The sequence below is a fragment of the Dermacentor albipictus genome, chromosome 8, assembly GCF_038994185.2.
Source record: "Dermacentor albipictus isolate Rhodes 1998 colony chromosome 8, USDA_Dalb.pri_finalv2, whole genome shotgun sequence".
Classification (NCBI taxonomy): Eukaryota; Metazoa; Arthropoda; class Arachnida; order Ixodida; family Ixodidae; genus Dermacentor; species Dermacentor albipictus.
The window spans coordinates 121,806,332-121,866,688 of record NC_091828.1 but is presented as its reverse complement, the minus strand read 5'-3'; the positions used below and the strand labels follow the sequence as shown (position 1 = coordinate 121,866,688).

General features: G+C 47.8%; 1 protein-coding gene and 1 pseudogene across 1 annotated transcript; one reads left to right on the top strand and one right to left on the bottom strand.

The window, feature by feature from the left end:
* Positions 1–17,040: 17,040 nt before the first annotated feature.
* On the bottom strand, positions 17,041–53,931 carry LOC139049135 (gamma-aminobutyric acid receptor subunit rho-1-like). Its single transcript, XM_070524365.1, has 9 exons — positions 53,600–53,931; positions 52,841–52,917; positions 49,092–49,159; positions 46,487–46,773; positions 44,947–45,029; positions 37,657–37,818; positions 22,710–23,035; positions 19,448–19,743; positions 17,041–17,372 (listed from the first exon to the last, which is right to left on the bottom strand). The coding sequence occupies exons 3-9, from the start codon at positions 49,122–49,124 to the stop codon at positions 17,216–17,218; spliced, it is 1,344 nt and encodes a 447-aa protein (XP_070380466.1). The 5' UTR covers positions 49,125–49,159; positions 52,841–52,917; positions 53,600–53,931; the 3' UTR covers positions 17,041–17,215.
* LOC139049359 (U2 spliceosomal RNA) lies at positions 52,557–52,736 on the top strand (annotated as a pseudogene).
* Positions 53,932–60,357: the final 6,426 nt, after the last annotated feature.

Below are 60,357 nucleotides of genomic sequence, written 5' to 3'. Positions count from 1 at the left end.
CCACCACTGCCCGGGCCCGCTGGATAGCCCATAATTGGTCGTGTAGTTCTGAGCTAGTCAGAGCGCTTAGCCATCGCTCCTCGAGAAGGTCCGGTTCTATCTTGTCCTCTACGTATACTGAACCGATCTGTGTGCACTTCCACAAGATGTGTGCCATGTCTGCGTGTTCGTGTTTGCAGAGCTTGCAGCTTGCGTCTGGATATTGTGTTGAATTTATTCTGTTTAAGTGTACTGGGTTTCGGAACGTTCTGGTTTGCAATCTTCTCCAATCTGTTTCTTGAGACCTGTCGAGTTGTTTGTGGGGTTGTGGGTATGCTTCTCTTTGTTTCGTGTAGTGTGTCAGTATGTCGTGGTACGTGACCAGTCTGTCCCTGTCGTCTTTTATCGCTTCTTCGTCGTCCTCGCCTCCTCCGTCTTCTCCATCGCCTCCGCCGCAGTCCTTTCCTCTTCCCCAAGGGTTGCGGGGTGTTGGGCCGTCACTGTCCGTGCCGCGGTGGGTTAGTGTTCGCGCGACTCGGTGGGCCTTCTCGTTGAGGTTGGGAGGGGCATTCATGGTAACTTCTCCCATATGTGCCGGGATCCATTTGAGGTATTTGGGTGTAATTGTGCCGTTCTTAAAGTCTTCTGCTCTGTGGTTCAGGATTTTGGCCGCCTCGGTGGAGACCCAGCCCTTTGTGAAATTCCTAATAGCCGTCTTCGAGTCGCTGATTATTGTTCTGTATTGTTGCCGACCGCTGATTATAGCCAATGCGATTGCCGTTTCTTCCGCTGCCTCCGACGATCTAGTCCTTACGGAGCCCGCAGTCACGGTCTTTCCTTTCGTGCATACGACCGCCATTGCGAAGAGGGAGTTACCTTTGTCAGCGCCGACACCACCATTGTCGTCCCTGTTTCGGGGGTACCGCGCGGCGTCTACGAAGAGCACCCCCTCCCGCGCGCCGTGATTTTTGAGAATCGTTTTCGTGCGGCATTTTCTTCTCTCGACATTGTGCACGGGGTGCATGTTCTTCGGGATATTTTCCGTGTTAATTGCGGCTCGGACGTCTGGGTGAATCTGCATCTTGGGGCCGTTCATTCCGTGGTAGTTTATGCCGATCTTTTCCATGATTTCTCTGCCCGCCTTGGTTCCGGAGAGTCTTTCAAGTTGCGCTATTCTCTGTGCTTCTGCGATCTCCTCCAGCGTGTTATGCACCCCGAGTTGTAGTAACCTTTCGTTTCTTGTGTATTGGGGGAGACCCAGTGCTGTTCTGTACGCTTTTCTAATGAGCGCGTCGATCCTGTCTTTCTCGGCCTTGTTCCAGTGGACGAATGCCGCCACGTACGCGACGTGGCTGATCGCGAAGGCCTGAACGAGCCGTACGACGTTTCTTTCCTTAATGCCCCTCCTGTTGTTGGAGACTCTCTGTATTAGCCGAATGGCCGCCATGACTTTCTTTTCCAGGCGTGTTATAGTTTCCGTGTTTGTTCCCCTGGCTTCGATCCAGAGACCCAGGACTCTAATCTTTTGGACCATGGGTATCTCCGTGCCTTTCCTCGTGGTTAATCTGATTCCCCTTTTGTGTAGTTCCGCTACGTCTCTGGACGGTTTGCCGGACCTCCTGGGGCGGTAGAGCAGCAGTTCCGATTTTTCCGGTGAGCATTCAAGTCCGGTGCCCTCTAGATGATTTTCGATTGCCTCCACCGCCCCTTGAAGTCTGTTCTCCATATCACCCTCGCTTGCGTCTTTCGTGGTCCAAATCGTAATGTCGTCTGCATAAACGGTGTGATTAATGCCTTCTATTTGGTCCAGTTTTTCCGATAGTTCGATCATGACGAGGTTGAAGAGCATCGGTGACACGACGGACCCTTGCGGCGTGCCAGCGCTGCCCATGTCCACCTGGATACTCTCCTCCTCGTCCAGTCTGATTCTGGCTGTTCTTCCCGTAAGGAAATCTCGGATAAAATTATACGTTCGTTCGCCCAGGCCGAGTTGCACGATTCTGTCGAGTATGGCCGTGTGCTTGACCCTGTCGAAGGCCTTCTTTAGATCAAGCCCAAGTATTGCTCTCAAGCCCCGCCCCGTGGTATCTATGACTTGCTCCTTTAGTTGTATCATTGCGTCTTGTGTAGAGAGCCCTCTTCTGAAGCCAATCGTGTTGCTGTGGTACAGGTCGTTTGACTCCAGGTAGCCGTTAACTCTACTCAGGCAAGCATGCTCCATCACTTTACCAACGCAGGAAGTGAGAGAGATCGGCCGCATGTTCTGTATTTCTAAGGGTTTACCCGGCTTCGGGATGAGGATCACGTCGGACCTCTTCCATTCGTCGGGTATCCCGCCGTTCCGCCAGCACTCGTTGATGTAGTCTGTCAAGCGGCTCGTTGCCTGGTCGTCCAGGTTCCGGAGCATCTTGTTGGTCACTTTGTCGGGGCCCGGAGCCGACTTGGTCTTGATGGTCTGCAGGACCGCCTTGATTTCTTGCTGGGAGAAATCTCTGTCGAGGTCTTCGTTGGGAGAGCCCGAGTAGTTCCGGTGTTCAACGGCTGGAGGTCTCTCAAGGTAGAGCTTGACGATTTCATCACCCATTTCACGGATGTTTCCTTTGTACTTGTGTCTGAGCTTGGTCATTTCCGCTTTCGCCGCTGTCTTCGTTCCCGACGGGTCGAGCAGGTGCTTGAGGATCTTCCACGTCTTGCCCGTATTGATGTTGCCGTCCATGGCGTCGCATACCTCGTCCCAATCCTGATTGCATAACTGGGCGCAGTGTGTTTCGATGGTCTTATTTAGTTCCGCGATTTTGCGCCTTAGATTTCTATTGTGTTTTTGCCCTTGCAGCCGTTTCTGGATGGATTTTTTGGCTTGTACGAGGTGCGCGAGCCTGCTGTCCATCCGCGGAGAGTGACCACCACCGTTGTCGTCGTCTTCATGTTCGCGTTGAGCCTCCCAGTCGCCCCACTCCATCTCGGTCGTGGCCTTTTCTACGTCTCGTAGCAGCTCTCCGTTCCATTCCTCTATGTTTCTTATGGGTCCCTGTTCTTTTTCGTCTCTGATTTTGCGGAATTTGTCCCAGTCTACTAGCCGGAACTTATGTTTTATTACCTGCGTGACGCGGGGCTCTCCTAGGGCAATGCTGAGTATCCTGTGATCGCTCCCCAGGTCCTCGAAGGTGTTCTCCTAGGTGATTCTCCCGGCTCTCCTGCATAGCGTTAGGTCTGGTGTGGTGTCCCTATGTGGGCCCGCACCCACTCTGGTGTGTGAGGCCGGCTCGTTGAGAAGGGTTAGGCCGGCCTTTTCTATGAGGTCGGCCAGATTTTTTCCCTTCTTGGACGAGTGTCCATAGCCCCACTGCGTGCGTGGAGCGTTGAAGTCCCCTCCGATGATGAGCCTGTTGTCGCCGGCGATGGTCAACGTTTCGTTTATTAAATCTTCGAAATTGTGTGTTAGGCCCTTTTTGGATGGGCTGCTGTAGACGCAAAAACGTTTTTCTGAGATAACCCCCGGACTGATTTTAATGAAATTTGTCGCATTTGAGAGAGAAAGATAAGTTATAGCGACTGTTGGAAGCGGAATCTTGATTTAGGGGCTGAATTTTGTTAGAAAATTTTCGAAAATTCGAAAGTTCGAAAAAAATGGAAGCACGATGTTTACAAATTATTAGCTCTGCACGAAGAACAGATATCGCGGTTCTGTAAACGGCACCCATCAAATCGTTCAAAGCGGACAAATTCGATATGTCAATTTACATATTATGTGAATTTGTTACGTTGTTACAAAGGTGCTGCAAAAGTTGTATTGCTATACTACCAAATTTTTTGAGATTCATGTGTAACATATTAATTTTGTCCACATTAGAGGTACCATTAGGTGCAATTAACATAATTGTGATATCATTCTTTATTGCAGAGTTACATAGTTGTAAACCTAATAGTTTCGTTTTTCGAAAATGTGTGATCTTTGCCAAATTTTAGTAAAAATTGACCACCTAAATCGAAAATTCGCAACAAACAGACACTGGATTCTGACTTTTCCTTTTAAATTCAACAAACCTCGTCAGATTTAGTGCAGTGGTTGCCGAGAAAGAACGACTTCTACTTTTACGTGTATTTAGACAGGAGTACCGGAGCTAAAGCTTCCGCTTAAGTGATGAGCCAACTAACTCAGAAACAAGTTTTGTTAAATCACGGCGGGCAGTTGGTCAGTCGGTCGTCCGGTCGTCCGGTCGGTCAACATTGCGCGCGTCCGCCCTACCTTCTTCCTCCGGGTTACGCTTCTGCTCGTCGATTCTCCATGTCCACTTCGCTCAACGTTACCTACACATTCCTCGAGGTGGCGGTACTTTGCCGCGCGTTGACCGCGCTCCTGAGACATCTCTGGCGCACGATTTTCTTGACTTGCAGGCGCCTCTCTCGTCCGTTTGCTTGCTGCTGTCATCACACACACGCTCGCGTCAGATACCTAGCTGCTCGTCTATACACAAGCACGTTGGTCCACCTGGTTACGCTTTGCGTGATCCCAAACGATGCTGGGTAGCCAGCTATTAGCGAAATACCTATTATTATTATTATTATTTGTTTTGCACACATATAAACATATACACAGGTAACAGGAAAGGGAAAGCGAGGAGCAGGCTGGCAACTGCCACCGGAAGGGGCACAACGCCTGCCTACTCTTCTGAAGGGAGGCGACAGCAACACAGAAATGGAAGATAGGAAGGAGGGGACGAAAAAAGAAAAAGGAAAGGAGAGCAACAGGACAAATCTAAAGACTAAAGTAGAACTCTGCAGCCGGAATTAAAGTGACGCCGAGTCGAACAGCCTCCACAATTATCAACCACGTCCATGGCTAGTTCGCTATGCGGCTGATTGTGTTCGCCACGATGAGACGCCAAGGAAAGCTGCACGTAATCACCGTTTCACGTAATCACCTGCACGTAATCACCGGTTCACAATACACACTACAAGGTGTTTGAACCCGCCACCTCCCATTTTCGAAGGAAGAAGCGTTAGGATACAGTACTGATCAGACACAGTAGGGCCGGTCACTAAATGCCAAATACTTCACGCAATGCCGATTCATACAGTGCGGGCGATCTGCTTCAGTTTAGCTAGCGCGAAATCATTAAGGGTTCCGTGTCACAGGAAATCCGGTGTCGGCGTCCGGCACCGGCGTCCCCGTGAGCAAAAATTGTATATTTAGGTATATACGCATATGCCACGCCTTGCTAAATGACATAAGGTATATGTTGATTACAATAACTTCCACATCATTCTATCACGAAAGTTGCTCATACCTTGTCTTACATTCTTTACAAAGTTATTCCTCGGAATTTTGAGAATAACAGCCCACAAACAAATGTCATGAAACAAAACACCGACAGCGCATGTCTTTTATGTTAAATATTTTTAGACAGAAATATTAAATGTGCGAAACAATAACAGAAACCTGAAAGTGATGTAATTACAGCGAAGCTCTTTACGCCTACGATTCCGTGTTGCAGGAAATTCGGCGTTGGCATCCCGCGTCCAGCATCGGCCGTCGTTTCGGCAAACACCATTCCGAACCACGCCTGCCCAACCACGCTGGCCCTCCATGTCGCGGAAGGAAGTTACTGAACTAATTGAATTTCTCAAAGTAAAATACGTGAGAAAAATTGTAATGTGTGACTTATACACAACCTACAGACATGATAGTGTCGGATTGTAAGTTGAATATACGAGAAAACATAATTCTGTTATGGCCTACGAGATTTGCGCGCGCCAGCGTGCATATCTCATGGGCCATCAAGAGGCGCGCCCGGTTCCTTGCAATACCAAGAGATGGCGCTCTCCTCCGCCGCATAGCGGCCCACACAAGAGGCCGCGTTTCTACGAGAAAGCTCGCCTTCGTGCATAGCGTTCGCTGCCAGCGTTTCTCGGTAAACATTACGGTTAGATAAGCTGCAGTTGCCGGGAAGCGTGAGAAGGCGTCAGGGATAATTGAATGCTGTCCCGTTCCCCTCGTAAAGGCGTAGCTTAAGAACCCTCAAAGTTTATTATTTTCACAAGTAAGAATCCGCATTTCGTACGTGCTATGTCGCTGACAGTTTGTGCGCAATAACCTGCACAACGTATTCGTGAAGCTGGCTTCTCCTTCTGAAGACGCCTGACAAGGAGAAGTATGATTTACAGTGACAGCTAGCGTACGTTACCGCATATCAAAATATGTTATATAAGCGCTCTCCGAGAATATGAAGTCTTGCGAGACAACATGCATTGCTTGCACCGCGTATTTAAGGCTAAATATAGGCCGTTATAGAGCAGCTCAGACGCACTGCTGCATTTGCATACTCGAATACCGGAAGGCCTAGATACGAGAAGGAGCGCTGGTTGAGGTAATAACGGCGCTTTGTTGAGCAAGAACAGTAGGAACTCTAATTTCCCTTTCCAACTTTATCTCACGTACTGTCGTATATGTTAGCAGCCTCATGATAACCCGTAGGAACTGTGCAATTCGAGCGCTGGTCACGGAGGCCTTCGATACGTAAATCTGTCGACAGCTCGAGCTCTGCGTGATGCAGAGAAATATGATAAACAGCAGCCAATTGAACCAAACGGAATGCCCGCCACAGTATCAATAGTCAAATGTGTATCTGATATGTCGAAACAGGGGCAGTCCTGAGAATTCGTTCCAAGTGCATACGCCCTGCGAACTCACCGCTATAATTCGTGGATTGAAAGAGTAGCCATAATGTTAACAATTAAAAAGTTAATCAACGTAATTATGCTAATTATTTATTTAATCATTTTGATTTCTCGTAGAAGTAATGGCCACCTGATCGAGTAATTTAGATCAATGAATCAAATTATGCTACGTAGCCCGATCTCGTGTGAAAGCCCCCTCCTCTCTTTCCCATCAACAAAAAAATCAACAAAAAAGAAGAAGAAGAAGAAGAAGAAGAAGCACGCCGAAGCGCGTTAATGCAAACACTCGTGCCATTTACCACGTTAATACTTACCTGGTTTCTCGACGGTGGTGCGGTACCGAAAACGTGCGTAGCGAAAGACTGCAACTTTTTATTAAAACAGAAAGTGGCCCAGGCTTCTTCCAGACCCCTTACTTCACTGTGAGCCACGTAGTTGCGGCCTTTCATTGATGACTAGCATATTTACCGAAAAACCCGTGCGTTATACTTGGGCGACACTTACGCAACTCACGTTGCTGACGCGGTCTCCTTGCAGCATCGGTCTCGTCTTACAGCGTGTGCCTGACTCCACGTGGTCGTTTAAGGCGCGGTAACACTGAGTCGGTACGAGACCGACAAGGCGCTCACGCTAACGAATGGCCGACTATTCGGCGCAGTGTTTCGCTGAGACCATTTTATCATACCAGGTCGACAACGACGCGACCGACGAGCGCCAGTTGTCGTACTGCGATGGCTTTCTTGTCGCCGGCACTGACGAAATCAGCGCGCCGACCCTCGTTGGACCGATCACCGCGCGATCGACCGTCGAACCGACGACGCGATAGCCGCAGCGTTTTCGCTTTTATGCGTAATTATTCGCGCTAAGGGTGAATCAAAACATGCATGCAAAGGTGATGATGATGAAGACGACCTCAAGATTTTGGCACATACCCACTCGCGGGGATTGGCCAAGAGTAGGGCAGATTATGCATATGTGTTAAGCGAATGAACTTAGAAATTCACAATTTTCACAAATAACCAAAACTAGTAAAATCCAAGGCGATCCAGTGACTCTCAATGTAATAGAACGCAGAGAAAAAAAGAAAGAATATATATATATATATATATATATATATATATATATATATATATATATATATATATATATATATATATATATATATATATATATATATATATATATATATATATGAGACAATAAGGGAACGAGGAAATCAATATTACGATTCATACGGACAAGCTTCACCCTCTCAAGGCGCACATGAAGTTTGAGAGCCAATGTTGATCGTGTTGACCGAAGGATAGGCCTGGGTACCGTCGAGTTCGTGCACCCGCAACTGGCAGACCTGAACTGAAAAGTAAACAGTTAGGACGAAGGAAACTGCCTTTATAGTTGAGTTCTGGCCTTAGCGATTTGAAATCAACTACACTTCACTTCGCACGGCACGTACACAATAAGCGGGAAGCGGCGACACAGCACTGTGCCAACATCTGTACGTCACCGCTCTTGTGGTCTGTCGATCGCATTCGCTACGTAGACGGGTGGGTCTGTGCATATTGTCATACTGACGCATTTCTTAATTCCAGAGATACGCTGTTTACCTCTGCGTGAAAAGCGAAGCAAGAGATGTTGCATTCGGCACAGCAGCACAAGCAACCGCCTCGCTCAGTTTTATACCAACGACGTCAGCAATGGGATCCGCGTTTCTGCTGGAAAACAACACGGCCCATGAATGAGCACTTATGCGAGCACAGTTTTCTCTAATAATGCTTTATGGCACGCACAAACTGCAAGCTTGATGAAGTTAAAGAAAAGTGAGAATCAGAAATAAACAAACAACCCGTAATATATGTATCTGAATCACAGTTGCCATTGTTTAAGTGGCTGAGCCACTCATATTGACTCATCTCAGGGTGTAACAACGTGGCACACATGCGCAGATATGTGTGTTTTGCAACGTTTTGACATTATTTTATATCAGCGATGCATGTTTTCCACAATATTTCGTGCGAACAACAATCAGTGGATGTAGTAGTCGATGAAAACAAGTGCACCGCTTTACTAAATCCGACGTGAAAGGCTGCGCATGAAGACTTCTCGAATATGCGAAATGTGTAAAGAATACGTGTGAAAAGAATACAGAAAAAAAAACCAAGGCGCAAGTGCAGAAATCAGCGACAACAAGCTCCAAGGCAGTCGCCACAACCCCTTGCAACCGCAGCTGTACGAGGAGAAACGCTGCACCATACTGCGCTGTTGCCGTGCAACAATTAACGATGAAGCCACACTGGAAACGCCACTCTTCCATGCGATTCCCACAAGAATTCTGCGAGAAACGTGCGAAATCCCTGGGACGCATATCGAACCAGTTCTTTAAGGCATGTGTCACCTTACGGAATCGCGCATGAAAGCACATATTACAGGACATGCGAGTTACGGGACACGCGTCCGTGTTGCTTCGTTTGGCTTCGAGCAACAGTGTGTATAGTATGCGACTTGGCCTTCTTGAGCGAAAGCGCCCGCTGACGCAAAGAACCTGTTGCCGCGGCCGCACCCATCGCCTCTCGACGACGCCTCGCTCCGGCGCTCATTAAAGCGGTAGCAACAGTGGTCGTTCCCGGGGCTTCACTTATGTATGCCCAGGCGGCGTTACGAAGAGCCCAGCCAGCAGCAGCTCGATTCTGTACGAGACCCATTGTGTCCCTGGCCCTCGTGTTTTAGCAATAACGCGCGCATTAGCGACGAGAGATCAAAGCTATTCTTCTCATCCCATTGTCGGGGACACGTGTCAACATTTAGCGCACCTATTAGCGCATCTATACGTACCTGCGTACCAGTCTTCAATGTTTAACAAGTTTTACCGGCCATTTCGGTAATAGTATTTTTGTTTTGTCGTGTGCGTCTGCAGGAGAGTTCTCACTTGTGCCACCGCAGTTTCCGTATGAGCATTTGCTCATATAAAGGGCCATGCAGTGTGGATCGAACTTATCCCCAGAGAGAGAGAGAGAGAGAGAGAGAGAGATACGACGTATGAAAAAACAAGGAGGTTAACCAGAGGTATTTCTGGTTGGGTACCGTGCACGGTGGGTGGGAGGGGTACAGCTGTAAGAAAAGAAAGAGAGTGTAAGGTGACAGAAGAGAAAAGACAACTGCAAAATAATGTAAGCAGCATATGCTATACAGCAGTAGTAGATGGCGTTCTAAGTTATATCATGTAGGCTGATGAAAGTCAAGAACTTTAGCGGCACAAAAAGAAAGAAAGAAAGAAAGAAAGAAAGAAAGAAAGAAAGAAAGAAAGAAAGAAAGAAAGAAAGAAAGAAAGGAAATGAAAGAAAATTATGCACATCCCAGCGCACATGTTGAAATCTATGGGAAGCGAAGCATTCACGAAGCGCACACAAGAGGATGCAGTGCACGCCATTGGCAACTACAGAATGTAGATGCCAACGAAGCAGGAACCAACCTCCGAAAAGTAATAGGCTCGAATCGTCATGTGAACATAACTTGCGAAACAGTGTCAGTCACTAGAAGAGTAACATTGCTCAACGCCAGGCACTGTAAAATGAATTTTAAAAAATGAGCAGGTGGCACACAATAGTAGCCCACGTCACTGCCTCAGTGACCGTACTCAACATTTTTTTACGTCTTGAATACTGCTTCCTGGCGGACGCGGCTTCTTCACGCAACAGACTGGAATATTTAAAATACTTTGCCTTCTATCGTTCCAAAATACGCCGATTCCCATAGCGTGGCTTCCTGAATTACGTGCTGACGAGGCTGCGGCACGTAAGGTTGCACGTGACAAGAATATGCTTTGTAGGCGGCGCTGGGCGTTGCAGAGCCGTAGCGCCCCCATACCAGCTCACAAGGCCCATAATAAATCTATGTAAATAAATATGAAATTATGGGGTTTAACGTGCCAAAACCACTTTCTGATTATGAGGCACGCCGCAGTGGAGGACTCCGGAAATTTCGACCACCTGGGGTTCTTTACGTGCACCTACATCTAAGTGCACGGGTGTGTTCGCATTTCGCCCCCATCGAAATGCGGCCGCCGTGGCCGGGATTCGATCCCGCGACCTCGTGCTCAGCAGCCCAACACCATAGCCACTGAGCAACCAAGGCGAGTATCCCTGTAATGAGCAGTACTCTGGTATTACACAATGCCCTTTCACAATCTGGTCATACTCTGTTACCGCGTCACTCATTCCATTGTTGCGGTGCTTTCGACAAGGGTGGTGTCGGCAACAGCGATACCGGCACTATGATGATGGTGGCCCGATGGAACGACGGCACCAGGAACGTAAAGACAACCGTGGTAAAGACAACAGTGGGGACAGCGCTACGACAGTGGCGACATGATGACAATGGCAAAGAATTACGACACCGATGTTGACATAAACGACAAGGCGGCGTCTACCCGGTGACTTCTGCCCAATAAATTACGGAGTTAATGCACATTGGGATGATACCAGTGACAGATGCTTGAAATTGCCTAATGTGCGTTAGCCAACTTCCTGGCCTGGTACGGCGTGGTACGGTATTGTATGGTATGGTATGGTATGGTATGGTATGGTATGGTATGGAATGGTATGGTATGGTATGGTGTGGTATGGTATGTTAGGCTTTTGTATGAAGAACTTTATTTGGGTTCTGAGGAATCAATTTGGGATTTTCGGAAACAAGGGCCCCCTGGACAGCCCCGAGTTGGTCCACCAGCACTTCACTGGGCAGCATCCGCTGCCACCACTGTTCACCTCGAGAACCATCACCGGCCAGCACCAAGCAGCTCCAAAGCATGTGTTCTAAATCGCGCAAATCCCCCACACTTACCACAATAGACTGAAACCCCGCAGTCCAGATTAATTTTATTCGTGACGACCGGGCTAGGGTACGTGGTGTAGAACGGCAATTTTTCCCCGAATGATACATACGCATCGCCATATCATTCCTGATAGAGTGAAGTCGGATAAACGCAGACAAACCAACAACAACTGTTCTGTTTCTACATGAATAGAGATGTCCCGTCTATATCATATTTCTTTCTCGCGCGAAGTACTCGTTTCCTTCGAGATATTTATTGTGACTGGTACGATTCTTTCTATTGAACGTGCAGCTGAGCGATCATGCGCAGGCTGTTGTTAATGTTACTTTTTTTTTCTTGTTATAGCTTGCTGCACCTGACTGCGCTGTTAAACAGATGGAGCTATAAGACAGAGCACCGTCACGTACTCGTACAACTGATGCAAATCATCCGGGACGTTTGGATATTTCCCCTACGATCAGGGACGCTGTCCCGGCCAAACAAGGGTTATCGTAACTGTGGTGCACGCAGCGATTTCGAAACGCTTCTAACCATTGCCATGTCCGACAACCAGAACGCTTCGCTTTGAATGTCGGACGTGATCTGTATCTCCGCGCATTCGGGCGGGACGTCGGAATGATCTGAATTTTATAACAACGCTGTGATGAACTGTGATGAACCGTCCAGCGGTCCGGCGTCTTAACATAAAAAAGAAATAGTAAAAACCAAAATAAAATGAAAGAAAAAAAGAACAATAAAAAGAATGAGAACAACATTACGGCTGCCTCCGTCGGCACTAATCTTGGCGTACGACAATGGCAAGATCGACGTGGAACAAAGGAAAGTGCGAAAGAAATGCGGAAAGAAAGAAAGAAAGAAAGAAAGAAAGAAAGAACGAAAGAAAGAAAGAAAGAAAGAAAGAAAGAAAGAAAGAAAGAAAGAAAGAAAGAAAGAAAGAAAGAAAGAAAGAAAGAAAGAAAGAAAGAAAGAAAGAAAGAAAGGATAAGCGTTGGGTAGAAGCCGGACTGACCAGCCGACTTCGTGGCATCATCAATTGGCAATCGATCGGCCTCTACATATATACCGCGCACAAACAGACGCTACCTTGAATCCGCTTCCGCCGGGGTCGATTCGCCCTGGTCGATGTCGGTACACGGCCAGCTCGGCCTCCCAAATGTCAGCGTCGATGACGGGCAATTCCGCCGCGTTAGGCCGCGAGAGGTCGCCTGCAGCGTTTCCTCTTTGTGCCGCCGCTACCCTCATTACAGAATGACTGCCGCGCTCGTAAAAGTTGTCGTCCTCGCGCAGCAAAAGCGAGTTTATTGTTTCCATTTTTTTGTTCTTTTATTCCTTGTCTCAATTCAAGGCGTCGACGAATTGTGCCAAGGCCCCTCGACATGCTTGTTTGCGAAGGAGTCGTACAAAAACGGAAACACTATCGACGGAAACAGGCCGGGCTTCTCAACGGGCAAAACAACGAAAGGGACAAAAGGGAACGAAACGAAACAAATTCAAAGGCCGCCTGACACGTGCTTGGCGTCTAATGGATTTTCAAGAGCCTCTGAGAGGGCTCCATTGACACGAGAGCCACTGCAAATTGCCACGTTCCTGTCGTAGTCCCAGAAAGCGCTTTCTTCTATAGGTGTGACAACGCCCACGGTCACGCTTAGACACCAATAGCGAAGTGTAATTTGAAGCGCTCTATTTTATCAAGTCCAAAAAAGTGACATACCACTGTACCAACAAATTTTGCATGATAAGAGATTTTACGATCTTTGTTTGACGCTATTGATTCTTGTTCGCTCTTTAACATTGCCACTTCAAATTGCCACGTTCCTCTCGTAGTCCCAGAAAGCGCTTTCTTCTATAGGCGTGACAACGCCCACGGTCACGCTTAGACAGCAATAGCAAGGTGTAACTTGAAGCGCTCTATTTTATCAAGTCCGAAAAAGTGACATACCACTGTACCAACAAATTTTGCATGATAAGAGATTTTACGATCTCTGTGTTTGACGCTATTGATTCTTGCTCACTCTTTAACATTGCGCAGATTTTTTTTCCAGTTTTATGTTAGAAAGAGTGGAATAGGAGTAGCGGATTATTTTTTCTTGCTATAGAGTGCTGCTCACGTTTTCGAAGACAAGAAAGAATGCGGCAGGGTAGGTTTATCGTCGCATATGTAATGGCGTCGCTAACGATGACGCGGTAAAGCCTTCATAAATAGTTTAAGGGCAATGGTTATAATGTGCCCAAAGCGAAACTTTCGATGAAAAATAAAGTCTTTTGTAAGCGAAATAAAGGTGTGAATGTTGCCCGTTCACAAAATGAAAGGTTTCATACATTAATACCTAACAACGCAACGAAAACAGATTCTGCAAACAGCATTTGACGGAGTGTTTAGGAGAGATAAGTGGGGGAGGGGGTGGTCATTCATAAAAAAGCCCAGTTCACTGAAGGTAATGTTCTCGGTAATGTAAATTCTTCAGTAATCTTCTCGGTAGTGTAATTGTACACCGCAGTTGATCATTCTCAAGTTATGCACAGGTTACCACTGACATGCATGCTTCACGCGATAATATATATTTCTCCTAAGGCGTTCCAATGTTGAGATATTCGTTAAAATATTCCTAGTTCTTAAAACTAAGTAGCAACTTCGAGAACACAGATCTGCAGCACTCTATAGTGTTATTACAACTGCGATGTTTCTTTCAAATTCAGAAATTTAATTCTGTTTTGATCACGGATTGCGTCGCTAGAAAACTTCGGCGCATTTCCTGCACATTATGTGTAGCTAGAGCTCCGAATTGAAAGACACGAAAAGTGAATACTATGTTAAGCTGCACTGTTAAATTTACCGAATCCCAAAACGGCTAGTGTCATTTTTAGCAGAGCCTTTGATAGGTCACCAAAGGCACAAGCACAAATAAAAAAAATGATGGTGACACACCTAGAATTATCCCTCTAGCGCAATGTGACGTTGCAAAATTTGACATTGCCTTCTCAAGGATAGTTAACAATTTATTGATAAACAAGTATTAATTTGCTTTATAAAAGAAACAAAGGCAGAGCAACTTGAGGCATGGTGTTTTTTTCTGCATCCAGGATACGCCCTTAAGCAAGCGAAGCTGCATTCAAAACTGTGACGTCACACTGAACTGGTGGCACTGTGATTTCGGCCCGAAATTCAAGACATTGCTCTCGATTTTCCAGTTTAACTAACCTCTCTTCGAGAAATCTATTAAAACAGGGTGTTGAGTGAATACTTCGCCGCGCGACACATTTAAGTACAAAGCCGATTGCTCTGTCATTTTGTGAATTAATTTCTCCTCTTTCTGTAAATTTAGGAGGAACAAAACCGTTTTATTAGCAAGCATTGTGGTTTCCTCTCCCTTCCGTCCTTGTTTGCTGGCGCTAAATATGCTTTCAGATTACCAACACGCCCAACAAATGACAAAGCGTTTTATTAGATACGTGCCATAAGTTGTCCCCAAAGTTGGAATTGCACGATTTCAATTATTCTCTTCTGAATTAATTTCGCAACCATGATTTTTGTGCAAAAGTGTAATAAGTCTCGTTTATAACAACTTTCCAAATGGCTGCTACACAAGACTTAACTGTTGGGGTAAATGCTCTTGCATTACTGATGAGGGAATTTATCGTGAACGTGCTCATATTTCTTATTGCGTGAATTTTTCTCACCTACACAAGAGTTGTCATGGCAACGAATGGCCTGAGATGCCGCTTCTGCATTTACCATCGAAACACCAAAACCAACGTCCACAGACCTAATTTGCGAGCGATCACTTATGTGGAAGCTTTCTTCTTTCTTTTCTGGGTTTTTAAGCATCCGCCTCTGTACTTTGTTCTTTACTACGTCAGCATTTAAGTGCTCGTAACCGGGTTTTCCTTGTCCGTCCGTGCGTTGTGTTACGCTGACGACAATCAACAATTTTTTGTGTGTGGTCAGGTCCCCTCATTATCCCCAGCTTCACCATCGCCCAAATGTGAATAAAAAAGAAAAGTCCTCCGCAACCACCTCCACTGGGATTTGAACGCGTGCTGTGAAGAAACGTTCATTTGCAAGTCGAGTACGCTGACCACTCATATATATTTGTACATTGTATTTGTTAGAATAACTGAATTTATGCATGTACAGGAACTATACTATTTACGATATTATGAGCCCCTGGTGCCAATAGCCAATGATAACAGCGATGCTGCATCCTTAGTGGGAAGTTATGCACTCCACGCAGACTCCGAGAGCAGAGGCATCTGTGCGCGTATTTCGGAGGATAGAACAAGCAATACTGTAGTGGAATAGGATAGCATTATGTGCGACATAGAAATCTTTCTCGACAAGATGGCGAAGTGCTTGCGCGCAATTCTTCGTCGCCGTGCCCGTGAAAACATCGTCGGCGACACAAAGGATGCGCACACGACAATGACGACGATAAGCCTCGAACGTGGCACATGCCCGCAATATAGAGGATGCGCCGAGAATAACGTATGGGGGCTTCCCTGACAGGCTTTCCTCTGCGGCTTCGTGTTAGAATTCAGGTGGATCACATCTGTTCCCTTTCAAGCATTTGCTCAGCCTTCCCTAGAACTGACTTAACAGGATAAGGTAGTCGGTGGAGAGCAACTACTCGGCAATGAAAACAAAGAAACGTGACTGTTTTATACAAACAGAAATGAAATAAATATGCTGCATCACCATCAATTGAATAGAATATATTCAGGTAGCCAAATGTTCAACCGCCGTGAGCAAGAAACAAAAGGAAGGATTAGCATAAGACTTTCACCAGACAACTGCGAGTAAAAGCTTTTTTAAAGCTACGCATTTTAACTAAATAAATGTAACATACATAGAAAGGGAACCCTGAGAGTTCTAAATCGGTTCATGTACGTAGGCAGCATTTCTCAACATGCATTAATATGTCATAGAGAAAGAAAGTTGCGGCATCGCAAAACACAAATGATCTGAATTATTTAATCCGGATCATATCTTTCTGCACTATCAAGCAATTATATTTACCTTCGAATTATTATCTGAAATAATATTTCTTCATTCTTACGTCGAAATGCAAGTTTCTATACGGCCACATGCCCTTCCCACACTGAAAAACTGTCCCATAAACGCTGGGTTCTTGCGCAGTTGCCGCCCGTAGGAGGGAGCGTTAATAATTGAGGAAGATTACCAAAACGGATCCGACAAAAGCGAGTTCATGCAGAAAAGGTCACTTCGAGCTCCCTCAGACCGGTTTCTGGCGTTATGTGCCATAAACGAGGAACGTCATCAGAAAAGATGCTGGTCATCACTGGGGGATAATACCGCTTTTGCATGAAATTAGTCCATAGCCGAAGAAATCGCTGAGGCCTGCTGTCCTCTTCAAATTATGCTTTTATATCTTCCAATTTAAGAAAAGTAAAACGAACCCAAATAACGCAGATTCCCTTGCAAGCACGAGGTATCGGACAACCTTTTGTGCATAGCAACAATCAACGCGACACAAAACTCTGATAGAACTCTGACGATTCGATTTTGTCTTTTTCGAGAGCATCGCACACTGCCCATATGAACAACAACCAGCAGCGTTTATTCACACACAAGTTCACAACTTCTTTGCTTGCTTCAAAAGACACCAGCAGCGAGTACAACGAAGGCGTCATCAACGACACACCGCAGAGACCAGCGCTTACAAACTCAGTTCACCCAGAACACATACGGCACGCACTTGTGGTCGACGAGATTCACCAGAGGTAGTAGGACCAGTAGATCAGCATGAACAAGAAGAATACGGCGGGAAAGGCGATGCGGGACACCTTGTCCAGCAGGTTGGTCTTCTGCCACAGTTGGCTGAGTGTGAAGCTGCGCTGGAAGATGCGTCGCCGACCGGTCTTGATGGGCCTGAGAAGCGAACACACGTGGGCGAAAGGGAGTCAGTCGCGTTTACGCGAAAGCGCGAGCAGCGTGTCGGATATTGTCGTGCATCACAGTAATCACAGTACAGGAGAAACATTGATTCACAGTGGAGGAAGAGAACTAGGAAGCTAACCAGCAAGTATGCGGCCTGTAGGGTGGGCAACACAGCAACAAAGACGGTCAAGCGGAAAGTCAGAGAGGCTGAAATAATCTCATGGATCGCGGCAATGAAAAAGAAACGGGCCATGAGTAACTACTTAAGAGGAAAAAACGAAATCAGGAAAGAAACAATTTATGATAACTCAAAGGGAAGCTCATTACTTTTCGAAGCGAGATTGGCGTGCCTTAGAACACGCACCTATAAAGCGAGATATAAAAAAGGAAGAAGAAGCATGTGCTTGCTGTGGTAAAGCTAGCGAAACGATGGAGCATGTTTTATTAGAATGTGAAGACGTCTACCCAGCGGTCGATTTAGGGCACCACTGGCCTCCTTGAAGTCCTTGGGTTCAGCGAGAGCAGTGGAAAAGTAAACATGTCCGCAATAGGCATTAGTAAGAGGCGATTGGAAGATAGGCGGAAGAAAAGTAGGGAAACGCAAAAAGCGGAGACGTACAAAAGCACAGTTTGCAATAGGGGATCCGAAAATTTGGTTGTGGGAGTTCATAGCGTTTTTTTTTTTATTGTTTAACCTGGGTGGGACATTAGGCAGTATAATAGCAAGAGCTCGGTGGCGCAACCCACCGCCCCGTTCCAAAGGGGAAGCTCATAACATCCATCCATACAAGCGCGATCACGGAGCCCGGATGCAGTACAAGCTTTATACTCGACACGTTTAGGAGATGACGATGCGGTGTGTCGCTAAATTTCTCCGATGCTAACTGTATTAGGGAGTTTTAGTGTTGGGGACGCAAGCGGCTTGCGTACGCAAGAACTAGGGGCGACGTTACTGCGCATGCGCAGACTGCTACGTCTACTTGCGTCCTTGGATTGTTGGAGCGGCCGAAAACATCGCTACCCCTAAGAGGTCATGTTACCCACGTGATTCTTGCGGTGTAGGAGAACTTACGAGTAGCTAGCGGGTAGATAATCTAATAAATCTTTCGCCAAGTGTCGACAGACGTCGTTTTTATGTGTATTAGAGAGGTTTAGCGTGTCTGGTATTCGGATAAACGCAGTTGGGGTGTTGGGGCGGAGCCATAAACGGGAGCGTCCTGCTTGGTGCATCCACCTGGCGGCGCAAATCTCAAATCGACAAAAGCAGCTGATATTGCTATAACCAAGTCTATTCTACTTCGCTGCTGGTGTAAATTATCGGCACTGGCTTAATTTTGTTGCTGCCAAAAATTTATACCCGCAGCAAAGTAAGATACACTTGATTACTGCAATATTAGCTGTTTTTGTCTGTTTGAGCTTTGCGCCACCAGGTGGCAGCACCATGCAGGCCGCTCTAGTTCATGGCTCCGCCCCAACGCCCAAGCCTGCGTATGCCCGATTACCGGACGCTGTAAACCTCTCTATTAAGTGCTTCTAATAAAAAGAGTTTAATGTACTTTACTTCATATGCTTCATTTCATATTTTATAACATGATAACGCAGCAACGATCAGACGTTGGTGGTGCTGCGAGCGCATGCGACCTCATTGCGGTTTGCGTTTGGGGCCTCTAACCTATAACACATTTCTGCTTGCGTACGCAAACGCAAACGCACCCAAGCGCTTGGGGCCCCAACGCCTTGCGTCCCCAATACTAAAACTCTCTATTAACATCAACAGTCATCCTGAGGTGGCTTCTGCTGGAATTGCTTGCTATGTCTCTAGCCACATGGGAACTATGATTTAATGAAAGAAAAGCAGGCTATATTCTATATGTCAGCGAGCGTTAAAGAACGCTGGGTGATCAACATTACTCCGGGGTCCGCCATTGCGGCGTGCCTCATAATGAGATCGTGGTTTCGACACACGACACCCCAGAATTAATGAAATTTCGATCACAAGGGGGTAAAAAAGCGTATCATTTAGGAGAAACGGCTCTGTGGATACGCCGTTCCTGTTGCGTAGGTACCTTGGTGGGGCCACGTTGTTGGTCTCGGGCCTGTGCACCGAGTTGGGCACGCTGAGTGTCACCACGGACGGCGTGACCAGGGCGTGGTTGTGGTTGTTGGCCACTGCTCCATCGGGTGGAGCACCACTTCCAGACGCCGTTGCGCAGTCGGCGTGCGTGCTGGAGGACGGAGGCCGCGAGGGGGGAGGCGGGGCCGCCGAAGCCACGCCCCCGCTTTGCCACGCCTGCGGCGTGATGCGTGCAGAGGGCGCCACTCGGATGGCGGCCGGAAGTGACTCCGTCTTCCGTTTCCGCTCCTGCAGTCGGCTTGGCTTTAAAACAGGGCCAGAGCCGCGAGTCTATGTGATCATTGACTCTTATACTATAGGCTACAAGACGCCGATCCGGAACTTCGACCGTTCAGCCACTCTGGCAGCCAGCCATGCGTAGATGGCGCCACTCGGGTCAGAAATTGATCTACAGATGCATCGATTATCAAATACTTTTACACGCATTCATACGGAAAGAACATTTCAGGTTCTTTTAGTCTTCGTTATTTGGTTGCGTTGTATTCCAATCACGTATTCTATCCTCCAAGCAGTGTTTTAAGAGAATAATTTACTTGGTCGCATAAATTCCACCTAATAAAAATATTACGGTAATGGTCAATGTATACGTCATTATTGCTATCCGCGAAGGTCGTGTGAATATATCCTTCACGCATGTTCCGATGAGTTCCCAGAATTATACAGTGACACAATTTTGATTTATTTCGCAGTCCGTCATGTCACGCTTTCTTTTCTGAAAGCAGGATTGGATCATGGGCTGGAAGCATGCCCACAATTTAATTATGGGCTACAGGCTTTGTGACGAAGGTAAAAGCGCTTCCTTCGTGATTTCCTGACAGAAAGCAGTACGCGGAACATCCTGTCAAACATGGTAGCACGTCCCTTGGTATTACGTCCCCTAGCAATGCTGAACACGCTGAAATCAAAGGACATCACATTGAGCAAGCAGAGTAGGGATACAAAACTATCACCTAAAAGGACCATCGAATTGTGCCAATAGCTTTCCGAAACTATTCGATGGTGTAAAAAAGTCTGTCAATATGAGTATCGAGAGTGACATCGATAGTATTGCAATATTTTGCTATAAAACAATTGTTAGTGTTACAAAAGTTAGCGATAGTGGTACTATCGATAGTATAGCGATAGTCCGGAATTTACAGCGCTATCGACAGCTTTGCGTTTTTCGGCTATATATATAATGCAACAAATTCTGCTTTGACTGACCATTAGCAACACTCGGTTCACGCAATTAGGAACAGGGCAACGTCGCCAAGTTTATGCTGCAGTGCTCGCGTGTTTTGCATCGCGCGATTTAACATTCTCAATAGTGAGCTATCAATGGTACTACCTATAGTGCACTCGAAAGTCCTATCGATTTTGAAAGTCCTATTTTTTGAGAGCACTAGCGAGAGTACTGTTGATAGTGTTTGTACTATCGATAGTTATTGTACTATCAATTGTTCAATAATGACTCACCAATCGACAGTATCAACGATAGTTCTTATACTATTGATTGTTCGATAATGACTCAGCTATCAATAGTTTCGGTAGTACTATAGATAGTTGCGGACGACTAAAGCAGAATGTTCAATTCCTCCGCTGCGCTATGTATGCTTTGTTGTGACAGCATTTATAGGGACACTTAAGGCGAACTGGCATCGTCGTCGTCGTCGTCGCCGCCGTGATGTTCTGTACACAGTCCACGCGCGATAAGATCCTTCCACGCCCCGCGGTGCCGTATGTTTTAAGAGCGAGGGAAAGCGTGAGAAGGGTGAGCCTAGACGGATGCTGGGTTGATGCGCAGCGTCTTTTCGCTCGCCCATTGTTGTGAGCGAAAGGCAATGGGGGGGGGGGGGGGGGGAGGGTTGTGTACAGGTGAGTGGGCGTCTCCAATTTTAGCGCGGCTGTTTCCGCACGTGGCGCGGCTTAGCGCGGCCACGCCCCTTATCTTGGAAGTAATCTTCAGTGGGTGCAAAGGCGTACAAGAAGCGTACGATCGCCGCAGCTGCCGCTGTTCCTAACGTTAGCGTTCAGTTGGTTTTTCCTCGCCGCCACTGGACAAAAGTGAGGGAGACAAGTCGCGTTGACAAATGCGTGCGCCGTGACTGAATTGGCTATGTATATTAGCAAAGACCGCGCGTGCTTTACTTACTTGCTGGCACATAAGACGCTTACAGATTCTCTTTGGAGGCCCTTCTAAGCTTCTTTATACGCTAGAACCTCGTTATAATGAACTCGTCGGGACCGGGAAAATATTCACTATATCAGTACCTTCATTATAGCCATGTTTCACCATTTTGACTTTCTGTCAAAATGCAACAACTAGGCGCAATTGTTGCATATATAATCAAAATAGCGTAAACTTGTTCGTTATTAAAATGCAGATTCGCAGGCTGCTATCATTACAAGTATTGATGATGCCACTGTTTCTGTGATAGGTAAGCATGGCGACCACCCTGATAGGAATTCGGGGTGGCCAACTCAAGCACCAATAGGCGTAGTTGCTAAAACAGTGCGCTGAAACAATGATGAGTGCGGCAATTGTTTAATCCGTTGTCGTGAAGAGGTCATGGGATTTGACTATATACGGTTTCTTTGATGGAACAGACTATCCACGTCGTTTCTCATATAATAACGAAATGTATTTTCCTTCGGTGTGTCCACATTCTCTATATCAGAGGAAAAAGTGCAAAGACCGGCGCTTCTCTTCACTATAGCCGTAAGTTCACTATATGCGGCTACACTGTAGCAACATTCTGCGGCACATTATCTACTGATTTTGTTAAAGCCTGCGTACGGCTACAGAACTCTCAGTTCTTTTTTGTTTTTTAGGAAGTCCGTTGTCGTGAGGAGGTCATTGGATTTGACTATATACGGTTTCTTTGATGGAACAGACTATCCACGTCGTTTCTCTTATAACAACGAAATGTATTTTTCTTCGGTGTATCCACATTCTCCATGTCAGAGGAAAAAGTGCAAAAGACCGGCGCTTCTCTTCGCTATAGCCGGAAGTTCACTATATGCGGTTACACTGCAGCGACATTCTGCGGCAGACGGCCTATTGATTTTGTTAAACCCTGCGTACGGCTATAGAACTCGCTTTATATTTCTCTATATCTCTCTATATCTCTCTTATAACTCTCTTTATAACTCTCTCTTATCTCTCTATAACTCTCTCTATATAACTCTCTTTGTTTAGGAAGCCGGTCCGTTACCAGTGCCAGGATCTTCTCCAAGTTGTAGGCGACGGCGTACTCGAGCAGCGAGGCGAACACCATGACGAGGCACACGAAGAGCCACACGTCGACGGCCTTCAGGTAGTCGACGGGCGGCAGCGAGCTGCGCGACTGCACCACCTGCGTGGCCAGCGTCAGGATGGAGGTGACGCCCAGCGTGATCCTGGCCGGCACGGCCGACACGTCCAGCCAGAAGGTCAGCCACGACAGGCTCACCACGAGCCCGCTCGGGATGTACGTGTTCACGATGGACGCCGTCAGGCGGCGCACGAAGGTGAAGTTGGCGTACAGGTACGTGTAGTTCTCTGCGAGCATTGGGGGGACAGTGAAAGTGTCACGTGGCGAGCATGAAACAGCTCTAAAAAAAGTGGTGTAATCGGACGAAAGCGAAGCGCTGAACGAAGTGAAAGTCGTATGAACGTAATGGTTGCTTGTTGGTCGAGTTGGTACGCGGTACTTCCTGGGGGTATGCCGCCAGCAAACGGAGAGATAACTAGAAGAAATCGTGAAGCAAGACACAGAGAGACCAGCACCCTCCCTGTTCCTTTTTCTATGTCTTGCCTCACAATTTTTGTTCTATAGTATTGCTCTCCATTTGCTGACATACCCTTAGGAAGTCGTATGAACGAATAGTGCGCTGGAAATCGGAAGGGGTCAGAAAGAAAGAATGATGGTGATGAAATGTGACCGCCTTACGAGGGAGGGAGTTAACTTGATGCGCTCTTAAATATTATGAAGATTTAGTTGCCTGAGCCATTGACAGGTGTTCACATATCTTCGTGAGGCTACTTCCAGCCTTGCATGTTTCGCGAGAAGTAGATTTTCAATTATGGAATACTAACCCTGTGGTGCCGTCTATTTCCATTCGTCTTAAAGCGATACTTTTCTCCGGTATTCTTCTCCGCACGTTGCGGTTTGGATGTTTCAATTCGTTTATGGTAGCCTCGGGGCACTATAGATGTCGCTAGTTGCCGCTAGGCATTTAGTACCTAAATAAAAATGTCCGATGTCCGGTTTTGAACCTTGGCCCACAAGCACAGAAGTTCGATGCTCTAAACATCAGACCACGAACGCCTTTTCCCTTTATACTGCACGGGAAAAAGACTGCAGCCGCCTGCAAGCTACAAGGTTTAGTTACGCATGCACATTTAATACTCAGGCAGGCAAACACATGCATTGAACCGAAACATTCTTTCTCACTGCGGCTCGTGAGCCGCGTACGTACTACATACATACGCCACAGTCTCGCGAGAAAAAAAAACGGTCTCGTTCTGTATTAGATCGAAATACCGATCATTAACTAGATTGTTATTCGGCTACGGACGCGATCCTCAAAATACGGAATAAACTCGTGCAAGTCATCATTTGAGACGCTAGGCGCGTTGCATTGCAACAACGTGCTTACAGAAAGTGAACGCGCGCAGATTCTCGCTGCCGACAAAAAAAAAAGAAGTCTTAAGTTGTATATTTATATGTAGAAGTTAACGCGACGGCCTAGCGACATTGGAATCTCCAGCGAAAAAAATGTCGGTGCTGGAACGACGACGACCGAATGACGACCACGACTTGCAGCGACAGTGACGTGACACGGTGGAATCACCGCGAAGAATGACGACCACAGAACGATGAGGATGGCACGAAGACGACGCAAGGATGACAATGACATGACCATGGAGTTTCTCACTATAACACCTAGAGGGTAATCTGGCGCCACCGCCTATGGGAGTTTCTTAGGGGGGCACCGTGCCACCATGGGAATGACGGTATGTGTGTCTGCGAGGCTCGTGTTGGCTGATGTTGTAAGAGGCTTCGTCTAAAACGTGGATTTGGCTACACAAATAACGCGTTCTCAAAGTAAAATCTTCATAAAATGTTTCCATTTACGCATATTACATCTTTACTCACCTACAATGCACGACCAAGTGAAGAAAAGCAATAACAGACGACAAACTGTTTCAAAGCGAGCGCGAACCTTGTCGTCTGTCCTCCAACTTTAGCGGCTCGCTGATACTTTTTACGTAACATGTAGCTGTACACACAATAACAAGTTCTCATAGTTAAACAAAACATGTTTTCGCGTAATAATAAAGCCAAAACAGCTTTTCGCGTGCTGTTCTAGTAGAAAATGAATCATTGTGACAGACGGAACGGTACTTGCCAGGCGCGTCTTCAAGGTGTCCTGTCTCTACGAGAACGATGCCAATCCGAATCCACAATATACCGGCATTCCCATGCATACCACAGCGCAGCAGCGCCAGATTTCCCTCTAGGTAATGTAGTGAGAAACTCTATGGACATGACTACCGTGGTATAACGACGCATGGAGTGACGACGATACTGCGACTACCGCGTGACATCATTACGTCGATGCTGAAGTGCCGGCGATGGTGTGACCACGACGGTGCGACTAAGGGAATGACGGAGCCGGAACGAAGACGATGGCACAACTGGATGGCGATGCTAAAACGATTGCAGAGCGGCAGCCACCCGCGGTTTATCGCCCGCAGAGATGAAGCCCCAGCGTTTGCTCATACTTCAATAAAAGTGCATGCCAGTGCAGTGTGCGCGTAGCTGAACTTTTTTTGCTCTCATAAGGTAGAGACTGGGCTAATCGGAAGATAAAAGATCGCAGCTTCTGGCGAAAGTGGTATTTGCGCTGAGTACCCGTTTTGTGATCTCCGTGAAGTTTGCTAAGAAGTCCAAGATTCCTACTCTCTAACCTGCTAGACTAAGATGGATGTCGAGCAAGATGCCCATGGTAAATATCGCCAATTTCCGTTCGCAGGTGCCATCGGTGACGGCAAGCGTGTCTTCACTGGCACCTGCGAACGCCAGTCTGCACTCGCGTGTGAGGAAAACCGCATAACGCCAAAGAAGGAAGCAGAATACTTGTGTTTGCTGCGACAGAATAGATTGTCGCACGTTAGAGACCACCATGTTATGGCTATTCGTGGCAGCTATTTGTGGCTGCTTGGTTCTTTGTGGGGAAGGGGTTCAGTCATTAATAGTACATTAGTTTTATGTGAGAATGTGAAAAAAAGATATCTCTCATTAACTTCCCTGCGTTTCTATGCATCCTTTTCTCTCTCTCTTAAAAACATTGAAATAATAGTAATCTAAATGATTTTGCAACGAGTGAGATGACGCTCTGATGCATACAAGGCTTGAGCGAACGTTGTTTTTCGAAAACGAAGCTTTCCTTAACCTTTACATAGACTTTCCCGCTGATGCTGTTGCTGTACTGCCGAAAAGCTGTTTCGACAAATGCGTGGGTCATACTGAAAGTTATGTTGCCATCGCACGTCGTCATCGTGTCATTTTCACCTTTGCTGGCTCGTGGTTGCAGTTTTATACATTTGATCGATTCCGAAACAAGTGCGAAAGAAAAAAAGAGGAAGAAGCGCCGGATATATTGCGAATAGAGGCCTGTAAGTGCAGATTTGAGTCCCAACAACAACACGCCGTTGTTTCAGTTTGTCGGGTCAATTAACCGCCTTCTTGCCGTTGTCATCATTCCGTCGTTGTCATGTCATCCTCATTATTCCGTCGCCATCCTTGAGCTGTCATCGTCACGTGGTCATCGGCGTTACTTCGTCGTCAGCAAGTGCTCGTCTTTCCGTCGTCGTCGCGCCATTGTCCTCATTGCGTCGACGTCAGAGTCGCCGTTGTGGCTGTTACATCATCGTCACTTTTCAGTAGCGATTCCACCGTCGTCATCCGATGGTCGTCACGGTTTTAACGCGACAGCGTTAAGGAGCTCGTGTCGCAGAAACGCCGGTGTCGTCGGCGTCGGTGTCGGCGGCGTTGGCCGTGAGCGATAAATCCCAGCAGGCACTTCATGAATAAAAAACAACTTGCAAGATGGGCTGGGTGGGAATCGAACCAGGGTCTCCGGAGTGTGAGACGGAGATGCTATCACTCAGCCACGAGTTCGATGCTTCAAAGCGGTACAAAAACGCCTCTAGTTAATGCGGTGTTGCCTTAGAAACTAGCTGTTTCTAAGGCTCAGGCGTGCGTCGCTTGCTCAGGCGCACATTTCGTTGCCGCGCCGAACGCTGCGTTGCTCGACGCTCACCGCGTCCGATGCGGGGCGCGCAGTTGCTGCGCCGTAGCCCATTGTCTTACACCCCTTGGCGGGTCAACGGGAACGCTGTCGCGTTCCACTCTTGAAGGCGAAGCTTAAGCATCCTCCAATTTTTTATCGTCACGCTGTCGCCGCCATATCGTAGTCGTCACTACAAATTCGCGATCACGTTGTCGTCATTCCATCGTCATCGTTCCAGCTGCGTCATTCCCTCTGTCATACCGTCGTTGTCAAGCCGTGACGGTGATGCCGTCGTCGACGCACCATCAACATACATTCCTGTATCTGCACACATATATAGTCGTGGCTGAGGAAATCACGCTGGCCCCGGTAGTAAAATGAAGAAAAAGAGTACGACGGTACGTTGAATAAGCAAAGCATATTTGACTGACGTTTCGGCTGGTGGACCAGACTTTAACAAAGGCTGGTCCACCAGCCGAAACGTCAGTTAGATATACTGTGCTTATTTAACGTACGTCGTACTCATTTCCTTCATTATATATAAATATATATATATATATATATATATATATATATATATATATATATATATATATATATATATATATATATATATATATATATCGTGCGTCCCAGCCAACTTTCGCCAAGCGCTTCCTGCTGTTCTTCCGCTCGAAACATTCTCTCTCCCCTCCCTAAAGAAAATGTAAAGAAAGAAGTAAGGCATAGAAGGCTTACACGAAAAGCGGCAAAGGGAGCGGTAAATTGCTTTAAAAATACAGAAACGTTCACTTTCAGAATAGTTACGTATGCTTATATGTAGCCTTCCCCTCTGATTCTTTTTCAACTACTTGAAAGGCACTACTTAAGATATATCAGACTTCGTGTTACGTCGTGATATCACTGCGATTGCGTTCATTGAGGTTAAGAGAAAACGCTCATACAAAACGATGATTCATGTACAATAGGCATAAAAAGTGAGAGAGATCACAGTCTATTGTAGTAAGTGTGGGGGTTTGCTCGATTTAGAACACATGCTGTGGCGCTTCTTGGCGTTGACCGGTGATGGTTCTCGAGGTGAACAGTGGTGGCAGCGGATGCTGCACAGTGAAGTGCTGGCGGACCAACTCAGGGCTGTCCAGAGGGCCCGTGTGGCGGCAGAGGGGCTCGGCCTCTCTGTACCGACGTGGGAGCGGCCCGCATCAGTCCCAGACTGATCCCTCAGAACATAAAGTTCTTCATACCATACGGGATTTAAAGTAAACGAGAATGGCGACGTGGCCCACGTTCTTTGTAGCGCCAACATGGCGGCGCTACGTGTGCGTGTATTCTTTTGTGCCTTCTCAAGTCCTTGTTCCCGGTGCGCACTACGATTCGCTCGTTTCTAAAGTAAAGACGAATACTGTTTACGCAACCTGAGTACGAAGTTTCCTATTTGCATACCCAACATATATGCGAACAACGTACGAGTGTAATGCTGCCGCAGATTAGTGACAACAGCCACTACATACCTGCACGGGAATTCGACCTTTCGGCAGCCGGAGCTCGTGGTACGTAAACATTTCACGCCTACTGTAGGTAAGGGCTTTTGATTTCTGAATTGAGGATTGTTTTTCTCATCACCTAATGTACGCATATAGAATTGTCAATTTCGACACCACCGATACTCTGCTATCTCTGGCATAGTATTCAGTTATTCGATAAAATGAAACAGCAATATAGATTTTTTTAAAAATAATGAAAGGCTCGATGGACGAATGTCAGAGTGCTCGACAAAAGCCACGGTTTCCCAGCATATTTTTAGCAGAAAGAGTTTCTCGGGGATTTCAGCTAGCACCTATTTTATACTTCAAAATTATTATTAGTGTTTTCGCATTCTTTCCTTATTTTTTTTTAATTCCTGGAAAGCGAGTGTGCATGCAGGGGAAGATAGGGCAGTAACGAACGAACCGACAGAAGGACAATACCCGTCACGCGCCCAGGAAGTCATCAGGAAAGGCCAAATCGTAGCCGAACGGGCGCTCGTGCGTAATTAGGCTTATCAGGCCACCTTACTCCTTGTATAGCGAGTGAACCAATCATTGTCGTCACTGCCATGGAAAACAGCCTTTGAGGCGTCGATTTGCGCGAGGCATTCAGGGAACGACATATTGATCGTCGTTGTAGAACTCGTTCTCCCGTACTACGTCAACCGGAGCGGCATACCGAGAAACAATTGGTCGCTATTTGCCGCCGTGTATCGGTCAGGCCCCCGAGTCATTTGCGTGTTCTTGGGAGCGTGCTCCTACACGTTCAGCTGCGCCGCAGTGTTTTGTAAGCATCGACCAGTAGTCGGAAGGCCGGTTGCGCGACGAACTTAGAAAATAGGCTTGCGACGACAATAGCATCTGCGTTCATCAATATTTCCGCCGCTTTGCCTCACGCTACCTCGTGGGCATGAGCGCCCGCTAGAGAACGCCTAATTTCCTGTCTACTAATGCCATTCTGTGCCTAAAATTGGATATATTGACGAGGTTGGAAGTTAACGAACGATCGGTGGACTGTTTGGCTTCGGCAGCCCATGGGAAAACCGCAAATGATTCAGTGCAAGAGGACGTGGGTTGGGCCTTGTCTGAAGTCAGAGAAGTGCAGAGTAAAACTAGTTTTGAAGAATGACTCGGCAACATTGATCAAAATAAATCGGCGGCTAAAGTTCGGAAGTAGCTATAACTAAGGAGCATGGATACGCAATGGATGGAGAGCTCGAGGATGTTGGCGACTTAGTACAGCGTAATTAAAGTGTGTAGCCACGGCAACAGAACCGGCAATACGCAGCAGCGAGCTCGAGGGCAGGAGATCGACAATAATCTCGGACTCGCGGGAAGCCTGCCGTCTCTGAGCGCGCGGCATCCTGTGACGTGCAGAAATTTGTCAACACACACACACACCCGCACGCAACCACAGACTGGTTTGGAGCCCGGGACACGCGGGTCTGGAGGAGAGCGAACGGGCGAACGCACTAGCTAGAGGTTACGACCCACCCAGCGGTTGCCGAAAACCCGAACTCGGTACCACCCTTTCAGCAGACAGACGCAGAGACTAATTCGGCAGAAACCCTCAAACGCGTTAGGGAAATTCTAGCTCACCACCGTCTCGACAGTCGAAAATACGCCCCTCCCCACAGAGGGCTAAGCGGGCGGGACGCGATAGGTCTTAAAAAAGTTACGCAGAAGCTACTCTGGGAGTTGTCTAATGTTGAATTCCATTGGCGGAGTCGGAGCAAGTTTTTCTGCTCGTTTCGGAGCAAGTTTGTTCCAATGACAGAGTGAGGGTGGGAGTAAGGTGTTCCAATGAGAGAGTCGGAGGGGATTCAGAGCGGGACTCACTCCGTGGAGCAGAAAAAGATGCTCCGCCAAAATCGGCGGAGTGGACCGGAACTCTGCGTGACGTATTTCGTTCACCACGTTTGTCTGCTGGGAGGCGCCACCGGTCACGACTCGCGAGGAAGCAAAAGCTGCTGCACGCTTGACGAGATATCCATTTGGCACTTAAGAAAAAACAAAAAACAAAACAGGTGAATGGCGCTGAAGAGACAAGTGACCGGTGCGGCGGTGCTGGGAGCAAACAGCGGAAGGAAATAACAACACGCAAGGCATCCTGGGTAACTCGGCGATAGAAGCCCCGCTTCCGCCTTGCTCCGGCGGCGCAGGTTGTGTTCCACTCGCGAATTTGGAGGCGTTGCTCCACGCCAGAGTCGAGTGCTCGCTCGCGGAGTCCGTCGGCTGCTCCGACTCCGCCATTGGAATTCAACATAAGTATGCGTAAGCATTGCGCCGCTTGCTCATCTGCACGCAGCCCAGCGTCATTATCATTGTTATGAAACTTGCTCCGACCAGTGTAAGTGACAGAGCTGCGGTGACACGAACTGTTGCAGACAGAGGCGCAAGGTGAATCTACGACGCAAGAAAACTACTGCGTGTGGCGGTGCCAGGTGGGCTAGTTGACGTTCCGATCATAATAAGCCGTTACCGCTCTTTAGCGCATCATCCATCCGCGTCGAACCATTATGAAGCGTGATCAACAGTACTCCGGCGGCGGCTGCGTATGGAGCGGCCGCGCAGGCTCCATCTTGAAACTGATCTGCGATGGAGAGAGAGAGCACCGAGTGCTGATAGCTTCGTGCCCATTGCGTTTTCGCCGCTTAGTTCGCGTTGAAGCGAGCGGCAGCACGAAGGTCAATTCGTTCGCTGCTGTGGACCCCATCTTGAAAGTGATCGTCTTGCGTGACGGACGGACGGACGGATGGAGGGGCGGAAGGACGGTTTTCCTCATTGCGCAAGCATAGAAATGCTTACGCATTTAAAAATAGAGACGGGTGTTTTTCCGCACCTGAAAAGATTAAACGCACTGTTTCCTGACCGGTGCCCTAAGGTTAGATGACCGTGGTGCGAGGGTAGCCCGCTTTACATCATGTATCTTGGGGTCGCATACAAAAACCACGGCCACTTGACACACAATTAAGCGTGCAGAAAATTCCAGACACGGATGGCACAACTGTCCAGTTCGAACCTGGAGGAGCAGCTGGTTTTCCTGGATCAGGTCCAGCGCCGCGGCTATAGCGAGCGGGTGCCTGGACTGGAGGACTCCGCCCATCTATTCCCTAAACCCTCCTTCCTTTTTCCCCAATAAACTTTCGTTCAATCGGGCATCCGTGCGAACGGCTATACCGTTCAGCTCCAAGTGGCCCCTGATGCTTATCTGCCTCGAATGCGAACAGAGGTTCGCACACGGGCTTCCTAGACACGTGATGTTCCCAATAAGTGGTTCCGAAGGATAGATGGGCTATAGCGGGTTCATTGGAACAGCCTACGGATGCTACCTCCATGCCTTTCCTCTCTTTGATATCTCTCTCTCTCTCCTGCGGATGCTCATACACTAGGACGCTCTGCCGCGAATGTCCCTATAACCTCGCTGTTTTCACAGGTGTGCTCAATGACACGGCGCTTATGGACTTGCTTGTGGACGCTCTCGCGGGGTTATTAAAATAGTGGAGAGCGAGCTCTTCCTTCGGTGGAACTCCTTACTGCTACAATACTGTACTGGGCGTTTCACGGAACGCATCGAAATTCATCGCTAAATATATGGAATACGAAATAAATCGTTTCCTCTAGATCGCTTTCACCACAGAGTCCTACAATTGAAAAAATGACTCTATGTAGTAGTTAGTCGAGTGATTAGGCAAGTTAGCCTATAATGAACTTTTGAACAAAAATAGGTGCGCGATTGATCCCTGCAGAAGACTTGAAGCACGGCATCCGAGTAGTTCGTAACCGCTACCAACCTAAAAATAAATTTACGCTGCTAATTGTTACTACGTAATGAATTTAGGTGAATTTCACGCAGAAAGTCAAGCTAAACAACCCCAGAGTGCTAATGCCCCGCCCTTAATACACGCATATGATTGTTACGCTGTAACAAATAGGAATCTCAGCTTGTTCCTACATTGAGAAACATTTATGAGCTTCTAGAATCCCGCGCTTCTAGTCTGCGTTTGGATCAATCGCCTCGTATAGCTTTTTATAAGTTAATTGGTCTAATTGATATAATTACTTCCCTAATTACTGCATTGAGTCATATTCAAACGTATGACTACGTGGTTAAAAGCAATCTAGAGGAAATAATTTATTTTTCGCATCCTCCCTATATTTAAAGGAACTTGTAACGCATTTCGTGAAATACCCCCCCCTAATATTGTTCCACATAATTTCCAATAAGTAGGCAAAACAATTAAATCTCGTTTCGTGTAGGCCTCGCAAAGTAGAAACATACAGAAAATTTATCACTTCAGCGGAGCTCACGTGAAGCGACATCGTGAACGTGTACGTTCGGGTCCTACAAGAGTCCATTTTGCTAACATGCAAGTCTGCACCGTCAACAGCTGACATTCGCCAGCCACTGACCACCCGTTATCCAAGTGTCCATGCCGCCCTACTATTTGTATGCATGCCGAGATCAGAATTAACGCACGGAGGAACATCCTTTCGGTGGACGTGAACAACAAGACAATTCTGGATACGCTAAAGGCTGCCACACTACTAGGAAACATCCCAGTGCGCTCCTTCTTTGCGTATGGAAAAGGAACCTCGACTGGCGTTATTTCTGACGTGGACAAAGAAATCGCAGACACTGACCTCCAGCGGCTTCTGAATTCCACCGCACCAATAGTGCAGATTCACCGCTTCGGTCAATCCCGGTGTATTAAAATAGTTTTTGACTCTGAAGCATTACCTGACTACGTAAAAGTAGGATACGTAAGACACCGTGTGCGCCCTTACGTGCCAAAACTGGTGCAGTGTCGGAAGTGTTTCAAAATAGGACACGTAAGCGCAGCTTGCAAGGGCGGAGTAACATGCCAACGGTGTGGAGGGGCCCATCAAAATGATAGCTGCGATGCTACTGCCCTAAAATGTCCTAACTGCGCCGGTCCACATGAAGCGACATCGAAGGACTGCCAGAAAATCAAGGACGAAATGTCAGTGCTTCGAAAGATGGTGCGGGACAACTCCACTCACAGACAGGCTGCTACATCGATACGCCGCCGCAGACGTCGATCGCGACACAGACGACAGCAAGACAAGAGTACTTCTCATACCGATGGACCATCGACCGCATGGCAAACTCCTCGCCTGCCAAGTTTGCTTCTGCGATCAAGATGCGGGCCCGACGTGCCTTCTTCGGCAGCAGCACGTGGAACACATGCGCTGCATAAAACGACGCTTCCGCCGACCGACTCTGACATTGACTGGCCGTCGCTCCCACCCAAACAAATAGGCTTAAATGCGCCGGGTGATGTGTCTGCAAGGGTGGTTGAGAACGATAAGTCGGAAAATGAAAATGTACAAAGTGTGCTGAAACAGCTGATAACTACGATGCGTTCACTTCTCTGCGGACTTCAGACGCCGGTTGCTAAGACCGCGCTACATGTTCTAGATGCTTTGGAACCGCTCCTTGCGGCTCTACAATAAGGCATCATGGCGCTCTCTTTTGAAAACCAATTACGAAGATCTGCAATAATGCAGTGGAATGCCAGAGGCCTACGAGGCCGCCTCGCAGACTTTCGGCAGTGGATGTTCAAATACCAGTTTCCCGTGGCTGTAATATGTGAACCAAACATGACATCTTTACTACGCGTATCTGGATATGTGCCTCTGTGGTCAAGAAATGATCACAATTTAAGCAAAGTGCTCACTTTTGTCCGTCGGAATTTAACGTGCCTTCGTAAAGACATTCCTGCACACGCTTCCAACGAGTACGTTTGCATAACGCTGAAGTACAAGCGGCGCACACTCTCAGTAATTGGCGGGTATATACCCCCAAGATCGAGCATAGACTGTTCATATTTGCTGTCCATACTGAAAGCTTGTCCGGGTCCGCACATAGTCATCGGTGACTTCAATGCCCACCATCCCATGTGGGGCTCTGCTTCGACGAACGCCCGCGGTAGAGACTTGGCTGACTTCATGCTTAGTCAAGGCTTGATGGTGATCAATGATGGCTCGCCAACATACCTTCGAGGCTCTTACTACAGCAGTTGTCTTGACATTGCGTTCGTTTCAAAAAGCCTGCTGTCTGCTACACGATGGTGTACTGATCTCGACACCCATGGAAGTGACCATCTACCAACATATGTTCAGTTGAAATGGTTACATCCCCCAGCTCCGCACACTGTGCGTTCTATCGATTGGCCGGCGTTTCGAGAATCTGTGACCACCGCATGTCAAGCCATCCAAGCACCATCCAATATTGAAGATGTCATCGCGGCAACTTTACGTGACACAACAAAACACCTCAGTGCACCTTCACCTAGATCATCTATTGATGACCAGTACGAGCGACTTCGCGCGATACGGCGTCGAGCAGAACGAAAATACAGAAGGACCAAATCACCATTAGACGTCACTGCATCACGCCGGGCTCAGCGTCATGTCCTGCGCCACCTTGACAAGCTTGACAAACAACGCTGGAGATCATTCTGTGGCTCTCTGGATCCGAGAAAACCTCTATCTAGAATTTGGCAAATTGTACGAAGCCTTCGCTCGCCTCCACAACAGCTTCACCCGTTCAGTGCTGTGGCCATACGGCAAGGCCGGCGTGAGGTTGAGGTCGCCGATGACTTTTGCAAATTACTCGTGAGCTCCTCGGACGATATACCAACCCATTCACGACTGACTTTCCCGTCATCTAGTGATCACCGTCTGGACGCGCCTTTTACCATGCACGAGCTCGACGCTGCAATATCTTCTTCCCGCCGATCAACTTGTCCAGGACCAGACGGAATTACATACTCCGCGATTTGTCATCTTGGAGTAGAAGCTCGAGAAATTCTCCTGGCGCTCTACAACTCTACGTGGGACACAGCAACTGTGCCTAATCACTGGAAGTGCAGTCGTCTTGTGGCTTTGCTAAAACCTGGGAAATGCCCGCAGGATCTCTCACATTATCGACCAATAGCCTTGGCAAGCTGTGTCGGTAAAGTGATGGAGTGAATGGTACTGAGCAGACTGGAATGGCTACTCGAGAAAAGTGGTGGACTTCCTGATTTCATCAATGGATTCAGAAGAGGCCGATCATCCATTGACGGTGTGATCGACTTAGTATCTTCTGTTCAACAGGAAAAGAGACGCCGTCGTCTGATATGCGCAATATTTCTGGACATCAAAAGTGCCTACGACAACGTCTTCCACCATTCGATTCTTCAGGCGCTTGAGGATATAGGTGTTGGTGGCCGGATGTGTGCGTGGCTGCAGAGTTACCTCAGTGGCCGCACCATTTTCATGTCCACTTCGGATGGCGAGACCGATAGACATGAAGTTCGCAGGGGTGTTCCGCAGGGTGGTGTCCTTAGCCCAGTATTGTTCAATATGATACTGGTGGGCCTTGCAGACGAGCTACCTGAAACAGCGCGTATCAGTACGTACGCGGATGATATCTGTATTTGGTCATCTGGGGTCACACGTCCGCAAGTGCGTGCAAGGCTTCAACGTGCGGTTACCATAACGGCGAAGTACTTGCGCCGTAGAGGCCTGCAACTCTCAGCTACTAAGTGTGCAGTCATGGCATTTACGCGCAAATCGATGTCAAATTATCCAATCGTTGTCGACGGAACGGCGCTCCCTTTAGTCACCCACCACAGATTTCTTGGCGTGATAATAGACCGCAATCTTTCTTGGACCAAACATGTTACTGCGCTTAGGGCTAAACTGTCCAACTTCATACACGTTCTTCGTGTAATATCAGGACTGAGATGGGGGCCATCTGAGCGAAGTTTGCTCCAAGTGTACCAGGCACTTTTTGTGGGCTACATACGCTACAGCATGCCTGTGTTATCTAACATGGGGTCATCTTGTATACGCACGCTGGAGAGCCTTCAGGCTCAAGCACTACGGATATGTCTTGGCTTGCCACGCTGCACGTCAACTAAGGGCACAATAGCGGAAGCACGGGCTTGTCCTATCGAGATATACAGGTCTTGTGCACCCGTGCGAACCTATCTTCGCCTGCTAACCAGACACTCACGCCATCCACTGTCAACGCTTCCAAGCATCAACCTTGACTGTGCTTTTTCTAAAGCTATTGCATGTCACGCAAGCATTGTGCCTGCAAGATTCCAGGTAACCGACATCCCCGCGACACCTCCATGGACATTGCCAAGACCACTAGTGAGGCTTCAGATACCCGGAATTAGGAAGAAATCTCACGTTTCCTCCATTGGCTTGAAGCAGCTCACCCTGTACCATATATTTACTTTATATAGTGGGACTGTAGAAGTATATACCGATGGTTCGGTCACGCCATCTGCCACAACGGCCGCATTTGTCATCCCACAATTTGGAATTACTCAACGATTTCGATTAGACCACAAATCGACATCTACGGCAGCGGAACTTGCGGGAATACGGGAGGCTGTCCGTTTTATGAGAACGCAGACACCCCATAAATGGACAATATTGTGCGATGCCAAATCAGCGCTACAGGCGCTAAAATACTTTTTAAACAAAGGACCATACTATCTGCTCGTGCTGGAAATCGTCGAACTTTATCACAGTGCCGAGTTAAGTGGCCACGTGATCACCTTTCAATGGGTGCCTAGCCATTGTGGTGTTTTTGGTAATGAACTCGCTGACAGTGAGGCAAGATCGGCCTCCCCTTCATGTGATGAAGTACGGATTGCCTACTCGCGACCTGACACCAACTCCATGATCAAGGCACTCATGCAGGACCTTACAAAGGCTTACAGAGCCCACTCTGATAACATTCACAGACGTTTACGTATGATTGACCCAGACGGTAAATTCTGTTTGCCCCCGAAGCTTACACGGAGCAAAACATCATTGCTACACAGGATTCGGCTCGGCGTTGCTTTCACCCGTCGCTACTCACACCTCATCGGCCAATCGAACAGCCCTGATTGTGTACACTGCCAGATGCCCGAAACACTGCAACACATACTGTGCGACTGCCCAGCATATATGCTGGAGCGAAGGACGTTAGAGAGTTTCCTAGCCAGCGTTGGCAGACAACTACTGTCGGAGGAAGCTATTCTCGGTCCATGGCCTGACACTGCAATTTCAATGCGTGCCACAAAAGCATTGTTGAAGTTCCTGCAGGACACCAAGCTCGACGAGCGGCTCTAGCGAGGCAACTGTCTCATGTACATAAGCACTCACCACTTCTCTTATCATCATCATCCATCCCAATACTTTCACTCCCCTTCCCTCTTCCCCAGTACAGAGTAGCAGACTAGAGCGCACTGGCTCAGGTCGACCTCTCTGTCTTTCCTATCAATAAATTCTATTCATTCATTCATTATATCTATCTGCATGTGTAAACATGCCAACTTGCCGAACATCCACGCTTCAGTGGCCGTGTGCGCCACGGGAACCTTGAGGTCGAACTGCAGAGGCTTAATGTCCTCCAGGAGGCGGATGGCAGCCGAGAAGTTGCGTTGCGGACTGCCCAGATCATCCATCCAGTGCAGGGTCGCCGTGTCTTCTGGCGTGGACACTGAGAGATGAAGAAAAAAGGAAAAAAAAGGTACTAGTGAAGAAAAAATTCGAGCTGGAACCGTTGATGATGATCGTCAAGTTAAGCGAATAGCCGCGCACTTCGAGAAAACTACTTCTCATTATTGAAGGAATGGAGCGTTTGACGACGTATGTTTGTCGGAGCGAGGATATTTAGGTAGTGTTTTGTTGTTTCGTTGCGTTATTTCGTAAAGAACAGAGAGCCCTTAACAAGCACAACTGTCGCTGTATAACTTAGATTGCCTGTAAGGACGTCTTAAAAACATGTATTTGGATACAACATTTGGCCATAGGCAAAGCAATGAACTGGCGCACACGCACCCTATGCGCATGCGCAAGGTCCAAGCACCACTAACCAGGAAAGCTGGCGAAAGAACCAAAGACAGCTGTTCGCTTAAAAAAAGGGGGAGAGGGGGGGACAGCCATTTGCCTTTCGCACAGTCAAAACAGGAAAAGAAATCTGCACTCACTTAAGTATCCTCGAAAGCATCATGAATTGTCTAATAATACCTTACGTACGTAATACGTGACGTCATACATTGCCACGTTTCCTTCACAACGCTACCTTAATCCAGTTTAATCCATGTTAATTCACGTTAATCCACTTTAATTCGCCTTAATCCACCTTGCTGTAGTTTGTACCAACCTTACTCATCCTTGATCCAGCTCAACCATAAAAGACGCTGATGATTCTTGGTTGCAGTGGTTGCAGGCAATGCCAGCGTTTTTGCCTCGTGGGAAGTATATAATGCTTTCGCGTTAACAAAGGGCCGACGTTATTCCGATGTGAGGCCACGTTGTTCCTGCGTCGGACAACACTCACCGTACGTAGGGCGTAAGATTTCTCCACTGCGAGTGTTACTTTAAAAAGGTGTGCTGGTGGCGCTTACGCTCTCTCCCTCCGCATTCCCAGAAGGGCGTTTCCTTCCAAAATGGCACTGGCGCGATGACCATTCGCCAGAGCAGCTCTGCAACCACATACTTCTCAGAGAAAAAGGAACTGGCATTCTACTGAGTTTTCATAACTTGCTAAAATCGGTTATCATTACTACGGCTGAAGCGAAAAAATAATTCGCGCGTTGCCTATGATGACAATGTATGTGTGCGACTCAATGAACCGACCAATAAAATTATTGTACTTATATTTATTTACTTGTTTGCTTCCGGTCTCAAGGTACTTGTAGGTCACTGTTGTGGCCGTGATGTAGAACTGTGCTTGTTATGCACTGGTAAAGGTTAACTGTGGTGTCCTGCGTGCAAAGTGCGAGGAGATACAGCCCACCTAACCTGCGCTTGCACGCTGTATGCACTACAAAGAACCGCCTCAATGTCCGCACTCAGCATTCACCAAGTGTCATCCTTTGAACCAAGACACTTCCTTGGCGCACGGACAAGCACTGCCTCTGCATGTCGTCCAACGAAAGCACTTGTTGTGATTACTTAGAGACACTGGCCTCAATGAGACACTTTAGTCGAGTGTCAAGGGCTGTGTGTTTGTTGTGTATTTTGTGTATCCTTGTTGTGAACTGTGAGCGTCATTTCATTTTTCTTGTCCCATCCATCTGGACTAGCATTCTAGGCATACCGCCAGGCAAACCTCTCCAGTATCCACTAAATTTCCCTCTCTCTCTCCCTGTTAAGTATTATTTTACTAGACCGAATCTCTGTATCTACGGCAGATAAATTTTACCATCACCGTCATGCTTTGTCCTTCACCTAGCTGTTTGGTTGCTCACCTAATTAATTCAGTGTTGCGGCAGGTCACTAGGAAGGTGACATTGGCTGCACTGTTTTTCTGTGCGCGCGACCCCTCCATAATATGAAAAACCCCCAAGGGCCATAAAAACCATTAAAAAATCAACAATTAAAGCTGCTCAGTGGGTGATGTGGGACGGAGTAGTGGAAGGCGGCCGATCAATTTTCGAACACCCGGATCATTTAGGTACAGTCGCGGACAGAATGAAATAGACCACGGGATCTCCGAAAACGTTAAATTCCCGAGCAGCCTGTAGCATTAACCAGTAAAACTGCCCACGACAGCGTTGTTAGCATATTCTAGTCGAGGTCCAAAATGCAAATACCAGATTGCGTTGTGAGGTTGCGGAGATATTCAGCTGTTTCTTAGATTTCGTGGTCCATAATATTCTGTCCGCGACTGTACATGAGCGTTTTCACCTTACGCCTTCATTGGGACGGTAACGCCACGGCTCGGAGTCCAACCCGTGTCCTTTTGCTCTCCAGCGCAATGCCACTGTCGCTGAGTCACTGCAGTTACGTGTTGACTGCGGTGCACAAGGCGTCCCGCGACCACAAGGAGAGCACAGCAAGTGACTGCTCAAGAAAAAAATAAGGATATATTGACTCGTCATATTTCCTCGATAGAACAATCTCGTGCGCAGTTGTACAAGCCAAGTACCGTAAAGAAGACAACGACATGAGGCGACCACGCACGGAACCCGATAAAATCGTGCGAGCAGCTGTAATGGAACTATTCTCGCGAAAGTTTTCTTAATGGAAAATGATTTCGCGATAAGGAAGTCACAAGGCGCCTCGAGGAACTCTGACTCATATACAACACCATGAAACAGGATATGATAATTTTTGTACCCTTAATAATTGTTTGGGATCGTTGAAATTCAGCACTTCCTATCGCAGGAGAGCACCACCGACGTTTTTCCTGCGGCACATAAGGCGACAAGAAAAGTTCTAGCCACGACTAGGGCCACAGCTGTGTCCTGCTGGCCAGGAATAACGGGGCCACGACTTGGCACGTTGAACGTCTTAATGCTTGACTCTATGGTATGGCTGGACTCTAAGGTGTTAGTAGATTCCTATACTGATGGACAGCGGATAAGTTAAAGCAACACCGAACAACCGTAAGGAAGTCTCGCCTGTCCAATGTGTCATCGCGCATAACTTTTCGACACAGAGCACTTACTCTAGTAATGCATTGGAACGGAAGACGTACGAAGACGTCTAGTGGGGTGACGAGGACTTCACAGCTGCGTTCCTATAGGCACTCATGCATACCTATAGCGCCGACGCAGTTGTGATACTCAGCACCCGACTGTGTACGTGTGTACTAAACTTTACTGGGAACCAACCGTAAACAGAGAAACACTGGACAGGGTACCAGTGGTCACGTGTCTGGACGAGTTTTGGCAGGAAAGGAAATTTTAAAAATGCGTCAGCATCAGCAGCACAGTAATGACAGCATTAGTGCTAGTACTAGCACCAGCAGCATAAGTAGTAGTAGTAGTAATAGTAGTAGTAGTAGCCGTCGTCCCTTGTGTCGAGAGTGGCACAAAAAGCCAAGAAGCCCGGCTCTGGCGTAGGCTTTTTCTTTGTCCTTCTGGAATACCTCTACTATTTCGCGTGTCATATTGTGCTTAGTTCGCGTGTCGCCTCCCTTTAAAGCCCTGAGGAGTCTGCGTGGTGGCTCGCTGAGCACGTTGTCGCATGTGAATGCGATGACGTGTGTGAAAAAAAAAGTAATATCACGACACTGACGGTGCGGCACAGTTCCAAGCAGATGGAACACGATCACGTCCATTTTTATATGCCGGATCGCTACAATGCTTGCGACACTGGCTTGTTCGCTTCGTGCTTCAGACTTTGCCCATTGACCAAGCCGGTCTGTCAGTTATATTTGGCGCGTGTCTGAGCGTGAGATCGGTCATGCTACTATGCACCGCTCTAGGAGCTCTTTGGCACGGGGCGGGCTTCAGTTTTATATGTGTTGCGTCCCTGATTCTTTCGCAGGTAGCTGTGGCGAGCAATAACCATAAATCTGTATCGCGCGCATTAGTAGCGTGGCCCTCGGGGTTAGCGGACTGTACTGACTTCGGGAATGACGCAGCAAAGTCTGCCGTGCGTCGGGCAATCTTCGCACTCGTGTATATGTAGCACCATTATGACCGCTGACTTTTGCGAGCATGATTTCCTTCGGATACTGAAGCAGTGAACTGCTCAAGGCGCGTCCGTCTAATGGGGGTCCGAACATTAGTGCTACCTTCCCGGAGCGATTCTGTGGGGCCGGGGGGGAAGGGAGCAATCCGCTACTACTCAGTGAAAGGTACACCGTAGACGCGTGAACACCTGCAATCTTGTAATAGAAACGCAGCTCCGCACGGTGCGACGCCCTGCGCAAACACCTCTCCGTGGGCCTCCATTACAGTTCGGTAGCACGAAGAGTAGTAAAAAAAATAAGAAAGAGGAATATAGTGAAAGAAGTCTATCTGTATGTAAAGGCGCTCAGGGCAAATGCACGTGTTGCAAATAGTGCTGGGCCAAACACATGTCGCGGGTCTGGCCATGGGCACTCACCACGCGCGTACAGTTACATTATTCCCGCTGGACCCCACAAGTCGTCTATAGAGACTGATTGCTTGATGACCAGTGCGCACGACCTGTCTACGCAACTATCATTCTTCTGTTTCTTTCTTCTTGCTTTTCATTATGCACCAGCACATCATCATTCATTTTCCCGTATCCTTCCCTCTCAAGTATTCGTCCCTGCTTCCATTTGTGTCTTTCTCGGAACCAATCGCGCAAAGGACACCCGCAGCACTGTGGAATCGAGGTTGAGGTGGTGGGGGGGAGGGAGCCGGGACACGTTAATCGACCGACGTACCACACTTTGTCTATTTCCGGTGAGCAGTATAGGAGCAGCAGCAGGAGGGGCTGTGGTGGCATTGTAGGTCGATTGATAGATTTTTAATGCTCGTACGGCAGCTCGCGCTGCGCGTGATGTGCTATATAGATGGTCATCTACGGCTGTGTTGCCCCAGCGAACGAGCGGCTGTTCATTGACGCGTGTCCAGGTGCGTCCACTGGACGTGGGCAGTTCAGCACGCCTCCCGCGAGAGGAGTCTACCGTATGTAATTGTATGTAGTTCGATATAAACATTTTTTTTTATCGTAACAGGCAGTTAGCCATACCTGGCATTTGTTAGAAAAGCTACTTGCGTATAAAGCTGAGCAAACTGCAGAAATAAAGTGATCGTGGCCATAATGCCGTTACGAATATTTCTTTTTTTTTTAATACGCAAAATGACAACCTTTCCTAGAAAGGCTGAAGTTTTACAATAATTTTCTTGTTTCTTTTACTTTTATGGCTATTTAGGGATCTCGAATATCAAAGGCGTCTGTTCAAAAGCCATCATCATTTTTTCATGGCAGAGCACCTCAAGAGAGGACACCTTTAACAAATCGTGGATCCGGCGAAAGTTGGCCCGACATGGGAAAACAATGGTCCCGCAATGGACAAAAGTGGCTCGACATAATATTTACATTACAAGAAAATTAGATGCTCAAATAACTAGACTAGTATGCGAGCGAGCAGTCAGGCTAACTGGAGGGAAAATGTTGAGAGGTTATAATCAAGGGGCGAATAAATACAATGTTAATAAAGAATTTCGACAAACCAATTTCAGCGAAATGAATGCTGATCTGATATAGGTAGAATAAAGCAACAATAATTAACAGGGTAATCGTTATGCTACAGTTTAAAAGTCAAACGTTGGGCAACAAGTGTCTCTGTGGCTATAGCCTAGTGTCGAGGCCCCAAATATTAACATTAGCGGTTTACTTAACACTAACCCGATTTCGCAGAGTGGAGCTTGGAGTAATGTCTTGCTCCGGTTTGAATATCGTCGGCATCATAAGAAGTAGTGGTCCATTGATTCAATTTCCTTACATCGTGGCGCAGAAGGGATATCGTCTGACCAGATCTATGCAGATAAAAATTCAGTTGCGGGATGCGACAACGTAACCTGGCCTATGTAACTTCCAATTACTAATAGGGAATTGCCGGTTTCCACCGTCGTTGTCACGGTCGCCATGCCATCATCGTCGTCGTTACAATCGCAGCACTATCATCGTCACTGTGATGTTGCCATGGAAACGAGCGCCGTCGTCGGGGTGTCTTCGCTATTGTTGCCATCGTGCCACGCGGTCGCAACGTACCCGCCGTATTTAGAGTATCACCTGAGCGTTGGATCGAAATGGCCCTGTGCAAGTTCTCACCCCCTTTTTCGATGCCCACTTGGATTCGAGGGTGGCCTGTACTCGAGAAAATACGGCAGCACGTGCGATCGCCGGTGAAAACAAGAGGCGGAGTCGCCGTGATATCGATACGTGACGTATTGACGTCCTTGTGGCGGCAGGTGTTGGACCAAGTGTGAGAGAAGGGCGTTGCAGGTGGAGGAGAGGAGGAATGGGAGTGGGGGATGGGGGAGGGCGGAATAGGTGCAACAGTGGAACAGTGGCTCTCCAACGCTTTTGCGTGGGCAGACGGGGCGGATTGCTAAGCTCACTGGCGTGAGCTTAGCATCAACACAACAGCACAACAGCTCGTGGGGTGCAGTGACACGCTTGTCTTCCGCTAGACTGCGCAGGTTATCGAGGCGAAAGGACTTGGTCGTCTAGTTATCACCATCATCACGATCGGTCATAGTTCAAGATTATTTTTCTGTAAACTCAAAATTCATTTTTAATGACGGATTCCCACACGTCAAGGATGAGGGTACCGCTCCTACTGAAAAATATTATGACACGCTTACGAAGAAGATGTTGTCAGAAGGAGATGTTAACGTTTTACTGTTCATACCTCCAGCCAGGCACTCTTTCTAATGCATTTTACATCTTGCCCGAAAAAAATAGTGCAATTGATGCTAGTTGCCTGAGTATGCACATTAAATGATAAGATGGACTGCTAGATTCAGCAAAATGGTCGTATTTCAATGGTTATGCGAACGTCTCGCTTGAGCTAACAGCTTACACAGGTACTGCTCTCCTATAGTTACTTCTATGATGTCATTACCGAAACATATCACATCTCCTAATCTACCCATTTAAGAGTGGTAAGAGCAACAACAAAAATGTACCGAAGTGCCGTACAATAAAGTCTGCTCTTCTGGGCGCATATTAAAAATTGATATTTTGCTTCACTGCTTGGGAGAAAGAATGTTACGGTTTCCAACAACAAAAAAAAACTGCATTCTGCGCATTTTTTTTTTCGTTTGCATTTATTTTATTATTTGAGGTCATTATTCCCACATCAATGTAAGCCGCGCGGATACGATCAACAATACAATGCCACACTTACTGAGTCCGACTTTGAGGAAGCAGTTCTGCGTGTCCATTGGGTACTTTTGAAGTTCCATCAAGCAATCCACTTGAAAGAGGTACCTAGATAAATAAATTAAAATAATGAGGGAAACGTGCGTACAATTATTCTGCAGGAGATAATCACATGCCGGAAGGACATAGAGCAACATTTAGAAGGAGGTAAAATACGCTGTTCTTTACATCTTTCCATTCAACGTCCCGCTGCCTTGATTCGAGCTTCCACGCGGCTTTTTTAAAGTTAACTCGTACAAACTCGCCCAGCTTACGGTAATCCCCAGCGTCGCAACATTACGTGCCAACAGACTAGACTTACTGGAGGAGCACAAAAAACCTGCCATTTAAACGATCATCATGCAAGAGACCTGTGCCGGTAGCCTTCTAACGTATGCGCTCTCGCTCTCTTCCCTTTTAGTACTAACAGATCTGAACACAATTACCCTAGCGAACCATTACGGACGAGTAAATCTAAATACTTTATCCGGACCCGTCCCCCGCCCTTAAGTTGAAAATGTCAATGCTACTTTTGTGTTTGTGGAAGATTGCTAGACAACCCCTGCAGAAACTCGGAGATGATGTAAGCGGCGCGAGCTGGAACTCGTTTTGGCGGGAACCGCTCTTTGGAAGGTCTCCTCGGCAATGCAGCCGTGCAAGGCGCGTAGCGGCGTGACACGACAGGCAATCCTTCTGCCGGAGGAGAAGATCTTTAAAAAAAAATAATTCTGGGGTTTTGCGTTCCAATGATGCAATTTGATTACGAGGCACGCCGTAATGGGAGATTCCGAATCAATTTGGACCACCTGGGTTTATGTAACGCGCACCTATATCCAAGTACAGCAGCGTTTTTGACATTACGCCCCCCCCCCCTCCTGGCGCCTCGTGGAAATGCGGCCGGCGCTGTCGGAATCGCACCCGCGACATCGAGCTCAACAGAGCAGCGCGATAGCTAGAAAGATACCACGGTGGATCAGGATATACATAACGAAAGAGCATTACTTTCGTGGCCGCTGTGCTAAAAGGAAACTCGGCCTCAGCTGTTTTGTTGGACTTGCAAGTGTAAAGTCGACACTAACCGCTTTCAAAGGCGTGCATATGTGTCGCGGGACGGGGTGGGGATGGATACTTTGCCCCCCTTTTTTGACAGTCGGGGGGGGGGGGGGGTTGCAAGTGCCCCCCTTGTCACGCCATCGAATACGCCTTTGGGGCGCGTCCAGGCTAACTAGGAGGCGCGCGCCGTTTTATCCCTCATACTACGTCAGCGGGGCTCAACCGGTAGACGGCGCCACCACACGTCCTCGCGCCCAGTAAGGTAACTGTGGCTTCAGCCATCGTCCTAAGAGATGTGTAGCACGATTTGTTGACGTTATCGGGACTCAGAAAGAGCGAAGGAAGAAATGGAAGGAACAGGAAGAAAGAAAAAAGATTGGGAGGGGGAGGGGGGTTCTTTTTTTACTTTTTCATGCGACAATAGGGCCTTACGGCACACCGATAGAAGAAGCTTCAAATTTCAAGCCACTTGCCTGGAGGACCGGTACAGGTGCCCCGTGTCCAGAACCTTGACGAACGTGTTGGGCACCGAGTGTTCGAACAGGTAACCGTTCTTGGAGTTGACGAATATGAGGTCGGGCTTCCACAGGGCGGCGCGCACTTCGTCGGGAAGCACTCGGGACGCGTGCCTCTTTGGAATGTCGGTGCTGTTCGGGGAGGAGGCGCCCCCTGCCGACGACGCGATGTCGTCCAGGAAGCGGCTCAGGTTCAGTCTGTCGTCGCGCCAAAGGTCGACCACGAACATATGTATACGGAACGCCTGCGCCAGAGACACCCAGTCGTACGTCGAAAGTTTAACTAAACAAAGATGACATTACGTGCTGTCCTGATTTTGTGTGTGTTTCGTGCAGCCTAGCCTCAAGATACTTAGAGTGCGCATGCGTCTGAACTTAATTTCGATTTTCAACCTGGCGCTTCAATGTGACACTACGTCATCCACTGTTTATTTAATTTTCATTATTTTCTGCGTCCATGAACATTTTCTCTTTCGAGTAATGCTCATCTCTCCTAAAAAATTAAGCCATATACAGGTTGTCCCACGTAATTTGAGCCAAACCTTAAATATATGCAAATGCCACGTAGCTGGACAGAAGCAAGGTAATGTTGTTTGCCGTCGCTTCGAGATGCATGATTTATTTCATTCATTCTAATTAGATAATTATTCTTAATTACTTAATCAACTTCTAAATATTATAATTAGATATGAAGTTTCAATGAGAAAATTGTAGAGCGACATGAAAAACTCCCGATACAGCTTTCTGTTTCTCGATACGTGCTACATAAGAGTGTTTTTGCCCGCAAATACGCGCAAAATCGCCTCGCGGCTGGCCGCTCGAGACACTTTGCGTGTGTTTGTGAGCTTCTTTGTCTCTAGGCTGCATTTCGATGGGGGCGAAGTACATACACGCCTGTCTCCCGCGCATTGAGGACACGCTAAAGATCCCCTGGTAGTGAAAGTTCCCCCTCGTAATAAAATCGTGGTTTTAGCACGTAAAACCCCAGAATTCAATTCGAAGGCGTCGTACATGAGCATCCCACACATGGCGCGCAAGAAGAGAACGAAGATGAAGCCACCGACCTCCTCGGCTCGGCCTTGCCTGTCCGCCTTTCGCCCTGGCACCCGCAACAGATCCCTTGACCTTTGCGCCGGGCCACGCACGCGCTCAGCCGCGCATGTTCGATCACGTGACCTCCGAAATTGGGTGCGCGGGAAGACGGCCCGCATCAAGTCACCGCCCTTCTCGGCTCTCCCTCGGGTGCCACTCTTGCACCTACCACCTACCTACCTGCACCTGCCTTGCACCTACCACGATCACGTGACCACCAACGCACAGTGCGCAGGTCGCGCATGCGCCTGACGCTCGGTACGACACGGCGACGGCGATGTTGCGGCTAGGCCGGATAACCGTTATTGCAAATAAGCTGCAAGTCATGTGGAAGAGTTGCGTGGCAGGGGAGTGTTTTCATCTGTCTGTGCACAGGCGCCTGTCCCGTCTCGCTTGCTGTGTGTTGTGTTTTTTCGGCGCTATAACCCTCTTCTGGAAACATGCACCAACTAGCCCCCCAACAAGTATTACTCACCCGCAAAAGTTTGAGGGACGCGGAATTTGCGAAAGAGCCAAATTTTCGCGAAGCCTGTGAACGTAGGCTCTAATTAAAAGCGTCGATCCGTAGCAGTTCTTGCGAACTACACTGCGATCCATTAAATTAGAAGTGCTACGCCCTGACAGAGCAGAAATCCGCATTTGTCGTGAAACCCGTGTCCCGTAACCTTTTGCGGGTGACTGTGCATACGCATATCCCTTCATGGAATGGCGGACTAATGGAGATTGCACAGCGGTAACGATGGCGGAGGCGACGTTTCGTGACCCGCTGTCCAACCACAACGTGTTAGCAGTGTCTTCGCATTACGTTGGTCTTCTCGTCAAAGTAGAGTGACGAAAAATATTAATTCCATGGCACCGATTGCGTCACTGCCTAAGTTTTACACCGCCAGCTAGGTGAGTATGGTTGGCCACTGCAAACGCGAGTTTATTGCCTGTCCATAAACTTAATACTCTGTGCAGAATGCGGGGTTACCAGATGCGTGGACGGCAACAGCAACGCTGGTAGTGCCATCTCGTAACACTTCATCCAAATACCACGCCTTTGAAATGTTTTTGTTAGAGTTACTGTATACGCTACCTTTGGTAGCAATACAGTAACTCTCGTTTTTGAGTAACATGAGCGTTCTTGTTGAAGAGAAATTACGAATGGACTTCTCGTTGAAAATTTTTTGTCGCTACCGGCAGTTTACACCAGCAGTTGAGTAGAATATTATAACTGCAATAATAGCTATGTGTACTCTCTGGTTAAACTCTGCACGACAAGAAGGTGCCACCAACGCGGCTGCACAGATACTAATCCAAATAATTGGATGATAATAGTAATCATCATCAGCATCACTGTCATCATTTCGCGTATACACCTCCTCGGTATTCCGTGAAGGCTAATACGTTATGCGGAGAAGTTGAACCTCTCTGATCGCTGCTACATTATTATGCGACAAAGTACGAACGCGGATTATCGCGTACTTACCATGTTCTCTTCGCTGATATCGTCGATATCCATGACCTGGAAGGACACATAAATTTGTACTGGACCGCCTGCGAGAGGAAGGAAGGAGACCACAAGACCTCGTTATCGGTTTTGGTTGTACAATCGGGTACTTACAATTTTTTTTCACTGACGAGATAATAAATTCACGAAGTCATGATGGCAATCGGCTAAAAGAATATGTCAGTTATATCTCACTGCGGTCAGTTGATTCATTTCACTAAGGTGTTCGCGACGTGCAGTAAATATTATCTCGCACAATTCACTGCAGGCCTTGTTCATTTCTTGCCGATTTCTTTCCTATAGTATGTTTGGCAACTTTGGTTAGTAATATAGAATCACAGAACAATAAAAAAGCAAAGAAAAACACAGGTCATTAAATTTTCGTATATGTTGTGAGAAATAATACGATATGTTGTGGTAACGAGAGGACAAGAAACCAATTCGGTTTCCGCTCAGGGTTTCTTGCGGCGCTCTTAACGATAGAAAGACGTGGCCCTTCACACGCAATTGGCCTGCTGTAATCACATGCCAAAACAAGCAAAGCACAAGAGAAAAAAAAACTACAGGTGGTGTTGTGCTGGAAAGCACAAAGGCGTTGCAGGCGTCGTTCTGCTTCGAAACACGGTTGCTAGGCGGATGCCTATAACGACCGGGTGGTGTGGGTGGCCGTCTATGGGAGCGAACTTCACAGGCTGTCGCTCAGGGAATGCGTTTGCGAAATGCGAATTGCGGCGTGGGCACTCCATTAGGGTTGTAAGACGGCTCTCTTTCTTCTGCACTACTCACTTTCTTGCTTTCTAGTTTCCCCCATGGGTGGCACTTGAGGGAGTGCCATATTTGGCAGCGCTATTTGCGCTTTCCAATAAAAACCCAAGTGAAGTCCCCCCGCTCTTCTGGAACATAAACTTCGTTCAAAAGTGTTGTTTGCTCACCAATGAATTGCGTCATCGATCGGTTAAAAAGCGAAGCGCTGTAAGCAAGCACCAGGGACATGGCGCAATTTCTGGTCCTTGTGATGCCAAGTTCAGCTATATTCGCCTTTGTAGATGTAGTGTATTCCGATTCGCTTCAGATGGTTCAAACAAAATACCATCAGGAGAAAAGAACCATTCAATAAAATCTGAAGGGGTTTGCTTGGTGGCTGTTTTAATCAGCCCCTCAGCATCGGCTGCTTAAATTGCCTAAACATGCCATCTGTCTCGGCAGGGTATTCCGCATCCGTCGTTATTCAATAATTGCGAACTAGCCCATGCGAGCCTCCTTTCATAAGCTAAAAGGTCCTGATCGCACTAATTAAGTAGTGCCCGCGACACTGATAGTGCGAGAACTTGTTATTGTGATACTAATTATATGGCCACTCCAGGCGCACTTATGCGTCGCTGTCGCCGCGATGTCTCGTATTTAGTCCAAGGGCGCGAAAATTGTCACCACGCGCCGCGTGCAGTATGTGCGAGTAGAAGCACACGAGGGTGAACCGGCGATCGCGGCTCAATCTAGCGTACACAAGCGAGGGAAGCGGGGAGGAAGCGCACCGTCTGCCGTCGCGCGCAACGATGACGTAGCACGAAGGTCAAGTCAGTTCGCTCACTGCTGCTGCCGCACTTCCTCACTCCAGCGCTTTGACAGCGAGTTCCCGTGGTCATCGAGTGAGACGGCTTCATGTTTGCTTGTGCGCGTGTGACACCGTGCTAGTTAATTTAGTTAGTATATCTATGTTTACAAGTTTATACGGCCGATAAATTTACTATCCTTACTTTGTATAGCTAGCTGCCCGATAATTTGCTATCGCGATGCTAGCCCTTCGACGAGAAACTGCGACTTTATTTTTTGTATGCAGCACGAAATGCGGCCGTTTACTCCGGGTTCACTAACCACCCTAAGACAAGTCCCCTTTTCGTATGCTGGTGGCGTAGCGATCAACTGCCTGCTACTTGACTGCGTTGCGAAGTACCGTAGAACATAGAATGTGTGTTATTTCTGCACGTATAGCTTACATAGGGTCCTTTAATGTAGATCTGTAGGCACACGGTGTTCCCTACTTATATTGTTGTAGCCCATTTCGCCAAGCTAAATTTACGGTCATAAACACGATGCTTTCACTGCTGTTGTGATAATAACGCAATTTAACAGACTCTGAGAGCATGTCAGGTGCCCCATTGGTGCACTTCACCGTCCCTACTTTCGCAGGTATGCGCATATGTATGTCCAAATACGCACAATGCATTCGTGCGTGCAAGTACATTTGTATCTATACATTCTTGTTCTGACAAAATAAGTACTACAACTAGTAGTAGTAATACTATACCCTGTGCAGCCCCAAGCCAAGGGGATAAACCCGCAGGTTATATCTATGAGTACGGGAACGTATCCATAGACATAGTGGGCGCTAAATTTCTATTGCAATGCGTAGGCATTGTTTAGAAAGTACTAAGCAAAATCTGTCCGCCACACGAAAAGTGTAAGGCCTTGTATCTGCAAAGAAATGCGTAATTTTCAAAGTTAAGACACGTAATCGTTATAATAGTGTAAATTTAGATTATTGATATTGATGAAACGATAAGGAACAACTGAAAAAAAAAATGAAATTGATTAGAGAAGAAACCGTTCTCGTCAGGGTGCCTTGAAAGCTAGCTTTTTAGCAGTACGGGTGTCTCTGCACAGAAGCCTGCTTTAAAGTTGCTGAGCATAAAAGAAGGAATAACTGATCGGTACATGTGATAATAGTGTAATAATAATAATAATAATAATAATAATAATAATAATAATAATAGTTGATGGTGGCATTAAAAACCTAGTGATGTCGCCATCACCACGTCAAGGTCTTAACAAAAAATGAAAAATAGGAAATAATAAAATTGGTAGAACAGCTATGTTGAAACCTCTTGTGACGGCGTTCCGGCTTAGTTGATACGATCGCTTTCAGGAGACCATGCAGCTTCTTTGCAGCTCATCTCCACACAGTTCAGTACTCGTATTTCAGTCTTTAGCGCCGGAAAAGTGATGGGTAGACATGCATAAGCTAAGTAGTAAAAGCAAGTAAGCAAAAGCGAAATAACATCCGAGTCAAAGAATGCTTACGCACTAGTAGACAATTCTCAGAATTTCTGTAGCGTTCGTTTTTCCAGACCTGCACCTTCAAAGAGCGAGGCTATAATAAATTTTAAAATATCATGAGCCATTCCACTCTGTGAAGGCGGATGACCAGCGCAGCTGCTTATCACAGGACACAGAGGTGACAGAATTTGTAACAAAGGTACGTACTCATTTACCGCAACATATATATATATTCGCGTGGACGAAGGGACCACCGCCCCGAGGAGCCGGAGCAAGCTAGACACGCGTTACGTTTCGACGGTACCTCCACCACGGGAGAGAGGAAGGAAAGGAAAAGAGATACACGAGCACTTGGAACGGCGACAAAGAGAGGGCGGTGCTAACGCAGACATGGCCGACGCAGGTTAAAGTGTCGTATTTGTATTTATTAGCTTAATATCCGACACGCGCTCTATTTGGACCCAAGATATGAAACTTATTTTTGCAAATTGGCGGTGTGCTTGAAGCCTGTTTCAAATCCGCCGCGGGTCGGCCCGGTATTTCACCGTCTCCGTGATCAGCCCGTAGCTTTTGCACACGCAGGACGAAATTGCACGGAACTCTAGCCATAAACAGCTTCGCTGTAAACCGACAGTAGTGCACGCTTGAAGGAACATATTAGAGACAGGAGGTACCTGTTGCGGATGTAGGTGCCTCGGAACCATGGTAGTTGGGTGGCACTACTTCGTCCAGGATGGGATTCGATCGGCACCTGGTGAAGAACAACGCAGCCAATAAGAACCTATAAAATATAGGCGGCACCGGGTACTGATCCTTACTAGAGGACACACTAACCCGCCAAGGATGACATGCCCACCTTTGAAAAAAAAAAAGAAGGCCCCATCGGAACTATGGCCAGCCTCGTTGAGCTGTGCTTCACGTGGTTGGTGACATTACATGGAGCGCCCTCTATCTATCACCTTGTGCGGCTGGGACTCTGACAGGTAGTGTAAGTCCCCATAGGGACGTTTAGGGGACGTGCACGTTAAGGACTTAACTTGGTTTATCACTTTAATCATAGCACGCTTTATCTATCACCTTGTGCGTCTGGGACTCTCACAGGTAATGAAGTACCCCATAGGGACGTTCAGGGGACGTACACGCTAAGGACTTGGTTTATCATTTTACTCAGAGCACTTTTTATCTATCACCTTGTGCGTCTGGGACTCTGACAGGTAATAAAGGTGCCCATAGAGACGTTTAGGGAACGTGCACGATAAGGACTTCACTTGGTTTATCATTTTACTCAGAGCACGCTTTGTCAATCACCTCGTGCATCGATCGACAGAATATGTACAACCGAAAGGGACGCGTAGCCTCTCTTGCCCCATAGGAACGTCCCATACAAGGCGTCCGATACAGTGCGTTGAGGTCGCGGACCAAGAAGGACTCACGGAGCCTCGCTAACAGCCACGCAGACGTTGTCGTAGGCCGCCGCCGCGGGGAGTGCGCACGCCAGCAGCGACAGCCTCAGCAGCCACGAGGCGACGAGGTACGACAGGCGGCAGCAGCAGCGGGTCGGGGAGGAAGCGGCGGACAAGATGGCGCCGGGCGTCCGGACGTCTCCGGTGTTGGTGCGTTCGGGGCGTGGCCGCCTCGGGCGGCTATGGGGCGTCACCAGACGCGCCAGGGCGGTACGCGCGACGGCAGCGCGCGCCGCAACCTCATGGCGGCCGCCTGCTCGAGCACGCCGCCACACGTCGTTGTCGTAGCAGTCGCCGCCAGACACGGGCCACGCCGCGTCAACGTTTCATCCGCCCCTGTCGTTCGGGGACCGCGCCCCACTGGGCGGTTGACGTGGCTGCTGAAACCAGTGCTGGTCGGCCCGCTGCCGAATTTATCTGCAAAGAAGCCACTTCGTTCGTTGCGGTGACAGAAATGCAGAAAGCAAACAGTTTCCCTAAAAGTACTACGCGCGAAACAGGTTATTGGCAGTCGGATTGGTATCCACTTTTAATTAGAGGTTCAGCTCCTGGTTCTGTTTTATTTTTAATTTTTAATGTCATGAATAGTGATTGCTTTGTATGAGATTAGTTTTCTATGAATGGGGGGAAGCCTGCTCGTTTACCCGCGATTGTGTAGCACCGTCTCGCGGTCGTACTATTGGATACACTTTCTGTACACGCACAATTTTTACTCATTGTAGAAAGTAGCATAAAAGAAAAGAGGGCGGAAGAAGTGGCTAAGAGGTAGAACCTCTGCCACATTGTGGGGCTGAACTTCGAATCCACGGGTGCACTGCAAATATGTTTCTGCCTTTTTTTATCTTGTTTTGATTTGTGTATAACGACTTCCCAAAGCACATTGCGATTCCTGCGGCAGATTGTGGCGTACGCGATGTGCTCCTTGCCGGAAACTTGTAATTCTGATGCCGCGTACAATTCTCTGCAACTCCCTAACTGGCATCTTGGCAGTAACAACAAAAATGAAAAGCTAGATAATTACGTTTGATTAACTGGGTGGGTGGCACTGACTAAAGGGTATTGGAGGTTTCTCAAATGCACTTGATGGTATTCGCACAGAATATCAGTCTTTCTTTAAACGTCCGTACGTTATAGCCTGGCACACTCTGTACATAAAAAACACATTGTAACAACGCGTCGCATTCAGCAGTTGCTGCGATTATGCACAACTCTCTCGCTTAGACGCTGGTGTTCGTAAATTATTCCACGATAGACAAAGAGCCATCGGTACACAAATCGTTCGCCAACGATCGCTCCTCAATCACAGAACAAACCGCGTAGCTTCAGTAATCTTGAGGGAACCAGCGTTTTGAACATTACGTGGCTGAGGGCCTGCCGTTCAGTAGGGTCAGTCGATCCTTCAATGTGCTTCAACAAACAAGGCCAGCGTCTATATGCCTCAGTCACGCATACGTCACCGTCGTCTGTCAACACTTTTTCTGTTATTCTTTGCTTATCAGGTCGCGATCATCGAATGTTGTCCGAAGGCAGAGACAGAAATCACGCATTACGTTTGAACACATAGTCAGGGAAAGTTATGTGGACAATGCGTTCCGTGTACTGAACGCTTTGACAAGAGCCGCAACAAATCTGCCAAGAGGCGTAGTATAGCTTTTAAAAAAATCTAATAACGAATCAGCTAAAAGGGCCCGAAGTTTTCTATAGCGCAGGCTACACTGCACGTCACATGCTTTGCCAGAAAGCCCCGCCGTGAGGCACACGGCAACTCGTACGCGCACCGCTAATTTTGACTCGCATGTGTGGAGAGCAGCACGAAAGAAAGAAGCACGCTTCTTAGAAGAGCACTGAGAGCGATTTCAAAACAGCTCGATCAATATGTACACTCGGGCACATTCTGGAAATATCCATTTTTGACTGCATGCAGTATATATTGGTTGTGCGAGGAAAGGTGAGCGATGACGCGACTTCTTCCGAAGGTGAAGCTTAGCGTGCAGATACGAGCACAATGTCTAGGGAAAAGGGGGGGGGGGGGTTCGATTGATCTGCACGCTGAATCATTCGTCCAAGTGTGCGACGTTCGGATGGGCCATTGGCGTTCGATATCGCCACAGACGGTTACTTGTCGGCCACGCATATCTCAGGCACTTCGTTTTGACTGTTGTGCGACTCATGCGCACACACGCACGCCTGCATAGACACGCACGAATGCCGTACCATGTGCTGCCCTTGACCATATATAGATATGCTATAGTTTGAACGCGCCAGGGACAAGGGTTAGTCGGTAGGGAAGGTCGATCAGTACGTTAAACTAAATATAACAGCGGCAGGTCGTTCCGCTACACCAATCATTATGAGAAACAGACAATAGTAATGGCATATCAGCGCGGAGGGCTCTTTCTCTTGCTTTTGCGGACGAATACGACTTTGATCGCGAGTGTTACAAGCCGGATTTTTATAATCTTATTTGTTTTATCTATCGTTCTCTCTAAAGTGCGCCAATGGGAAATTACGAATCTTCATTGCAATTGAGTAAACTTATCGCTGGGAGCGCTGAATCGAACAAGGGAAGCGCTTGTAGGAGGCAAACAAGGCGATTGTGGCTGCCCGTGACTTCCACAAGACAGATAACACACAACGACTCAGCGAAAGAAAAGACGCGTCTTTTTAGGTGACTGCTGCGCGAAGATTTATACCGAAAGTTCTCATGAGGAGTGTGAAATCGCAATACGGCTTTAAAATATTTCACGAAAGGGACACAATGGTCAGTTCGCCGTAACTGTCGTGCTGTGATATCAAAATATACCAGTCCAGGTACTTCAGTAACTAACTATTAAGCTCTCTCCCTGCACTCAAGGTACAGGTCTGACTGCATGCCGACGCAACTTCCTTACGATGCGGGCGGCATGCAGAAAGGCTCGCGTGTTGTGATTTACATGTGCGTCAAAGAACGCCAGGACCCACATTCATCAAAAAAGTTCTTGTGCCAAAACCCATTCGACTGTAAGAGCGGGTGCCTGCAATTTACGTAGCTGTTGAGAGAGAGACACAGATAGGTAGCAAAGTGAGGAAATGCAGAGAGGTCGACCAGAGGAGCATCCGGTTTGCTACCCTACTCTGGGAGTAAGGGAAAGGGGGAATAGAAAGAAGAAAAGAGGAAGGAGGGATGACTGTGTGTGCAGTGAAGGCCTATGACACCGAAGTGGAGTTTCATAGCTGGTGATCTGCGTTGATGACATCTTGGACGACCAAAGGGCCAGTGGTCGTTGCGCGAATAGGAGGCTGCGGGTGAGCTATGGGGCCTACGCGAGAGCTGCAAGCACTGGATTAAGGGCATCCACCACTTGCACTGCACTTCGCGCTGACGGAGTGTGCAACTTGTTGAAAAGTGCACGAGAGGCATTTATGAGGGACCGAAGCATCACAACTACTTGCCGGTCTTTTCGGACAATTTATCGGAAGTCGGTGCTGTGGACTCTACCGCGGTGTGCTGTATCCTTTGATGGGACTGTGGCTCCGGCTGTGGCTCCAGCTGTGGCAACGGCTGTGGTATAGGTCGTGGCTCCGGCTGTGGCTTCGGCTGCCGTTTCAACTGTGGCTTCAGCTGTGCCATCGGCTTGGCCCCGGCTGTTGCTTCGGCTGTGGCGGGAGTTGTCGCTTTAGTAGCGAGGGCCAAGCTTCAGTATTGGTGTTGTGCGGCACGACCTTATACTCGACTCCGCCAGGCCTATGGGGCAGAGGAGGAGGAGTTATCGGATGTGGAGCGCTTTTCGTGGAGGCATTTGCGTTCTTTGAAGTCCGACGGCGTTTCTAAGAGCCTCAGCAGCTTCCCGGCGAGACGAACGGTCTCTCGCCATCTGCTTTCAAGACCTCACTTTCCTTCTTCATTTTGGGGCAGTCCTATGAGGAATCATCATGGGAACCAATACAATTGGAGCACTTCAGAACCGGGGCTACACAGGGAAAATTAAATCAAATTGTGGGGTTTTACATGCCAAAACCACTTTCTGATTATGAGGCATGCCGTAGTGGAGGACTCCGGAAATTTCGACCACCTGGGGTTCTTTAACGTGCACCTAAATCTAAGTACACGGGTGCTTTCGCATTTCGCTCCCATCGAAATGCGGCCGCCGTGGCCGGGATTCGATCCCGCGACCTTGTGCTCAGCAGCCTAACACCATAGCCACTGAGCAACCATGGTGTGGTGGCTACACATGAGTCTGCAGCGTGGGACTGTGCGCAGCGTCAGCATACTCTCGTGTTCCCGCACACAGTGATCACGTGTCCCAGTCGGCATTGCGGCATTGGAGTGGCCTTCGGATAAAGGGTCGCACGGAGTGTTGAAAGTGTCCAACCTTGGCGTGTAAGGGAAGAGATTTCGGCTCAACGACGCCGTCACGAATAATGGAAAACACTAACTATACAGTCAGAATCGCTCTCAACAATAACGCTTGAAGAAAAAACGTTCGCCGGGTGTAAAAAAAATTAAATTGTGGAGTTTTAAGTGCCACAACCACTTTCTGATTATGAGGCACGCTGTAGTGGGGGACTCGGGAAATTTCGACCACCTTGGGTTCTTTAACCTGCAACTAAATTTAGGTACACCGATGTTTTCGCATTTCGCCCCCATTAAAATGTGGCCGCCGGGCACGGGATTCGATCCCGCGACCTCGTGCTTAGCAGCCCAACACCATAGCCACTAAGCAACCACGACGGGTTTCACCGGGTGTAAGTTTCTTCTGTAAAAGATCCAGACGACGAGGTGAGAGAAGCGACGTTTGAAGACGCTCGAGGATATGGCTGGGTCCTGCAGCTTTCTGGTTATCGAAACGCCGCCCGCTTCATCTCACAGTTAGAAGAGAAGCCGCAGGTCGTCGGGGAGACACGTTGCTCCAGGTGGAGACCTCTGCGAGCCCGGGTCCAAGCGCCCATCAAGCTCGCGCCTCCGCACCCAAGCCACCTTCCTCGCATGGTTCGCGTGATGTCGTTGTCGAGAGACGACAGGCCATTGGGAAGAGCAGAGCCCGCTAGGTAGAGACCTCCTGAGCCCGCGTCCAAGTACCCGTCAAGCTCCCACCTTTGCACCCTAGCCGTCTTCCCTGCTACGAACCGGCGCCGTCTTATTGTTGTTGTTCTTGCCTCAAAACATAGCTGGTGTCCCAGTCACTCTCCTTCTTCTCTTCTTTTCCTTATTTGAAGGCACCAGCCGTGGACTTCTGTGATGGGGTATTTGCTTTTTATTTCCTTTCATTGCAATTTTCGGAGCACTCCTGCCACAATCACACCGCACGTCGTCATTGTCATCTTCTATGCGCACAAAGCTCGCGCGGCGCTGTACATTCGCAATTGTCTTCGACGATTAGACCATCGCCAGTTCGCACGCATCATCACACCCACTAGAGTCGGAGAAAACCTGAGAATTCAAAGAACGTATGTAAGCTGTCCGACTCAAACACAATTTGCATAGATGCGCAGCCAATTAGGGTCGCTTATTTACGTGACGTCACGGGGCTTTGTGAGTTTAAAAGAATTGTTTTTCTCCCTACAGATTGGTCTTCGTATCACTGGCTTCGAGATGAAACCTGATCGTCTGGGGCAAGCTTTATGGATGATGCTGATATCAGTCTCAGCCAAAGGTAACAATTTAGCTTAAAACAACGCGTTCTTATTTACCATTTAGCCCAGCATTTGCATTAGCATCGTAAACTCATTAAGCTGTAATGCGGACTCCAGCTGTCTGGTCTCCCTTTCAGAGGTGAAGGGTCAGTGCACTGCGTTTTTGAGGGTGAAGCGTGTTGTTAATCCTTTGGTTGTCACCTGTGACTCTTGTCATGCGCGGATATATGGAATCGCTAAAAAGAATTGGCGTCCACAAATGGTGAAACAGTGACTTAAGAGGCTAGTGTTTTCAATAGCGGGCTAAGACGTTCACAGATGAACAGCTAGGTAACACTGAAGAAATTAAGACAAACAACCTGACTGAATATTGAAAACAGCTGCTGGGTGTGTCCACTGTTCACACCTGCAGCTGTCACCCAAAGTAGTGTCACTCATCGCGGTGAAGAGTGAATAGCTATATTTGTGAATGCCACATCGAACACCCTCTCCCGCATGCGTCCACACTTTGACGACCAGAGCCTTTTACTCCGTGCCATATTATATCACCTAGATTCAAAGTCATTCACGTGATTAAAAAACTCGTTGGAACGCGGCGACATGCCTCACAAGCCCACAATGTCACAAGTGCATAACTGCACTTCATGAAGTCCATAGACCTCAGTGAGCCACTGTAAATGTGGCAGTGGTCAAAGTGAGGCATGTAGTTGTTTTTCTTTGTTCTTCCTTTATTTCACTTCATCATCTAAACCTCTTTCCCCTGCATATAGGACAGCAAACTGGAAGTGTGTCGGGTGGACTTCCCTACCTCTCCTTCACTTTCTTTTCTCTCTCCATCTTCTCAACTAAATTTCCCTCTACCAACTCAGGTCACAAAAGCTATCGCAGAGAGCGCAATAACATGTAATGCAGAAGTTCATCTTCTCCACTGTGCACCTGTGCTACATATCAATAATTAGGGGCAGGAATTTACTGCGTAGGCTCCAGAGCCAATATCACGCCACGTGCACCGGCCATATCGAGTTGACAAATGAACTGTGGTGGTTGTGTTGACAGTCATTCCTTGTTTCAAACAACTACAAGCTGCCTAGCTTTAGACAGGACACAACCCGTAG

Excerpts from the sequence above, each read along its gene's own strand:
- LOC139049135 (XM_070524365.1), bottom strand. The coding sequence starts at position 49,124 with ATGGATATCGACGATATCAGCGAAGAGAACATG. Across the intron at positions 37,819-44,946 it reads CTTCCTCAAAGTCGGACTCA|TGTCCACGCCAGAAGACACG; the intron begins GTAAGTGTGGCA and ends TTCATCTCTCAG. Across the intron at positions 23,036-37,656 it reads CACTGAAGCGTGGATGTTCG|AGAACTACACGTACCTGTAC; the intron begins GCAAGTTGGCAT and ends CAATGCTCGCAG.